At 37.9% G+C, this 71706-nt stretch overlaps 5 protein-coding genes across 6 annotated transcripts; 2 read left to right on the forward strand and 3 right to left on the reverse strand.

Annotated features, from left to right (window-relative positions):
• The first annotated feature begins 24864 nt into the window (after nucleotides 1-24864).
• On the forward strand, nucleotides 24865-27066 carry LOC111920254 (probable E3 ubiquitin-protein ligase BAH1-like 1). The gene is made up of 6 exons (XM_023915842.3): nucleotides 24865-25313; nucleotides 25793-26049; nucleotides 26145-26402; nucleotides 26522-26659; nucleotides 26749-26807; nucleotides 26883-27066. The coding sequence occupies exons 1-6, from the start codon at nucleotides 25118-25120 to the stop codon at nucleotides 26986-26988; spliced, it is 1014 nt and encodes a 337-aa protein (XP_023771610.1). The 5' UTR covers nucleotides 24865-25117; the 3' UTR covers nucleotides 26989-27066.
• On the reverse strand, nucleotides 27001-32723 carry LOC111920253 (ABC transporter C family member 14). The gene is made up of 9 exons (XM_023915840.2): nucleotides 30145-32723; nucleotides 29188-29904; nucleotides 28943-29107; nucleotides 28569-28863; nucleotides 28202-28416; nucleotides 27811-28116; nucleotides 27650-27713; nucleotides 27304-27543; nucleotides 27001-27202 (listed from the first exon to the last, which is right to left on the reverse strand). Exons 1-9 carry the CDS (start codon nucleotides 32533-32535, stop codon nucleotides 27102-27104), a joined length of 4494 nt encoding a protein of 1497 aa, XP_023771608.1. The 5' UTR covers nucleotides 32536-32723; the 3' UTR covers nucleotides 27001-27101.
• A 3406-nt stretch (nucleotides 32724-36129) lies between these two features.
• On the reverse strand, nucleotides 36130-38430 carry LOC111920255 (probable E3 ubiquitin-protein ligase BAH1-like 1). The gene is made up of 6 exons (XM_023915843.3): nucleotides 38050-38430; nucleotides 37263-37519; nucleotides 36904-37167; nucleotides 36668-36805; nucleotides 36514-36572; nucleotides 36130-36432 (listed from the first exon to the last, which is right to left on the reverse strand). Exons 1-6 carry the CDS (start codon nucleotides 38255-38257, stop codon nucleotides 36327-36329), a joined length of 1032 nt encoding a protein of 343 aa, XP_023771611.1. The 5' UTR covers nucleotides 38258-38430; the 3' UTR covers nucleotides 36130-36326.
• Nucleotides 38431-52783: 14353 nt separating this feature from the next.
• On the forward strand, nucleotides 52784-54269 carry LOC111920258 (uncharacterized). Its single transcript, XM_023915846.2, has 4 exons — nucleotides 52784-53140; nucleotides 53246-53337; nucleotides 53656-53777; nucleotides 53943-54269. The coding sequence occupies exons 1-4, from the start codon at nucleotides 52960-52962 to the stop codon at nucleotides 54022-54024; spliced, it is 477 nt and encodes a 158-aa protein (XP_023771614.2). The 5' UTR covers nucleotides 52784-52959; the 3' UTR covers nucleotides 54025-54269.
• Nucleotides 54270-54533: 264 nt separating this feature from the next.
• Nucleotides 54534-58564, reverse strand: LOC111920256 (protein LOW PSII ACCUMULATION 1, chloroplastic). Of its 2 annotated transcripts, XM_023915845.3 has the most exons (10): nucleotides 58260-58564; nucleotides 57664-57767; nucleotides 57428-57563; nucleotides 57109-57340; nucleotides 56521-56678; nucleotides 56247-56432; nucleotides 56076-56176; nucleotides 55829-55925; nucleotides 55365-55451; nucleotides 54534-54806 (listed from the first exon to the last, which is right to left on the reverse strand). In XM_023915845.3, the coding sequence occupies exons 1-9, from the start codon at nucleotides 58515-58517 to the stop codon at nucleotides 55377-55379; spliced, it is 1347 nt and encodes a 448-aa protein (XP_023771613.1). In that variant the 5' UTR covers nucleotides 58518-58564; the 3' UTR covers nucleotides 54534-54806; nucleotides 55365-55376. The 2 variants fall into 2 exon arrangements, with proteins under 2 accessions (XP_023771613.1, XP_023771612.1); XM_023915844.2 differs by lacking the exon at nucleotides 54534-54806 and having other exon boundaries at nucleotides 55237-55451; nucleotides 58260-58563.
• Nucleotides 58565-71706: the final 13142 nt, after the last annotated feature.

The raw sequence follows: 71706 nt of genomic DNA on the forward strand, positions 1-71706 counted from the left end.
TTTGGTAAAAACTTTTTTTGAGTTTTTTCTAATGATGTAACAGCCTGGAATTCCAGATATTGCTATAATTATGATTTTGGGTGTTTTAAGAGGGGACTCGGCGAGTTGGAGCTCAGACTCGCCGAGTAGGATCGCAGATCTGGTCGCGGGTTCGCGACTGGACTCGACGAGTCCGGACATGGACTCGGCGAGTCCACGCTGTTTAGCGATACCCTAACCGTCCAGGTTTGGGGACATATATAAGGGGCCTTATGGCCGTCATTGTTCACCCTAGTCCTGTGAATGAAGCCCTAATCCGATTGTGAGCATCTGGAGCAAGGTAGAAGACCATTGTTGATTTTGGAAGTGTTGTTTTGCAAGGAAGAGGAGGCTTGGTTAAGGGAACAACAAGAGAAGCCACATTCTGAGGATTGGGGGCACAGAGAGCACGTTATTCAGGTAATATTTCGAGTTGCATTCTTCTATGTTGATGTGTATATGGATTTAGGGTTTATTGAACCCTTTTGTGGCTAGATTGAGTGTTTCGTTGGTCCCCCATGCGATTGGAACCTGATATTGGGACCCTTGGAAGTCCAGAATGTCCCATGCCTGAGCATTTCGGGAATCAATGGAGGTTTTGGATTGGAATCCTTATGCCTTAGGTCAAAATGCAAATTATGAGTCATGGAGTGTATTATGAGCACCGAAATGAGGACCTTACGTGATGAATCAGTCTAGGAAGGCCAGACCTATGAATGGTCGGAGCAGTTCTGACCTTAGAAAGCAGTTTGAGCGGTTGCATGGCATGGACTCGCCGAGTCCGATGAACAGACTCGGCGAGTAGCTTGAAGATTAACTGGGACTCGTCGAGTTGTTCTTCAGACTCGGCGAGTTGAGTTGGGATGGCCCCGCGATTCTTCCAGGAGGAACTCGTCGAGTCAAGGGGGATACTCGACGTGTAGAAAGGGAATCTAAGAGAATCGGTGAGTTGAGGGCGAGTGGACTCAGAGTTGTTGAACTCGGCGAGTCTTGGGGTGACTCGGCGAGTTAGATCGCGGATTGGGTGAAGTTCTGAGTATGGGGACTCGGCGAGTCATAGGGTTGACTCGGCGAGTAGGGTCAGTCAGGGGTTGACTTTGACTTTGTCTTTGACCAAGGATTGACCAGTGGTTCCAGGGGTATTTTGGTAATTGTTGTTTATTGTTTGAGTTCAGTGCATTGGTGGTTGTCCAGAGGTGGAGATCGTATCAGTGATCGGAGCAGCTTGAGCTATCTGTTCAGTCGGCAGTTCGAGGTGAGTTATCCTCACTATATCGCTAGGGTTTATGGCACCAAGGCCGACCCTTTTATCGGATGGAAATCCGGGTAGTTGTCATTACATGTTATGGGCCGGAAGGCATTGCTATGTGGACCGGAAGGTCATGGCCTGGAAAGGCGTATGTATGTATTTAGTATGTTGACTGATTCGTAGGACAATGTTATGCTAGTGACTGGCTAGACCGGTATCTTGTTTCGAGTAATGCTATGATATGTGATTTGTTGATCGATTGTTGTCTGTGAACTGTTATATAAATATGTGTTATGATTGCTAGATCTGAGGTGTGACCCGATATGTAGGGTCGTCCTATGATTTGTTATGTTATGTATGCATTTTATGCTATGGGCCGGAAGGCAATATGTTATGGGCCGGAAGGCAATATGTTATGGGCCGGAAGGCAATATGTTGTGTTATGGACCGGAAGGTCGGCGTGGGTAGGACCGGAAGGTTTACCCAGCAGGGACGGAAGTCCCCTGAGACACATGGATCGGAAGGTCGTGGCCTGCAAGGGCGTATATGTGGTTGGTATTTTGGGGGTATCTCACTAAGCTTTCGGGCTTACAGTTGTGGTTTTATGTTTCAGGTTCTCAAGAGTCTGTGGCAAGGCAAAGGCGTGATCGTACCGTTCCTCGTGTTGATGTTTTATGATATGAACCTGGGAAAATACTCTGTTAAATAATGTATTGAAAACCTTTTGTAACAACGTTATTAAAATGAGTGGTTTTTGAAAAGTTTTAATAGTTTTGAAATTTTGGACGTTACAAGTTGGTATCAGAGCCTTGGTTTGAGTGAATTGGGGGAAACATTCGTGTGACTCCAGTCTCAATTCGAGGAGGATTTTAAAAAGAGAAATTGAAATGGTTTTCAAATTTAGTAAAAGGAGGACGCGGAGGTACGATAAGCCGGACCCAGTAAGTAACCCCAAGATACCATACATGATATTTGTTTTATTGAGCTTGATAGAACATCATGCTAGAGTTAGGCTAGGGATCTTCAGGAATTCATGATAATGTTGCCTGATTTGTGATGCCTGTAGCCTAGGGTCCCTTATGGGATATTCTCAGTGTTCCTCTAGTGGTGAGGGTTGATAGTTGTTATGCATGTTCTCTAGGGTATTGTGGTAGTACTTCATACAAATATGGGTAGGTGTGGAAGGTAGTATGGGCCCGTACTACTGAAAGCCCAGGACCCATACGCGTATCAGGGAAACCATGATCTCTAGGGTAGGGTTGCGAGAGTTGGATCCCAAGATTGTGGGAAGTGTCTGAGATTGGTATGGTGTCTTCGGTTTGGAGATTTCGAGGCATGATGATAGTGGATCCGGATCAGGTCGGGAGCTGGAGAGCGAGTTCCGGGTGGATCGGTGCCGTCTGAGGTTATCGATCAGACGAGCACGAGCGAGTTGGATGCGAGGATTCGCAAGATCCTGCGTGATGGGGTTGCTGCATTGTTCCGGGCTGAGTTGCCGGAATTGTTTGGGTCGATCAAGACCGCCATGATTGAGTATTTGATGAGCGCTATGCGGCTCTCGCAGAGACGGCTGCCGCAGCGGCTACAGCGGCTGTAGCAGCGGCAAGGGGAGGAGCTAGTCGGGGTTTTCAGTATCGGGACTTCTATTATACGAAGCCTCCCACATTCGATGGAGTTCAGGACCCGATTGTTGCCATGAGATAGTTATCAGAAGTGGAGGGGTGTTTCTCCACGAGCTTATGCCCTGCTGATCATAGGGTGAGGTGTGCTCTGGACCTATTGGGGCTCGGGGCGAAGGATTGGTGGAGATTGACCACGGGGTCATATTCCGACGCGCAGAGGGCTGCGGTTTCACGGGATCAGTTCAGAGAGATGTTCAGTACTCGCTATGTTCCGCGAGATGAGAGGGAGAGATTGGCTCGGGAGTTCCTTGAGCTGAAGCAGGATTCGGAGTCGGTGACTGAGATCACCAGGATGTTTATTGAGAGGGCGATGTTTTGCCCTGAGTTTGCTTCGGAGCAGGCTCAGATGTCCCGATATCTGAATATGCTCAAGGGGGGATATCAGACAGTTCGTGTCTGCGCAGAGGTGCGAGACCTTGTTGGAGTTGCAGGAGGCCGCCATGCGGCGTGAGTTAGAGGTTGAGTTGCAGTTGCGTGAACTGAGGCAGGCTCCGATGCAGTCGCAGCCAGCGCTGAAACGGTCCAGTACCGTTGATGTTAGAGTGGGGGATCGGAGCAGCCACACTTGTGGGAAGTGTGGGAGGGGTCACACCGGAGTTTGCTGGTCCGGTGGTGCATGCCACAAGTGCGGAAAGGAGGGGCACTATGCGCGGGATTGTCGGCAGTCAGTGCCGATTCGGGGTTTGAGGATTTGCTATCATTGTCGGCAGGTTGGACATTGAGGGTCAACTGTCCACAGCTTTCTGCAGGACCGGTGCAGGCTCTAGCACCGGCCGCCTTGAGGAGTTCAGGAGGGGGACAGGATGGAGCGGAGCCCTAAGGGCTCAGGGTCGTGCTTATCAGCTTGCGGCAGAGGGAGTCGGAGCAGTGTCGGAGGCAGCTGCGGGTATGATGCTTTCTCGATGTCTTGATTATATTGCGTTGATTGTGGCGTATTGTTTATGCTGGTATCTTGTGTGGATTTCGATGCGGTATTCGTTGTTTCGCGGGTTTGGCATGGTTATGGATTGGTGCTTCAGGTTTTCGCTTTGGCATTCGTTGTTCCCTGATGGTTTGGTATGGTTATAGTTTGGTGTTTTGGTGCCGGTATTCTTGTGCGGTTTTCGATGCGGTATTCATCCTTTTGCAGGTTGTGGGTTTGGTTATGGGTTATTGTTTGGGAATTTCGTTGGTTATCATTCGTGAGGGTTGATAGGGGAGATGCGGCACTGGGTTGAATGTCGGGTAGCATCTGTAGTCGTGGAGTGGATAATTGAAAGACCGGATTCTTTTGAGCGGATTGATCAGGGAGGAGATGTGTTTTGCTGAGGGTTGCTTATGCTTGTGGGAAGCAGTCAGTGTGTAAGTGTTCTCTTTGTGCGGGGTTGTTCTGGAAGGTCGTTAATGGCGATCGGTGGCTGTTAGTCAGTGCTTTAAGTGGGGGAGAATTAGAGAATTCTCCGGGAGATCGATGAGTATGTGAGGGTGCTTAGCTGTTGGGATTCAGCAGTGTTCTGTCAGCTCAGAGTATAGGCCGACAAGAGCGAGTGTCGGGTATGCGGGGCGGGATACAGACCTAGGGCGTTTGATTGTGGAGGCCTGGGAGCAGGTCGGGATCAAGTTTGAGTAAGTAACCGGGGTTATGTGATCAGAGTATTTGTATGCTTGATGTACGTGATGGGTTGTACTGCATTAATCCCACGGGATTTATGTTGTGCATGTTTCTAGAGTTGGAACCGAAAGGTTCCCAGAGTTAGAACCTGAGGGTTCACAGAGTTTGGGTGTACGGACCCACCGAGATATAGCCTCGAGTGGCTAGTGTGTGTTATGAGAGTCGGTCCAGTCATGCTGGGGACTCTGATGGTATTGTTGGATCAGTTTGAGATTTCGGATTTTTTATGTTGCAGTGTGATCACATTGGAAGGTCTGGCCCCGGGTTAGTGATTTTGTTTAGTTGAAGTAGTGATTTGGGGAGTGGAGAGAGTGCATGGGCTTGAGAGCCCCTGCAATGAGAGCCAGAGTATGTGAATAGCGGTTACGCAAAAAGGGTGGTGTCGCTTGGGGCGAGCACCGTGGCACCGGTTGGAGTGGCATTATGGCCAAGAGGGTTCCTTGGAAAAGGAAAAGAGAAAGGTGTGTAACTCCGAAAGGGAGTGCAAGTCACGAAAGTGAAAGCTGCAGAGCAGAGTTATGGTTAGAGTATTTCGAGTATGGTTTTGAGCATCGTGTACGCGACAGTGAATTAGGAACTCATCCGGTTTGGGATGTCTGTTGAGGCTCAGAAAGGATGCAGGGGGAGAGAGAATCTTAAATTCTCAGTGTGATTCTGATCAGGGTATAGGGTGGATATTAGTGGTTCATCCTGGGAGATGTTCGAGGATATCATCAGTGTATCGGGTCTTCCAACCTGTGGGTGTTGGGGGCTAGTTCAACAGGTGTATGTGATTGCAAGAGGAGAACTCGTGAGAGTTGCTCTGAGAGTGAGAATGGGTCTCTCAGTCGGACCGGAATGGACAAAGTGGGCTTTGGATCGGGGATCCGGTGGTTCATGGTTTCCTAACCCTTATGAGTCGAGTGATCGTTGAGATTTAGAGCAGAGTTGCATCTTGGGTAATTCTCAGTTACAGAGAGTGTTGGACAGTACATAGATCGTGCTTCAGTCGACAGAGCAGATTCAGCAGAGACAGAGGTTATTGACCGCCCAGAGCCGACAGGAAAGTTATGCAGACAGACGCCGGTCCGAGCTTGAGTTTCAGGTCGGTGACTTCGTACTCCTGAAGGTCTCTCCTTGGAAAGGAGTGATTCGATTCAGGAAGAGGGGCAAGTTAGGGCCCCGGTATATTGGGCCTTTTCATGTGATTGCGGGGGTAGGCCGGGTGGCCTACCGTTTGGAGTTGCCAGCGGATTTGAGACAAACCCACGGCATTTTTCATGTGTCGCAATTGAGAAAGTATATAGCCGATGAGTCGGCAGTGGTCCCATTAGAAGACATTCAGGTGGATGCGAGCCTGAATTATGCCGAGAGACCAATGGTCATCAGAGATCGGATGATCGAGGTTCTGAGGAATGAGGAGATACCTCTGGTGTTCGTTCAGTGGCAGCACCGGAGGGGATCGGAAATGACCTGGGAGCCGGAGCGTGAGATGTGGGAGCAGCATCCGGAGCTATTTTCAGAGTGAGACTTCGAGGGCGAAGTCTAGTCCTAGTGGGGGAGAGTTGTAACAGCCCGGAATTCCAGATATTGCTATAATTATGATTTTGGGTGTTTTAAGAAGGGACTCGGCGAGTTGGAGCTCAGACTCGCCGAGTAGGATCGCAAATCTGGTCGCGGGTTCGCGACTGGACTCGACGAGTCCGGACATGGACTCGGCGAGTCCACGCTGTTTAGCGAAACCCTAACCGTCCAGGTTTGGGGACATATATAAGGGGCCTTATGGCCGTCATTGTTCACCCTAGTCCTGTGAATGAAGCCCTAATCCAATTGTGAGCATCTGGAGCAAGGTAGAAGACCATTGTTGATTTTGGAAGTGTTGTTTTGCAAGGAAGAGGAGGCTTGGTTAAGGGAACAACAAGAGAAGCCACATTCTGAGGATTGGGGGCACAGAGAGCACGTTATTCAGGTAATATTTCGAGTTGCATTCTTCTATGTTGATGTGTATATGGATTTAGGGTTTATTGAACCCTTTTGTGGCTAGATTAAGTGTTTCGTTGGTCCCCCATGCGATTGGAACCTGATATTGGGACCCTTGGAAGTCCAGAATGTCCCATGCCTGAGCATTTCGGGAATCAATGGAGGTTTTGGATTGGAATCCTTATGCCTTAGGTCAAAATGCAAATTATGAGTCATGGAGTGTATTATGAGCACCGAAATGAGGACCTTACGTGATGAATCAGTCTAGGAAGGCCAGACCTATGAATGGTCGGAGCAGTTCTGACCTTAGAAAGCAGTTTGAGCGGTTGCATGGCATGGACTCGCCGAGTCCGATGAACAGACTCGGCGAGTAGCTTGAAGATTAACTGGGACTCGTCGAGTTGTTCTTCAGACTCGGCGAGTTGAGTCGGGATGGCCCCGCGATTCTTCCAGGAGGAACTCGTCGAGTCAAGGGGGATACTCGACGTGTAGAAAGGGAATCTAAGAGAATCGGTGAGTTGAGGGCGAGTGGACTCAGAGTTGTTGAACTCGGCGAGTCTTGGGGTGACTCGGCGAGTTAGATCGCGGATTGGGTGAAGTTCTGAGTATGGGGACTCGGCGAGTCATAGGGTTGACTCGGCGAGTAGGGTCAGTCAGGGGTTGACTTTGACCTTGTCTTTGACCAAGGATTGACCAGTGGTTCCAGGGGTATTTTGGTAATTGTTGTTTATTGTTTGAGTTCAGTGCATTGGTGGCTGTCCAGAGGTGGAGATTGTATCAGTGATCGGAGCAGCGTGAGCTATCTGTTCAGTCGGCAGTTCGAGGTGAGTTATCCTCACTATATCGCTAGGGTTTATGGCACCAAGGCCGACCCTTTTATCGGATGGAAATCTGGGTAGTTGTCATTACATGTTATGGGCCGGAAGGCATTGCTATGTGGACCGGAAGGTCATGGCCTGGAAAGGCGTATGTATGCATTTAGTATGTTGACTGATTCGTAGGGCAATGTTATGCTAGTGACTGGCTAGACCGGTATCTTGTTTCGAGTAATGCTATGATATGTGATTTGTTGATCGATTGTTGTCTGTGAACTGTTATATGAATATGTGTTATGATTGCTAGATCTGGGGTGTGACCCGATATGTAGGGTCGTCCTATGATTTGTTATGTTATGTATGCATTTTATGCTATGGGCCGAAAGGCAATATGTTATGGGCCGGAAGGCAATATGTTATGGGCCGGAAGGCAATATGTTGTGTTATGGACCGGAAGGTCGGCGTGGGTAGGACCGGAAGGTTTACCCAGCAGGGACGGAAGTCCCCTGAGACACATGGACCGGAAGGTCGTGGCCTGGAAGGGCGTATATGTGGTTGGTATTTTGGGGGTATCTCACTAAGCTTTCGGGCTTACAGTTGTGGTTTTATGTTTCAGGTTCTCAAGAGTTTGTGGCAAGGCAAAGGCGTGATCGTACCGTTCCTCGCGTTGATGTTTTATGATATGAACCTGGGAAAATACTCTGTTAAATAATGTATTTAAAACCTTTTGTAACACCGTTATTTAAAATGAGTGGTTTTTGAAAAGTTTTAATTGTTTTGAAATTTTGGACGTTACAAATGAATTACGTTATGTCCGAATATGTTGTTCTACTCTCGCATGCTGTTCTACTGAAACTGAAACTGATAATCATAACATAAACTTGTATGGGTAATTTGGGAGTGCTTACTTGAGCTCGGCTGATTGCATGCACCACACCCTTTTTCTCTTTTCAAGTTATTTACTTTCTAAATATTCTTTTTGCTTTTTCTAAAACTCTTTTCTTTTCTCAAACTCCTTTTTACCATAAATTTCTTTCAAAAATGTTTTTCTTTTGAAAACCTTTTACCGTTTCCTTAGTTTGAGTCCAGACACACTCTCAAATATGTCCGAATCCCTCAAACCAAGGCTCTGATACCAACTTGTAACGACCCAAAAATCATGACTAAAAATTTCTTTTTAAAACATTACTAAAACCATATTTATAAAAACGTATCATAAATCATAACATAACTTTCGAGTATTAAATTCAAAACATAATCTCATTATCAGAGTAAAACATTCCCCAGGCTAACTGACTATGGTGTGTGCACTGCAATCTCTCCGAGCTCCTCTTTTGAAAACTAAGTACCTGAAACCAAAACTGAAAACCGTAAGCACGAAGCTTAGTGAGCTCCCCCAAACTACCACATACCATACAATAACATATAAAACACATACTGGGCCTTGCCCACTGCATCGGACCGAGGTCCGGACTAACTGGGGCCTTGCCCCCTGCATCGGACCGAAGTCCGGAAACTGACTGGGACCTTGTCCCCTGCATCGGACCAAAGTCCGGACTAACTGGGGCCTTGCCCCCTGCATCGGACCGAAGTCCAGACTAACTGGGGCCTTGCCCCTGCATCGGACCGAAGTCCGGAAACTGACTGGGACCTTGTCCCCTGCATCGGACCGAAGTCCGGACTAACTGGGGCTTTGCCCCCTACATCGGACCGAAGTCCGGAACTAACTGAACAGAACATAACATAAACATATTGACTAGCATGAACACACATATACTGCATACTGCATCGGGCCGTAGCCCGGAACACATAACACATAAATCCTTTCTGAGCCACGAAGGCATCAAACATACTAACTACTGCATCGGACCAAAATCTGGAAACTACTGCTAGCTAAACGGGTCGGCATTGTGGCCTTAGACCCGTTCCTACTGGAAGGAAACTCACCTGAACTGCTAAGCTCTGCCGATAATCCTCTGGCTGCTAATCGACAATCCACTGAGCCGCTGCTCCTCTAGCTCTCCGAGCTATCAATATCAATATGACACTTAGTCTGACAGTCCTCTAAAAGTCAACTAAGTCAACTATGGTCAAAGTCAAAATCATGGTCAAAGTCAACCTTCCAGGTCAACCCTACTCGCCGATTCCACCTACTGACTCGCCGAGTTCGTATGCTCAGGGTCCTTCTATTCGCGACTCGACTCGCCGAGTCAGTCCATGACTCGCCGAGTCCAACGATTTCCGAGTCTTGTCCTGTCCAGCTCGCTGAGTCTCTACCCGACTCACTGATTCGAGTCTCAACTCGAAGGGTTTGGGGTTTCGCGACCTGACTCGCCGAGTCCACGAATAGACTCGCCGAGTCCAAGGCAATCTTCAACCAACTCGTCGAGTTGTTCTTCCAACTCGCCGAGTTCATGCCCAACTTCATCCGACTCGACGAGTTGTTCATCCCACTCGTCGAGTTCCTCCTCATCTTCATGCTACTCGTCGAGTCCACTCGAAGGACTCGCCGAGTCCATTCAGATCTACATACATGCAGAGGACTTTTGAGTCATGCATGGACTCCAAACTGTATATCTACCCTTCCCAAGCCTATTCCTCACGTAAAGTTGCAAACTTTACGTGTAAAGATGGAGATCTAGGCAAAATATACCATAAACTAGGGTTTAAGGCAAAGAGGCTCCACAATCAACTCAAGGGCTGAAACTTTATGCTTCTCTAAACCATAATATGCTTGGATCTGAAGTAGCAACTCCAGATCCGGCTTTTAACTCAAGTGGACAACTAATCATGGCTAAAAAGCCCCAAAACTCACCACCAAAATAAATCTAAAGGAATGGAAACGACTTAATACCTTCAAATGCTCAGAAATATCTTCCCAATCCCAGATCTATAGCCCCCTCCTTGCACCTTCAAGCTCCTTCTTCCTTCTCCAAGCTTTAATGCACTCTTCAAGGCAACAATTGGCTCAATCAATGGATATGGCGGCTAGGGTTCGGCATTTTGGGCTAAAGAGGCAGTAAAGGAACCCTAGGGAAGAGAATGAGGCGCTTAAATAGGCTACAAGCCCGGAATTTAGGGTTTTCCTCGTACAGACCAGACTCGTCGAGTCTCCTTGGCTGACTCGCCAATTCGGTCACTTACTCCTTGGCCCGGATCCCGCTCGGACTCGCCGAGTTCCTCCTTAAAGTTAGGGTTTTCTTTCCTTTCTTGGCCTTCAAAACTTTGGGTGTTACAAATGCTTTATTACTTTTTTATTGTTTGTCAATTTAGTAATAAAGTCTGCAAAAATTTGACTATGCGTAAATCTTACGAAAATAAGTATAGGAGATATTTTGCTTTTAAATGTCTATGTTATTTGTTAATAACTTTTTATTGTTAATTTTTATTTTCAATAAATTATAACAATATTTTTTGTAAAACAATTTCAATAAACTAGAGATAAGTATATGTTTAAAGTTTGAACAAATAGATTTGTTTTGTATTTGAAATTTTGGTTCCGGCCCCCTAGCTTTGGTCCTCGTATTCCGCCCCTAATGATAAGTGAGTGTGAAATGTAGGTGGTAGTGACAGTTTGTCAGTTTTACGGTCTCAGAGGCACGGAAAATTATAGAGGACAATTCTCTTCCGGATGGAATTGTCGGCCCCACATGGAACAATGTCATTACTTTTTATTTGTGATGTAGATTAAACAGATTGCTTACACGTTTGAGTTTGAATTTGAGCGATAAAGGAATTGACATTCCTTTGGTGGTGTGTGCGATTTGTAACTCTGATATGGACGATATTAATCGAATTCTTCTGAAGTGCCAAATTGGAGCAAATTTATAGAGATACCTTGGTAGTTGATATGATGTTACGATTCTTGGTTTTACGGTGCTCAAAGGTGTTGTGACTTTGATTGATTATCTTTAGATATTTATTATGAAACATAGCGTCTTGGAAGCTATAATGGTAATTATGTGGTAGCATATTTAAAATTTTAGAAATAATATTCTTTTTAGTGATCAAAACATGCAAAAGAATATGTTAATTGATAGATTGATTGATTATTCTTACATTTGGGTATCGGTCATAAATAAGAAAGCTAGTGTTAGCCATGTAGCGTGGTTTTTAAATTCAATTATGTCTATTCTTTTATAGGGGATCTTGGTCCTTTATTTATAGTTCTTGCATTAACCGGTCTGGAATTATGTGTAGCTATATTACAAGCTTATGTTTTTACGATCTTAATCTGTATTTATTTGAATGATGCTATAAATCTCCATTAAAGTGATTATTTATTTATAATTGAACAAAAGCGAGGAGGCGAAGCCACTTTACCGAATTGTAGAGGTGAAGGTACGAGAATTTCCCCCGAATCGACAAAAAGTAAGTATTTGTTGGCCTTTTGCTAACTTTTATAATAATTTTTCAGTTGTTAAAAAAGATAACGAAAATTGTTTTATATCTAGATAATATTAATGTAATTAAATTAATTTTTTCAACATATAATATTGCTATAACTATAATCAAAAGAATACATAGATATATTTATATATAAAATTTTACACAAAGTCTAAGGTTTAAAATATTGGTTTACCAAAATATAATTAGTTAACCTCTCACATGACTCTTGAATTCATGTCGACCATTGAGATAACTAGGTTTACTATTTCTTCTTTAGTTATGGAGATAAATATTATTGGCAGGCATAATGTCAAAAGCCCACTGGTATTTAAATTTTGTTTATTATGAAAAGCCATGGCTTACGATTGCTTAAAATGGCCACCATTACTCAAGTGGGTTGGTAAATCATTTCTTCCGCGTTTCTATTTATATACATTTAGATTAAATGTATAATTGGTAAAATAAAATTATTTCTTCCACATGTTATTTATTTATTTTTCTTCATCTTAAAAAACTCCTTATCAGACACGATCACGATTTATCAATTGGTTTTGAAAATGACACTTTATTTTAAGAAAAAAAAATCTTCAAAAATGGTGGTTTCTAAAAAAATCAAGTTTAGCCCTTAACTTTTTAGGGCATCAAGATAGTTCATATAATTTCAAAACTTTCAATGGATGATATTCACGTATATAAGACATTTATATTATAATTTATTTTAGATTTTATTTAATCAAATTTTAATTTAAAAATAAAATAAAAAATAAGATGGACCCTATGCCTCCCCCTTCTTTCTTTCTTTATTTCTTTATTTCTCTCTCTCTCTCTCTCTCTCTCTCTCTCTCACACACATGTGGACCACCAATTGAATGATTGTGTGTCAATGCCACCTTTAACCTCCATGTCACAACTGATGGATTTTATACAAACAATCATATGTGTGCATGCAACCTTAGAGTTGGATCTATGTGACTATGTTTTCTCTATTAGTTATACAACTTTATGAACACAAAAAGAAACCTGGCATGCTAGTACTATTTTCGAAATTCACATAGAAGAATAGAATACATACCTTTTGTTGTTATATAGTAATAACAACTAGTTCCTTGAATCTCCTTAGCTTTGAAAGCAAGTACCACAAGTGTAGTACCTCTAATGGCTCACAAACACCAAGAGCAAGAGGTGTTGGATTAGTGTCTAAGTCCATAACTATTTTGGTATGTACTTGACCCGATAGTGCATGGTCCTTTTGGGTTGCCTTCACCAAAGCAACTTGATAGGATGAATTATGGAGAGAAATGATTAAATATGATATATTAATATATTATGAGAATAATATATTAAAGGAGAAATCATATTGTTTAATTAATATTAGTCAAGAGTTAATTAGTAATTAGTTTTGTGACTAAAAGAGATTAATTAAACTTAAGGGTCTGGAATTGTAATTATAAGATAATTGCAATTTGGGCCATGGATTGTCTTATATTAAGGAATGGACGAATTTTATGGGGAAACCCATAAGGAAATCGTCCAAGGCCTTAATTAAAGGAGTCTATGGGTTGCTTAGGGCTTAAGCATCCAAATTAGGGTTTCCTTGTTAGATAACCCTAATAGCCTCACTATATATAGAACCCTTAAGGCTCAAAAACGTGGGGAACTTCTCTTCTAGGGTTAGTACACGTTTTTGGGCAGCCTCCATCCTCTCTCCTCTTCATCCTCTTGCTTATGGTGTTTGTGAACCATTAGAGGAGTGACATTTGTTACTCTAAGCTTTGTAAAGTCAATACAAGGAGATTTGAGATTGTTATTGCTACATAACAATCAAGGTAACATCTTAAACCTATTCTCATGTTAATATGATTACTTGAATGCTAGAATTAGGGTTTATAGTCTTGGATAACTTGCATGTACAATAGAGAAACCTAGATCCAAGCATTAGGGTTTGTATGAGCACATAAGATGTTCTTAGGACCAAAAACCCATCAGTGGTATCAGAGCCTAAACTGGTTTCTATTGTATTGATGCATTGTATGATTGAAAAATTCAATTTTTGTGTTTCTGGAGGCTGGACTCGCCGAGTCCACAGATGAACTCGCCGAGTCCATGCTGACTCGATGAGTCCATGCCTAACTCGGCGAGTCGGATCGTCAGATGGAGGGAAATCCGGGATTTCTTGCTGTTTTTGCTTAAGGATAGTTGCCTTATCATATTAGATCAATATAAATCCGATTTTATGATATATTTGACTATATTCTTGATCCAATTGAAGATATTTATCAATTAATAAAATATTTGTTTCTTATGTGATAATTGATTAATTATTTTGATTAAATTGGTAAATTGTTTTGCAAGAAATCATTAAATAAATCAAATATGGATAATTATGTGATTAAATGTTAATTTAGATTATTTGTTATTTGATCCTTGTGCTTTGAAAAGTTTCATATTTTCCCCTTTAGGTTTTATAGTTTAAATTTGAATCCAAAAAACTTTTGTTGTTTTGAAATTTAAATAGTTGAAACCCTAATGTTTTGAAATGTTTCAAAACTTGCCCTCAAGTTTTGGAATTTAAAAGTTGATTAAAAGTTTAATTAGGAATGTTAAATTCTAAAACCCTAGTATTGTTTTGAAAAAGTTCAAATCACACCCTTATGGTTTTATTAATTAATTAAGGTGTATAATTAAAAGAGGTTTAATAAATCCATAAAAGTTTTGGTTTACAATTTAATTGAATTAAAAGTATAATTGTTAAATTTAACCACCTAATATTTTAGAAGTGTAAAATACACCCTATACTATATATAACATTAAAAGTCTAACATTATATATATGTATGAGTAAAAGTCAGTCTTACCGTTAGTAGGCCTCATTCACGAAGCTAGTCTATAAGGGGTGTTTAAGGAAATTGCCTATAAAATGGCGATTGAATGGGTATCCACTCTTACCCACCGCACTCTTGACTAGTGGAGAGTCGTTAGCCGAACGGGTAGAATAGGACGAAACCTTCCATTATAAGTATAATGAATTACAAAAGTAACTAAATGTTTTACAAATTCCCAATCTTAGTTACTTAGGCAAAAGTGAATTGATGCAATTCCATGAAATTACATTTTGTGCCCTTGCGAAGATGTTAGTGGAGCGTGTGTGGTTTACCGGCACACTAAATGGTTCTAAGCAAAGGTAGCAAAGGGTGACTCAATGTTTGTCATAGTTCGATGGAGCGTGTGTGGTTTACTGGCACATCGAATAGGTGACTGTAATATGTGGGGGCACCATGTAGTTTACATGGTTATTCACACCCGCTTTGTGATCCTCGGCATCCCAGTCACAAACAAGAGGGGCATATCGAGATTTAAACATGCCATTGAAATGTTCAATGAATCTCATAGGATCTAGGAGTTTTCATAAATTTAAAACTTAAATTTCTTTTTCGTTTTTCATGGTGGAAATTAGTGAATCGTCATTCACTTACCTTCAAATGTTCTGCAATTTGGGTTACGGCATCCCTCTCCCGAGTTGTAGAATATTGTGTTGGGTCCTAGCCTTAGTATTTCATTTGGGTGATTTACTAAGGACTCAATCAATCAACTAACTTGAATTCGTTTTCTCCCGTTTTGTAGATGTCAAAGTTTGACAACTATGGTCTTCCCAAATCCCATGGAACAAGCTTTCCACATGAAGATGATATTCCACGATTCGATCGAGGAACAAGAAATCGTGCTTAACTTCCTCCACCTCCTCCAATTATTCTCCTTAACCCACAAGTTCAAAGACTTGAAAAGTTCAAGATCACTCAAGCCCTTTTGGCAAGTAAACATAAAGAAGGAAAGCCGGTGTGTGCACACGTCTTAGGGATGAAGTCACACATTGATAGGTTAAGAATATCGGGATCCGTTGTCTGTGAGGAAATGGTTGTTGATTGGATTCTTCAGTCACTTCCTAACTCATATAGTGAGTTCGTAAGAGAGTACTATATGATGAACCGCAACGTGACCCTTATAGATCTCACCTATGTGCTTATTGTTGCTGAATCAGCAATGGTTTGGCACAATAGAAAAGCAAAGTTGATTGGTGAATCCGCCTTCAAGACCTCTATGGATATAGACAATGGCAACGAAAGACATGCTATGATTGAAAAGTTTGATCATAAGAGACAGAAAATGTCTGAAGTAGTTCCATGTCATGTTCCAAAAGAGTCAATTTGCTTTTATTGCCAAGAGAAAGGGCATTGGAGACGAAGCTGCCCCATTTACCTAAGAGATCTAAGAGATGGGAGAGTCGAAACGTATGGCTCTAATATAGGTAAAATCCATTAACTAACTCTTTTAAGCTTCTATTCTAGATTCTTAATACATAATGTGATAAGATTACAATTGATGTTTTGTAAGATCGAAGAAATGAAAGGAAGCTTAAAGGAAGAAGTGAGCAGAATCTAACCGTGAAGGAATGGATTTCAATAGCATTTCTCGAAGATTAGATTCTTGAGATACTACTTAGAGTTAGAATTAGATTGCTAAGAAAGATGTATTAGGATAGTTTTTCAATGAATTGCATTGTAAGGACAAAATTTTTCCGCAATAAAATAAATTTTGATTTTATATTATTTATTTATCCTTGCAATGGCGTATATGAAAATAAATGATGTTTGAATGTTTCTATTATTAGCAATAATGGATTTGGTTCTTATTTATGTTATTTATGGAAAGTCGAGAATTTACCAAATAGGGAGAGTTTCTCATCGCCCAAGTTTCAATTGGACATAAATTTGGAATCACGCAACTTGGTTGCATGATGAATGAGAAATTTCATATTTGGAAATTAGACTAATTCGTTGACAAAGTGTCAAGTGAAGGACTAGGAGATCGAGCACACAAAGTTGCATGTTGATCAAGTTCACCATAAGAGTAACAAGATATTCGTCATGGTTTACTAAAAGTTTAGTAAATTTGATTACACTTATAAGATTAAGTGTAATTCGGAATTGATTAAAAGGGTTTAAATCAATAGTAGAACGAATAAGAAGAATCAAGTAGGCAGAAAGATAAAAGTTTCTCCATTCTAAGAAGAAGGGAGAGTACCTTTTATGCTTTATGATGGGTCTTAATGATTAAGAACCATGTTTCAATTGATCCTCTAAGTGAGTCTTAGTACAATTGTATGTCTAAGAAGAGGAATCAAGAATTGAAGAAATGGTTAAATCAAGAAGTCAATCATACTTCGTTCCAAAAACAAGTCTTAGAGTTAAGATTGTGAAATTGAGTGATAAGTATTAAGAAGGTTTATAACATTCATTAAATGTGGAAAGTTGTGGTGTCTTGGATAAGACAAAGACCAACTAGGACAAATTTATGAAGTGTTTTGATAAAAACTACACTAACTCTTGAATATTTGGTTGTCAAGAAATGTTTATTGACAAGAGAATCTTATATGTCAAGGAGTCAGTGGGAGTCTTAATGGTCTTGAAAGGTTTCAAGAACAAATCAAATAAACCTTATCGATCATCACTAGCACACGAGTTGAGGTTTTCAACCTATCGTGCTGACATTATTTTGTTTCTGTGCTGTTCCAATCGAGTTAATTATGCATGTGAGTTCTATGAGTTCTCATTTGAATGCATAAAAGGCAAGGACCTTGATCAATGGAAAGTACATTGATAGGAAAAGGTGAGCTGCTTAACTACTTGGAAGACATGGTGGGCAGTTGTGCTACCATAAGGCAAGAAATCGAGATTAAGAAAGTTCGATCCATATGAGTTTGAATTTGTCGTAAACTTTGGTTTTGACAAATTCACATGGATAGGAACAAATACACCATTTAAATCTAAGTGTCATAAGATTTCCTCCTTCATGAAAATGATTGTGAGGAAATGCTTTCACTAAGAAAGATTTTAAGAAGATAGTGATTATAAAATTGCATTCTCGAATTCAATTATGGTTACGGTATCCCTTTCCATAATTTGAATTGTGAGGTTTGACAATTAGTCTTAATTGTTTAGTCACACATAAGATTTATCTAAGAGAAAAGTGTATAAACTTGATAAAAGATTATCAAAGCACTAAGTATTAGAAACATGAACTTAAGAAATTCAATAAGTATTGATTTTCTAGAAGTTAAGTAGGATAAAAGCGATATCTTTGGGCCCCTCGATGATTTAGTGATGGCAAACGTAAATGCTCGGCCGGGCTAGGGCTAATTTGATTTGTTCAATTAGTCAGTCGTCGTAAATCGGAAATCGAGATATAGTACAAAGATAATGATTTGAAATCATATCTCATATGATATCTAGAATGGAGGAATATATGATCCCTTATCTAAGGACACGCGTATCTAATAGGACCAGAGTTGACAACGGCTTTAGAAAGCTACGGTTGCAGATCAGGATCTGAAGTCATACGTATAATAGTTATTAGACTTATCCAAGTGGGAGACTATTGAATTAGTGTCTAAGTCCATAACTATTTTGGTATGTACTTGACCCGATGGTGCATGGTCCTTTTGGGTTGCCTTCACCAAAGCAACTTGATAGGATGAATTATGGAGAGAAATGATTAAATATGATTTATTAATATATTATGAGAATAATATATTAAAGGAGAAATCATATTGTTTAATTAATATTAGTCAAGAATTATTTAGTAATTAGTTTTGTGACTAAAAAAGATTAATTAAACTTAAGGGACTGGAATTGTAATTATAAGATAATTGCAATTTGGGCCATGGATTGTCTTATATTAAGGAGTGGACGAATTCTATGGGGAAACCCATAACGAAATCGTCCAAGGCCTTAATTAAAGGAGTCTATGGGTTGCTTAGGGCTTAAGCATCCAAATTAGGGTTTCCTTGTTAGATAACCCTAATAGCCTCACTATATATAGAACCCTTAAGGCTCAAAAACGTGGGGAACTTCTCTTCTAGGTTTAGTACACATTTTTGGGCAGCCTCCATCCTCTCTCCTCTTCATCCTCTTGCTTATGGTGTTTGTGAACCATTAGAGGAGTGACATTTGTGACTCTAAGCTTTGTAAAGTCAATACAAGGAGATTTGGGATTGTTATTGCTACATTACAATCAAGGTAACATCTTAAACCTATTCTCATGTTAATATGATTACTTGAATGCTAGAATTAGGGTTTATAGTCTTGGATAACTTGCATGTACAATAGAGAAACCTAGATCCAAGCATTAGGGTTTGTATGAGCACATAGGATGTTCTTAGGACCAAAAACCCATCAAGAGGATGTCTTAGGAAAAGAGGAGAAGCACCCAAAAACGTCTAGAAACCCTAAGGAAACTCTTGGCCACGTTTTTGGTGCTCTAGGGGTCCTTAAATAGTGAGGCTATTAGGGTTATCAAACAAGGAAACCTAATTTGACTGCTTAGGCCCTCAGCAACCCATGGACTCCCTTCTTAGATGCCTTGGACGATTTCTAATGGGTTTCCCCATAAAATTCGTCCACCCCTCTAATATAGAGTCCATTAGCCCCATATTCAACTATCACACAATTGACAATTCTAGTCCCCTTTATTTAATTAATGTCTTTTAGCCACAAAATTAATTATTATTAATTCTTGACTATTATTAAATAAACAATATGATTTCTCTTTTAATATATTATTCATATAATATATTAATAAATCATAATTAATCCTCTTTCTCCATAAATCATTCTATCAAGTTGCTTTGGTGAAGGCAACCCAAAAGGACCATGCAAAATCGGGTCAAGTACATACCAAAATAGTTATGGACTTAGACACTAATCCAACAACAACCACCACTGCTATGAGTTTGTCTGTAACGTCTGGTTCCTGGTATGCATTTAAATTTATAAATTATTCATGTTTACAGGGCAACTCGACGAGTTGGAAGCCCCAAACTCGTTGAGTATAGATTATTAGGGTCGCAGATTGAGAAACCTACTCGACGAGTTAGGAGGCCTCAACTCGACGAATAGGCTGACATATATGAAACACTAATTTTCGTGATTTGCACCCTATTTAAACGTCTTAAACCCTTCATGCTGGCCTCATTTTCAGCCTCCAAGTCCCAAACCCTAAATCTCAAAAACCCTAAAGCCATTTGAGTGTTTGTGAGCTATTTTTGAGTGTTTTGGTGTGTATTTGAAGCTATTGGAAGAAGGAAAAGTTTAGAGACACAATAAGGAGCATAAAGATCCAAAATCCTTGCTTCATCCACGTCACTTTTCTACTATAAAGCTTGAACATTGCTTTGTAATTGATTAGATCTTCTTTTAGGGTTATTTTGCTTGCTCTTGGTCCAAATGGCATGGTTTTTGGGATTTGGACGTCCCAAATAAAGAGTACTTCAGATATATGGTCTTGAGAGGTTTTCATGGCATAAATGTGCCAACTTTATGGCCATGGAAGTCCCATGCAACCTTTAGACCATCATTTTGGCATTTTGGAGCATCTAATGGCCAGGAATGCAAAGAAAAGTTAGGACTTTACGTGATCTTCTTGTCCCTTGAGCCCAAATCTATGACCTCATGGTCTACCTTGTAGTTTTGGTGATGTTGGGATTAAGACTTTGGCCTTTTTGAGTTAGGTTTTGAGCTTAACCCGTTTAGGAAAGGTATTAATGGGTAAAGTTGAAACTTTACCTTTATAGAGGCATTTCTAGTCGAGATCTAAAGTATAGGGTCTATGTCTGAAGAGTAATGGCTTAATAAGTAAGATGGGGCTAATAGACAGAGGAACTCGATGAGTTCAAGGATGGATTCGATGAGTTGAACGGAAGTGTCCCGATTCCGTGATAGGGAAGAACTCGACGAGTTGGCTCGCAAAATCATAATTATGTAATTCATGGGAACTCGGCGAGTTGAAGGGAAAGCTCGACGAGTTGAGTCAAATGGGAGCGTTAAATTTGACTTTGACCATAGTTGAACCTAAGGGGTTATGGGTATGAAATGGTATCTAAGGGGTTGTTTTGATTCAGGGAGTAAGTAGAGCTGATTCCGGAGCAAAGACGTTTCATCTAGCATCCGACATTTGAGGTGAGTTTCCTCCTGTTTGAGCAGGTCGAAGGCACCAATGTCAGCCCGTATTTATGTTTGTATGTATCCAGACTAAGGTCCGATGTCGGGCGGTGCCCGATGTATGCTTATATGCTTTCCGGATTACGATCCGATGTCAGGTGATGTCGGGCGGGGCCCAAGGGATGTTTATAGGTATGTTTCCGAACTACGGTTAGATGTCGGGTAGTACCCGATGACTATGTGCATGTTTAGTTATACTTGTTATCTGTGTGATACTTGTATGTGCCTGGTAGGGAGGTGAGTGTGGGCGGGGTCCCATATCTCATCACTAGCTGAGTGTGGACGGGGTTCCATATCTCATCGTTAGTAGAGTAGGGGCGGGGCCCATGATAGGCGAGGCCTTAGGAATGGAACACATGGTACTGCGTATGTTATCTTTATGTGTTAGCATGCTTATATGGTATTGATTGTATGTGTATAGTGGGCGGTGCCCAGTGATAGGTGGAGCCCAGGATAACAGATTTGTATACCGAGCGACGCTCACTGCCAGGAGGGGCCCGATGAAGGGGTGGCGACCAAGTTATGTAAATATGTGTATGATATGTGGTAGTATGGGGAACTCACTAAGCTTCGTGCTTACAATTTTCAGTTTTGGTTTCAAGTACTTTCGGTAACAAAGAGAAGAGCTCGGGATGACTACATTGCACACACCATGATACTTTAGCTTGAGATTTTTACTCTGATATATTTGACAAATGTTTTGATATGAGATACTATTACTTATGTTTTGATGAGATGATTTTGATAACTATGGTTTTATTTAGTATTTGAAAATGAAAATTTTGGTCATGATTTTTTGGGATGTTACATTGTCATCACCTTTCTAAGAACTATAACCCTAGTATCGACTACTACCATTTGCACCCCACATAACATCCCTCATACACACATTGCTATGAGCCTATCATCACTCCAAGTCGACATCTGATATCAAATCTACATCTTTTCAATTTCATAGAAGTCCATTTAAAACCTCTCACCCACGTTAGAGTTAGATCCAAAACATTGATTCATAGTCACCTAACTCGACCTTCCCAAAACAAAATCAATTTTGAAATAACCCATATGAAATCAAACCCACACCCCTTCATGTGTTTTCGTGATTTGGAGTAAGAAGATGGAGGAGATCGGGAGAGGCTTGTAGGTTCAAACATTTCAAGTATGATGTTCGAAAGCAAGGAAACCGCAGAACTTCTCCAACGCCGATGCACTTTGTTATTGTGAGAGTCGTCGTCGGAGTTGTAATCAAAGGTCACCAAAATGGTAGCACCAACAACAAATCTAGAATGACAGCACTAACAACAAACACACATTTCCATATTGGGTGGTATTGGGATAAGCTTTTACTGAAATCCCTAAACTATGGCAGCCACACATAAACCCATGTAATGTTTAGTCGATCATAAAACCAGCCGAAGACTCCCTGAATGATTAATTTGTTGAAACAATTTTAACTTGGCCTTTGACCCGTACACACCTGAATCGAAGACTCCTTGTTATTTTTCTCACCTGTATCAACACTGCTACGTCCCGATTTTACCATAAATTTTTTCATTTTTTAAACATATAAAACATAAGTTCAACAACCCATTTATATTGTAAGATCATCATTATGCATTTTTTAAAGAAAGAGTGTTAGCGGAAGTCTATAAACATTATTTATTTGATGCCAACACAGTCATGCTAGAGCCTTTCCACGATCCAAAGAACAACTTGGAAAATAGTTCTTCAACAACTAGGTAATCATGAAGCTTAGTGAGTTCACCAAGATACTACATACCACAATATATATTCAATGCATAGACATAATGGCCTTCATCATAAAACTGACCCGCCTCTTTGTCTTCAACATAAAGTTGGTCCGCCCTCAACTTCCCATATAATATATCAACACATATATAACAAGCATACATACAAACAGTCTAACACAACAAACATCTAACTAAACTAGTCTGCTTTCCCAATTGCGTGCTACAGTGTAACTCCATCCTAACATACATAGGATACATAATGTAATACATAGTATAGTGAAAAAACTCACCTGAACTGTTACTCAGACGATTAACAACTATACGGAGGATCCAACTGGCGAGCAACATGCCTAACCTATAATATTATAACTTATTAGTCTCCATGACAATCTAGTAATAAAAGCTAGATATTTCAGTAATTCCAATAAGTACTGAAAGTTCTATCAAATAAGGAACAACCAAGTAAGATCATATTGGATGTATGGTCCGTTTGGTATATATAGGATATTGTTTGTAAATCTCACTTTAAACATCTCAGTAAATCTAGTCTAAACATCATTCTCGTAAGTAGATCAATCAGTATTATGACTAGAATCACTGATAAATCTTATATATAAATTCATAATAACGACCATGAATATAAATATAGGTTACACTTAAAGCGTAGTAAGTGCATGTTAACTTACAAGAATTACTAGCGAAAACCAGAACTGCAGGGGTAGAACTCTGACCCGAAGATTCTATTTATTGGACTCTCTGATGACTTAGAGCCCCTTTAAAACACTCTAAAAACTAGGGAAAAGTCGGACCAAAAAGGATGGAAAGAGGTAAGAGAGAAAAGAGAATGGATTGTGTGGGAAATGGCTGAATTTCGGATCTTATATATAAGCATAAGGGGAGGCGCGTTGTGCCTTATACATAGGTGTGCTGCACGCTAAGTTGACGATGCTCATTTCTTCGACCGCTACGTGTCAAAATTCTGTTGGTCCATATCTCGTCTTCAAAAATACCAGGCGAGTTGTGCTATGCATGGTGCGTGCCACGCCTAAAGTAGGTAGCATAGGTGGCTTTCAGACATGACACGTGGTGCGATTTGTGTGGTGTTGCGTCGTCCTAGCTGGGTAAACTCACAAAAATTTCAAAATGCATATATGTCGTATACGAGCTCCATTTTGGACATTATTTATATCCACACGTACCTATTGAAGAGTACTACAACTTTCATTTAGACTCCGTTGGTTAATTCTCATCCTATTTTAAATTTAACATCCTTCTGCAAACCGAACATATGAGTTTACGAACAAGCTTCTGATCTTATTCACAAACCATTTCAAGAACATCCTAATGCAAATGGAAACTTGAATATGCAATTTTTGTGGTCATCTTCTCCTTCAAGTAGGAATATGGGACCTACTGTTCCTTTGGTAACATTTTCCCATGTTTGAAAAGAATATGATCGAATAAGAGTTTTGTACCCTATTAATTGTTTATATGAGATGTTTCTAGTATATATTTGATATTGATAGTGAGAGAAAAAAGAGAGACGAAGATGGACTTTCTGGGTGTTTATGGCGAGTTTTCTTTGGTATGGCAGTTAGAGCTAGCTAGAGAGAGAAGGATAATGCATTTATAGATCTAAAGATCATAGGTTCAAAGCTTTGTCTTTGTATATTATGTTATTCTTCAACAAAAGTAAGAGAGACGAGGGAAGTGCGCAAAAGAGAAGTAGGGTGTGTGACTGTTCTGATAACCTCCATCTGTTCTGATACATACAAACACATAGGTGGGGTGGGGTCAATCTTATTTTTTTAAATTAAGATTTAATTAAGGAAAATCTAAAATAAATTAAAAAAATATATATATAAATGTTTTTTTTATATGCATGAAAGACCATCCATTAAAATTTTTGAAACCATAGGAACACATCGATCATAATGATCTAGAAAAATTAAAAACTGAATTCAATTTTTTTTAAAAACCACAAGACCATTTTTTTAATTTTTTAAGAGTGTCCAAAAAAATAATAATAATAAACGAAACCTACAACCTAAATCTTCCTACATTGAATATCACAATTCCAACCTTGCCAAATGGCACAATTCAATAGGACATGTTTACTTCATTTTATTTATTAATTGTAATAACTGTTATCAATAATATATTTATTAAAAAATTAGAAAAATATACTAAAATTTATAGTTTTTATTTTTTTTTATAAATAAAGTTAAATTAGCACAAGTTGTTAATTTCTTATGGTTTTAAAACTTTAAATATGGAGGAAAATGAAAATCCGAAGAAAGTTGACCCTTTCTTGTATTTATCTTCGGGAGCGGCGACACGCCAGGGTCAGGTGCTTCCTTACCCTTCTTTTGTACATGAAGCCAGCAAAACAAGGGGCTTAAATCGTGTTCACTTCTCTGTCAACAAGATACGAACAGTGTTCTCGTTCCCCTGGCTGGCCCTCATCACCATTGCCACATAATAACACAGATCGATTGGCGTCCAAATATACATCCAATTCTTGTTGTTCTTTATAGAATTAAGTTAGAAGATGAAGTTTTGTAAGAAATACGAGGAGTACATGCAAACACAAGACCAGAAGAAACTGCCTGGTGTGGGTTTTAAAAATCTCAAGAAAATATTGAAGCGCTGTCGCAGGGAGACAACTCAGTTACAGAATTCCCCATTGCTTCTTAATGACTCTGCTCATCATAACTCTCATGCGCGTTGCCTGCACCCTTGCCCAGGTATTTTATTTATCCCACTTTGTTACTTTACATATGTTTCTGGTTCTTAATTCAGCGTCTTCTTTGGGTTTTTAGTTTCGTGTATCAATATCCTGATTTAGTCTTTAAGGTGTTTGATATATTGTCACAAAGGTGCTTCTATTACACTCTTCTTATTTAATTTTGTTAAATCTTAAACTAGAACCCACCTACCCATTTAAGAAGGAGAGGAAGAAGATGATTAATATATACCAGTACTATTTTCTTGGTTTCTATACTTGTCAACATCATTACTTTCATTTTGTTGATATTATTTCTTGTTCTTCTCTTCTTACGTATCTCTCTCTGTTTCTTTAAGCTAATATATGATTGGGTAGAGTTAAAATTCGTTATGTGTGAATGCTATAATTCTGTAATATATTGTTTGTACGAATTCGCATATATAGTTGTTGAATAAATACTTGTTTGTGATTTATGAATTGTAATAAATGTTGATGTAGTCTGCGATGGAAGCTTCTTTCCATCCCTTATGAAGGAGATGTCTGTGGTGGTTGGATGTTTTAATGAGCGTGCACAAAAGGTGCTTGATGTTCATCTGGCGACAGGCTTCCACAAGTACTTCATGTGGTGCAAAGGCAAGTTACATGGCCAAGGAAACGGAAACCATCATTCCTTAATACAAGAAGGCAAGGACCTTGTTGGCTATGCGCTTATCAATGCCATTGCTATGCGCAAAATCCTTAAGAAATATGATAAGGTTTTTGTTTGTGGATTATAATTATCGAAGAGCTTTTAGATTCTTCATAATAAAACATGAGCAGTTGAGCACTCATAACTTTTTCCGTACTGCAGATACATGACTCTAAACAAGGGCAAGCATTCAGGTCACAAGTCCAGAGCATGCACATGGAACTCCTTCAGTCTCCATGGCTTTGTGAGCTTATTGCCTTCCACATTAACTTAAGGGAATCAAAGAAAGCTTTTAGGAAATGTTCTGAAATATTATTAGAGGGATGTTCTCTTGTATTTAATGATGGAAAACCATCACTTTCGTGTGAGCTGTTTGATGCTGTGAAGCTTGAGATAGACTTGACTTGTTCCATATGCTTGGTCAGTCCTTGATCATGCCTTGTAAATTTTTGTTATAATAACGCATACCTTGATTAATTAAAAAATCATATAGTATCTGCTATTGATTAATCTGTCATTTGTATTTGTTGAATGATTAGGATACTGTATTTGATCCTGTGTATTTGAGTTGTGGACACATATTCTGCTTCATGTGTGCTTGCAAAGCTGGATCAGTAACAATTGTTGATGGATTGAAGGCAACTGAGCCTACTGCCAAATGTCCTCTGTGTCGACAAGTATACTCTCTCTCTCTCTCTCATCCATCTTTCTTTGAAATTTGCATGATAACCATTTGGTGAATTGTATCTTGGTGTTGTTTTTACAGGCAGGAGTTTACAATGGATCTCTCCATCTGGATGAGCTCAATATTTTACTTAGTCGAAGGTATGTTTTTTACTATGGAAAACATGCTATTACTTGATTTTAAATATGAAATGAAGCTTTATGAAACTTGTACAGATGCCCTGAATATTGGGAGGAAAGGCTTCAAAGTGAGAGAGCAGAAAGGATTCGACAGACAAAGGAGCATTGGGAATCTCAGTCACGTGCATTCTTGGGGATCTGAACTTGTAAGAAGTTTTGAATAAGTTGTAGCTTGCTTCTTGTAATATATTTCATGTTCTATGACAAATAATTTCGCTTAGATGAAGTGTAACATTAATATCATTTCACATACATTCATAAACCAGATGATCTGTTTGCATATTCCTGAACCAATGCCCCGAAAAGTGAGGGCTTTTCAATCAAAAGCCAAGGTTTGTCAAATTCTTTTGCATACCCTGTGAAAACAAACCAGCATAAGTTAGTTGACCTTCATAGTAAGAAAACTGATGAACATTTGATCACTGTTTCTTGAGAAAAATGAACAAAGAAAGTATACCTGCATCAATGACAAGAACCTGATCACAGTCCATGACAGTGGGTATCCTGTGAGCAATGCTAACAACAGTACAGTCTGAAAAGTCTTCTCTTATGACTTTCTGAATTACTGCATCTGTTTGTGAATCAACAGAAGCTGTTGCTTCGTCCATGAACAACAGCCTGCTGTGCTTCAGCAACACCCTTCCCAGACAGAGAAGTTGCCTCTGTCCCACACTCCAGTTATCCCCATTATCAACAACTATAAACAAAAAATCCAAATATAAAAGCTAAAAAGAAGATTACATCTTTTCTTCTATTTTTGAGTTTTGACCAAAAAAAAAAGTCCCTAGATCCGTTTTAAGTACCTGCAGAATCAAGTTTCCCAGGTTTTTCAGCTACAACATCATTAAGTTGGCATCGTTTGAGACTCTAAAAAGCACGTTTTTATGTTAGATATATGGATCAAATTCAAAGGAGGTGAGGTGAGAGAGTAAGATTTAAGAAAGAAAGGAAATTACGTATTTACCCTCCATATCTCCTCATCGGAATGTTGACCGATAGGGTCAATATTGCTTCTGACTGTGCCTTTAAAAAGGATGGGTTCTTGAGGAATGATACCAAATTGTGACCTAAGATCATGAAGTCCGAGTGTGGAGATGTCAATACCATCAATGATGATACTTCCTCCAGATGGCTCCACAAGTCTAAACAGAACCTGGATCAAAGTTGATTTCCCACTACCTGTTCTCCCAACAACACCAATCTTCTGCCCCCCTTCAATCTTTAAAGTAATCCCCTTGAGCACAAGAGGCGTGTTTGGGCGATACCTAACCTGCTCACAAGCCAACATTCAAGTTCAAGTTGACAGATATGATTTGGAAATGTTGAATCTTGATAATGTAGTATCCTGGCTATACCTGCAAGTCTCTGAGCTCCAGACTGCCATGAGAAGGCCAATTTGGAGGAGGTGGGCCATCTTTCTTCACCCATTCTGCTTCTGATGGTATGTTGGTGAACTGTTTTATCCTTTCAACCGAAACCATTCGGTTTTCAACATAACAGCTTCCAAATAAAGCCCAAAACAGCAGACCGTTGAGCGACAACCCATACGAGAGTGACAGTCCAACGTCCTCTGTAATCATGAGTGTCAAATTCGATTAGCAACCTGGATATATATATATATATATATATATATATATATATATATATATATATATATATATATATATATATATATATATATATATATAATTTGATTGAGTTTTGAAGGGAAAAATTAAGTACCTGGTTTAATGATGTTGTTGGGTAAGATGATCATGAAAAGAGTGGAAAAGCAAAGAAACAAGCTTCCTAGAAACTCCATACGGAAGCCCAACCACCCAATGGATCCATTGTTGTGGAAATCCATTTTTAGATTTCCATCCACACGCTCAACATTTTCTTGAACAAACCTGTCTTGTTTCTTGAAACACCGGATCGTCATTGCCCCATATATGCTCTCCGAGAAGTGGTGAATCACAAGTGCTTTTGTAATCGAGTCGAGTCGGGTTATTTCGCGAGATGTTGCAAGGTAATACCCCTGAACAAATTAGGATAAAAAAAGAATCAGTTTTTAATTATTAATCATTTTGTATCCTGATGACTTCACAAGCACATACCCGGTACCAGAAATTGAGCCAACCGAGTGGAACCAGTAGGAAGACTGTCGGCCAAGTGTATTGGCACGTGATGATGATGACACTAATCACAGACATGTGCAAAGCAAGGCTCAGATTCATCATGAATGGAAGCAGAATATCGATGTTGGTTTGATCAACTGATGCCTGAAAAACATCTAATAAAAAGCATACAATCAGGTTGTTACACAATACATTTTTTTGGCTAAAAAAATGGGGAAGTTTACCCGACTAAGCATTCTTGCTGAAGGAGTGGTGTCAAAAAATGACATTGGAGCATGAAGAATGCTGTGAAGAATCTGTTTAAACAACTTTTGTGCAGTCTTGAGTCCCAGGAATGTATATAAAACAGTTCTAGCAAATGACAGGACAAATGCAACGCATGCAATAACTGCATAGACTCCAATGAAACGAGAAGTGTTGAAAGAAGCAGCTCGATCCTCTGAAGTTTCATAAGCCAACCAGTAATCACTACCCATCTGTGTGGCTTGCCACAACACCGACAACAACAGAAACAGAACCACACCAGTCCAGCCACAACCCTCGGTGGCATACACTTTGTAGGCATGTAAACTCACCCTTCCTGTTTTATGTTCCTCATCTTCAATCAGTTTTGATGTTCCTACTATAGAACTCGATTGGGATCGTGCTGAAGCTTTCTGATTTTCTTTTTTATCTTCCACAGAGGACTTATTATGGCTAGGAGATTTTGTTAGGGTTTCTGATTCAGTAGTAGACTCCGTTTGTATTAGCTGCATTGAGGTCTCATGGGCTGATACTAAAGCTGAAAAATCCAGACCAGAATCAACCAGTTCATCATACTTTCCTGATTGTACAATCATCCCATCACGCATCACCAGGATAAGATCCACATTATGAAGGAAGTCGACTTGGTGAGTCACAAGTAAGATTGTCTTGTCTCTAAGGATACCCCTCATGCATTCCTGCATGCAATGAAATTTATATATATATATATATATATATATATATATATATATATATATATATATATATATATATATATATATATATATATATATATATATATATATATATATATATATATATATATATATATATATATATATATATATATATATATATATATATATATATATGAAGAAGAAGAAGAAGAAGAAGAAGAAGAATGTGATACAGTTTAATTATAGAATTCACATATATACCTTGAATATTTTTGAACATGTGTGGGCGTCAACAGCACTAAACACATCATCAAGAAGATAGATGTCAGAATCTTGATAAACAGCCCGTGCAAGCTGAATCCGTTGCTTTTGGCCACCACTGAGATTAATCCCACGTTCCCCGATTTCGGTTCGATCTCCAAATTCCATCATTTCCAAGTCTTTCTCCAAACAACATGTTCTTATTACCTTCTTGTACTTATGTCTGTCCATTGGTGAACCAAACAGAATGTTTTCTTGAATCGTTCCGTTTTGAATCCATGGCGTTTGTGCAACATACGCAGTGCTCCCGGACACTTTGACCTTCCCTGATATTTTGGGCATCTCACCAAGAACAGATGCAAGCAGAGATGATTTCCCAGATCCTACAGTCCCTACAATGGCTGCAAGTTCACCTTTCTTAATCTCAAAGTTGACGTTCTTAATCATATTCATTACCCCTTCTGAAGACTCATCATGCCAGCTAAACGACCCGTTTTGGATCTCAACAGCATTCATATTGTTGCCTTGGTGTCTCTCTACCCAATCTTCTTCCAACTCCTTACTCATCATATACTCATCCAATCTCCCTAACGAGATCATTGCCTGAGAAAGCGAGATCATCGACTGAGGAAAATTCCAAATCGGTTCTTGCAAGTTCTTGAACAGCGATGTGGCTGTGAAAACTGTCCCCGCGTCAAACTTTATCCCGAGCAAAATTGTGCTCCCGAATGTTACCGTCGAGATAAGTAACGGCGTGCTCCATAAAACAATCATGTTTGCACCGACCGAATACATGAACTTGCAAAGCCAACCGTATTCAGACTCACGAAACGTCTGAATCCTCTTGTTGAAATGTTCTTCCCAAGCTTGAAACTTAATCACCCTCATGTCACTAAGCATCTCGTTTGTGGCCTTCATCCTTGAGTCCCGGTTCATCATTATATTAAACTGGTACCGATTGTTTCTTTTCGTACCCCAAAACACGAAAAGTAGAATCACCAAAACCGCAATGAGAGTGATCACGGTTGACAACCCGAGGTACCCGTAAAGAATGACTAATGACACCAAAACATGACATGGCAAGAGCCAAACTGCATGTAACTGAAGCATAACATCAGAGAGCTGTTGAGCATCTACTACCATGTAGTTCACAATCTGGCCCACACCATGAGACTGCCGAGCCGAGCACGAGAGGCGTAAACCTTTCTTGTACAGAGAGGTTATAAGGGTTGACCGGATTGACATCCCGAGCTTCTGAGAGTGGAAATTGAAGTGGTGTGATGATAGAACTTCAACCAATTTTGCAACTAGAAGGATTAGGACCAGGTAAAATCCTTCGAATGGAGAGTTTCTTTCCCCCGAGGTGAAGTCCACGAATCTTTGGATGAGTAGTGGCCCCACATACACAACACCCAGCTTTATGATTGCTAGGAAGCCGATGAATGTGATGTCTTTCCAGAAACAACGAAGCAGTGTGGTTCGAACCGGATGTTTCGACTTCTCTTCGGGTCTGGGCCAGTTTTGTTCGAAAAGGGACAACATTCTATCGGCTCGGTGTTGTGGAGAAAGTGAAGGGATGTCTTTGATTGTTAACGGGGTTTTGTAACCTTTCTTCAATAACGGATTCAACCATAGCCAAAACGTTCTTGAAAAGATCGAAGCAGATGCCCATCCAGTCGCATTCGATGATTTTCTCAATTCAGGTTTGGATTCTGTTGTCACTGTAATCCCGGTTGAACCGGTTAATGATGGAATCAAGAAGAAAGCCGAAAATGGTAAACAGATTGATGCGATTACGTCTCCGGTTTTGGATAATGGAGTGTTGGAAACTAGACGGATGATACTTGAAGATGCGATTAGTGTAATGGCTATGAAGTTTAGCACCCAGAATACACGAAGAGAGACCGGATGAGTTTCTGCTCGAAATCTCTTCTGGTGGATGATTAAAACAGCGATTGTGACGAATGATATCGCTTGAATTAACCAACAACTTCCATTGATCACTCTCCATGGCGTCTTCTGGGCGTCCTGGGTGAAGCCGAGAATCGATGAAATGATGGCTAAAACAGCTACGATGCCTGAAACAAGTTGAGATAGTTTAAACCAAAGACTGGTTTTGACAGAAACTGTGTTTTTAGCAATTAGAGGTTCATTAATGCTGTTATCGTGGGAGGTGAATCTTGAATAGAGCTTTTGAAGTGCAAAAACAAAGAGGGTGAAGAGAAAAAGGGTATTAATGGAAGCTAAGAGTAGCCTTTGGGGACATGGAGAGAGCAAGATGAACTGTAGCCATGAAAGAATGGATGAGCTGTGTGAGGTGTCGTTTTCAGCTGGCATGGCAGAGGTTGAAGAACAAGAGAGAGATGTGATCCAAGATGAAGCAGAAGTCATCTGTACCGGCAACAAGGATATATATGTCAAATTCTGTATAGAGAATTAAACCATTAATGGAACATAACCAGACCGAGTATCCTAGTTATCCTGTGCGAATAACTTTATATGGACCAACAAGATTTAAGGAATTAACACTGGCAGTGCAGCTGTGCAGGGCTGTGTGGAGGCCTGTGGATCCGTTTTAATTATAGGCAGTGGATATATATATATATATATATATATATATATATATATATATATATATATATATATATATATATATATATATATATATATATATATATATATATATATATATATATATATATATATATATATATATATTTCCCGGGAAATGAATTTTAACTTGTGATCTCTCATCATGCGTACACAGAACTGACAAATCAGTTTGGGTGTGTGAACAGAAAGAGTACGGGGTTAATTTGACGAAGTTGTCGATCAAGTAAAGTTGACAAATATGTAAGCAATGGTTACTAGTTAAATACCAACTCACTGTAAATTAATAAGTTACATAAAACTGAAACTTAACAGAAAAAGATATTGATGTTAATTAGCAGTTTTTGTTTTTGGGGTAAACGGTCGATTTGATAAATTTAGGGAAGAAAGAAATAATGTTGTTAATTAAATAACAAATAATTTTTTGAATCAAAGGTTGTTGAATCGTTATATGTGTAAGTAAGTTTATGGTTTGTGAAGGTTGATTAATTTGTATTTTAGTGTCGTGAAAAAAGACATGTAATTGGTTTGTCGACGCAGGCAGGTGCAAGTTGTACACACGTTGATAAAGCAGTTGCAGCCGGGTAATTACTAATTAGTATGCAATTTAAGCTCATCGACCGCGTAATCAGTCTCATCTTATGTTATGTTTTCACAATGTATACATTAAGTGGAAATTAATTTAAGTTCAAGCCGAGTGATTACATTATATATGCATGTAATACTGATTTGCTGATTAGGGTAAATTTTTTTTGATGTAGTAATTGGTTGCTATTTAGTATTTAGTAAACTTAATTTGGCCTGTTATGAATGCATATACAACCATATTATATTAATTATGGTATAGGTCATGAATAGTGCATGCGTGGACCTAACACTTTGGAAACTACGTGGTTCTGAAATTCCCGCAAGTTACTTTCCTTTCTATTATAGTATCATGGGTCCATTCACCAGAGTTAATGTCCGAAAATTTGTCCCCACTACAAAATGTTTTGTTCCTAGCTATTCCTAGATATATCAATTCAAGTACGTGGGATGGTTGACAATTTGGACCACCCTCCGATCCATCTTGTCGATATTTCTTGGAACTCAGACTATAAACTGAAATCTGATTTGTGATATTTTCGAAATCTAATTATTAGTTTATATTAAATATATAGAGTTTCTAACCGATATTTTTGAATCCGTGTTAATGCTATTATATTCGGTTTTGAAATGTGTTTGAACGAATTGATCAGTTGTGGTTTATTTTGCTTTTCACTCTTTCATGTTTAGTGTCCGAGCGACGTACCTTCTTTTTAATTATGTTTGAAGAGGCTCTGGATCAAAAGTAATACATCATGATTTATTTATCAAAATTATTTTACAAACCATTTAAAACAATTAAGAATCACAAAGCATATATCTATAAAACTAATGGGTGTGGACAATGGGTGTTATCACACCCAAAAATTATCACCTCACATGTTATGTCAATATGGTGTTATAACACTAAATAAAGGAAATTGACAACTAGTTATAACTTATAACACTCCATGTCATCATCTTTTTTTCGATTTAATTTTTATTTTTTAAACAAAAATAATCAAAACATGTTAATTAAATATAACTTTTTTTTTAATTAAACATAATATTTAAAAAACATTACAAAAACATAACATTTAAATAAAATATATTTTGCCCCTAATTTATTCATTTTCATTTCCATCATACATAAAATCAGCCAATTTTTCTCGAAGTTGTCTGTGTTTTCGTGCGTCTTGAATATCTACGACCCTATGTAAATATTTCGCTGTCCCGGGTTGAAATTGCATGTGTTTGGGCCCCGAAACCAAATATTCTGCAATGTTTTGTCATTTATCTTCAACCACCATGTTATGTATTATGATACATGCATACATAATATTTTGTATAACGTCTAACTGATATGGTCGTGCCACATGTTCAACTATGTGTCATTTCGACTTCAGAATGTTCCACATCCTTACGTGCTCCTTCTTGTTTTCTCTTGATTTTTTTTTCTTGATGTTACTGGGTGTCGAAACGCCTTCATGAATGTGGAATATTCTGGATATATTCCATCTGTAAGGTAATACCCAAACTTATATTCATTTCCATTCACTGTGAAAGGAGCATCTGGTAACTGATCAAGAACGTTCACGTCGTTATTCGAACCCGCAACCTCAAAAAAAACATGTCAAATCTATAAATCTTGGGATGCAACAACCGCTAGGTGTTCCATGCTGACCACTTGTGTATTGGCTTTTCCACGCCACGGGACAATTTCTCCAGTTCTAGTGTGTGCAAGCAATGCTTCCTAGCATACCCAGAAAACCATGTCTTTCTTTATGCGCCGCATATAGTTGTTGTATATCATTCAACGAAGGTTTGCGCAAATAAACGTCACCGAAGGTTTCGATAACCCCCTCGCCAATCTATACAAACTTTCTCTTGCAGTTCTCTCATACAGTCTCATATAATCGTCAATCGAATCAGGCGACTCTCCCATTGTCATAAGCTTAATTGCGGTGCAACCCTATGAATCCTCGCTTACCTTTAACATCATATCTCATTTGGAAAAATTCATACCTAAACGTATATTTAATATGTAAAAGCTATATTTGAAAGAAGAAATGTATTTAAATAATGTAAAAGCTATATCTGAAAGAAACAATACCTGCTTTCCAACGCGTTGGCTATCCGAACAAAAACATTTTTCCGCAAACGAAATCTTCATTGACATCGCGTGGTTGGTAGACACAATCATCCGCAAAATAATCGTAAACTAAACGTTTGTGCCCTTCTTAGCGATCTTTGTTTAACGTTGCGCGTCTAGTTAATAAAGGAGCTGAACTTGGTTGTAGCAACACGTTCATGCAATACTCGAACATCATAGTGACAAACATATCATCGTCATCACTACCATCAAACGGAATTTTTTTTTGAATGTTTTGAAAGTATATGAAATAAAGAGAGAAAAATGGTGATTAAATTTATATGAAATAGAGAGAAAAATAGTGATTTTATAGGTAAAGTTTATTATTATTATTTTAAGAATGTTACTGTTTTTCAACGGTAAAATGAGGAAATTGAAAAAATCGAAACGCATTATTGTTCGTTACAGTCACAACGAAGGACCACATGACGGCTGGGTGGGAGGGAGGGGGGTGTTCCGTCCTTGGTAACGCTGTGGAGGCAGTGCCACGTAGGCAATAACGCCCCTCCACGGGCCGTACCAAGTAGTCTAAATGTATTAACATGTAAAAATGCAAATCCTGGACATTCATAACATCACGTTTCACATTTTGATATGTAATTTGCTTTCGTATCAAACTATATATCCTTCCTTGTTTTGGTCTAAATGTGATCAGAAGATATAAATCCATGCATGATCACTATTATTATAGTTAAAAGTTACCAAAATCTACAGAAAATCACCAAATAACTAATAGAATAAACACCTATTAACCTATATACATTTATATTCTACAAACTTATAAATTATAGTAATAATATACATTCGTATTCTTACTTGAATGAAAAAACATGCATGTATGATCTATATATTTAATTTAGATCCCCAAGAATGCACGTGACTGTGACTCCCAATGCTCCTTGGTCTGACGAATCCTTTCTGCTCTCTCACTTTGAAGCCTTTCCTCCCAATATTCAGGACACCTGTCAAAATTTTATAAAATCCCAACTCAATTAATTCTACAAAGTACAAACAAGTAAAACCAAATATAAATAAAGTGTTACCTTCGACTTAGTAAAATGTTAAGCTCGTCCAAATGTAGAGATCCCTTGTAAACTCCTGCCTGTATATATTCACCAAAACCAAATGCTTATAATTTAGAAAACTCTAATTAAACAAAGATAAAAGAGAGAATTCAAAGGTATTATATATAGATACTTGTCGACAAAGAGGACATTTTGCAGTGGGCTCTGTTGCCTTCAATCCATCAACAATTGTTACTGATCCAGATTTGCAAGCACACATGAAGCAGAATATGTGTCCACAACTCAAATATACAGGATCAAATACAGTATCATGTTCATTCAACAAATATAAATAATTAACAATTTGGATTTTTCAGTCAAGGTACACATTAATTATAATAACAAAAGGTTTAATTTACAAAGGCTGACCAAGCATATGGAGCAAGTCAAGTCTATCTCAAGCTTCACAGTATCCGAGAGCTCACAAGAAAGCGATGGTTTTCCATCATTAAATACAAGAGAACATCCCTCCAATAATATTTCAGAACCTTTCCTCCTCATATCTGCCTTTGTAATTTCCCTTAAGTTAATGTGGAAGGCAATAAGCTCACAAAGCCATGGAGACTGAAGGAGTTCCATGTGCATGCTCTGGACTTGTGACCTGAATGCTTGCCCTTGTTTAGAGTCATGTATCTGCAGTACGGAAAAAGTTATGAGTGCTCAACTGCTCATGTTTTATTATGAAGAATCTAAAAGCTCTTTGATAATTATAATCCACAAACAAAAACCTTATCATATTTCTTAAGGATTTTGCGCATAGCAATGGCATTGATAAGCGCATAGCCAACAAGGTCCTTGCCTTCTTGTATTAAGGAATGATGGTTTCCGTTTCCTTGGCCATGTAACTTGCCTTTGCACCACATGAAGTACTTGTGGAAGCCTGTCGCCAGATGAACATCAAGCACCTTTTGTGCACGCTCATTAAAACATCCAACCACCACAGACATCTCCTTCATAAGGGATGGAAAGAAGCTTCCATCGCAGACTACATCAACATTTATTACAATTCATAAATCACAAACAAGTATTCATTCAACAACTATATATGCAAATTCGTACAAACAATAGTTTCAAAGACAGAGAGATATGCAGGGCGAGTAATATCAATAAAAAAACTAATATTGCTGATATGTAGCCTCAAAAAGATAAAGATATTATCTAAGAGATAAAATAATTACATGAAACGAGCTTGAAAATGAGGTTATCATGATATCTTCGTGATTCTATTGAATTTCTTTTACAGGTTTTGGTTACGTGTTTCTTCGGCAAATAAGTTTATCATCTGGTGTTATGGTTCTAGTTTAAGATTTCACAAAAATAAACACCTTCTTTGTGGCAATATATCAACCACCTTAAAGACAAAGTCATGATATTGATGTACGAAGGAAGATACTAATAAATTAAGGAGCAGAAACATATCTGTAAATTAACATATTGATGTCGGAACCTAAAAACCCACCAAGAGTATACTAAATCAATCCGTAATTTATCAAAGTGAAGATAAATTATAAATACCAGGGCAAGGATGGAGGCAATACGCATGAGTGTTATCTGCAGAGTCGTTAAGAAGCAATGACGATTGTGACTGCAATGAAATCTGTGAATGAGTCATCTCTCTACGACACCGCTTCAAGATTTTCTTGAGATTTTTAAAACCCACACCAGGTAATTTCTTCTCAGCTTGTGTTTGCATGTACTCCTCATATTTCTTAAATAACTTCATCCTCTACCTTAATTAATACTATCAAGAATCAAGAGACAAACAATAACAATTCGATGTTTTTTTTGAACGTGTCAATCGATCTGTGTTATTTTGTTACGTGATGAAGGTAGATGAAATTGTATCCATCAAGTAATGCTATGTATTTTTGTTAATAGATCTAGAAAGTGAAAACAGATTTTAGATTTATGCCCACGGTTTTGCTGGCTTTATGTACAAAAGGTCAAAAGCACCTGGCTCTGGCGGGTCGGGTCGCCGGTCCCGAAGATAAATATGAGAAACGATCAAAATGTCTTTTATATCAATATTTATTAATATATGATTAAATAAAATATGTAGTATTTATTATTATAGATATGCCATTCTATCTAACTATAAATCTGTATGTGAACCTACAAGGCTACAAAGACCGATTTTAAAATCGATGGCATGTTTTTTAAGTGCAAATTGCTCTAAATAAAGAAAACATGTTTTTATTTGACCATTAGCCTTTTACAAAAGGAAGTGGAAATCAATGTAATCTTTAATACTGAATATTTACAGTAAATTTGACAAAAAAACATTTAACATTCAGGTGAAATGAATAATTATTAAAGAAGTATATCAACCAAACTAACACTTTGATTGTATTAGAGAAATTCAGTATCACAAAAACTCTAACAATTGACCTACCTCTATACATGATCAACGCATACATATATAGATCTAGAATTCATATTGGATTACAATTCCTAAACAAAGAATTAGGAAACTTTCCATATAACGCGTATCTTGGACAACACTCCAAAACACCGATGGGTCGACCCACGATATTAAGCCCATGGTCTCAACCCATTCGACCAACAATCACCCCCTGAATGGTTGAGACGGCAACTCGCACACACCGAGTAACGATCTCATTTCACCGAACCTTACTCGCGCTAAGGCTTTTGTTAGGGGATCCGCTACTTGTTCTTTTCCCGCCACGTGTTCGACTTCTACTTGCTCGTTTTCCACATGCTCCCGAATGAAGTGGAAACGAGTGTGAATATGTTTGCTCCTCCCGTGAAACACCGGATTTTTAGACAACGCGATCGCCGACTTGTTGTCTATACGAATCAACACCTTTTGTTTCTCTAATCCGGTCACCTCCGCGAGCAACTCCCTTAGCCAAATTGCTTGGCATGCTGCTGAAGTAGCTGCCATGAACTCGGCTTCACACGAAGATAAAGCAACGGTTTCTTGCTTTTGCGAGCACCACGTAATAGGGGATTTACCAAGAAAGAAAATGTGACCAGTAGTACTCCGACCATCATCCATGTCTACATTATGACTACTATCACTATAACCCAAAAGTTTCAACTCGTCACACTTTTCATATTTAATTCCAAGCGAAATTGTACCACGAAGGTAACGAAGAATTTGCTTGATCGCGCGCGCATGAGATTCTCTTGGACTTTGCATATAACGACTTACTACCCCGACCGAGTAAGATAAATCTGGACGAGTGTGAAGGAGGTAGCGTAAGCATCCAACTATCCTTCTGTAATTAGTGGCTTCAACTTCTGGTTCATTCTCGGCTTTTGATAATTTTAGTCCCGGTTCCATTGGACATTGAGTGGCATTGCATTCTTCCATCCCGGCTTCTTTTAAAATTTTCATTGCATATCCCTCTTGCTTTATAGTAACACAACCCTTTTCTTGAGAAACCTCAATGCCCAAGTAATAAGTCAACAAGCCAAGATCTGACATTTCAAACTTTGACGACATCATGTTTTTGAATTGACTTGTTATTTCATGACACGTTCCCGTTACGAATAAGTCATCTACGTACACTGCCACAATGATATATTCTCCTTTTGAAGCCTTTTTATAAACCGCCGTTTCTTGCAAACATCGTTTAAAACCCATTCCTCGTAAGATGCCATCAAGTTTAATGTTCCACGCCCTTGGTGCTTGTCTTAGGCCATATAACGCTTTCGCTAACTTGTAAACTTTTTCTTTTTCTCCTTTTTTCTCAAAACCTTCGGGTTGTTGTACGTACACTTCTTCTTTTAATTCACCATGCAAGAAGGCCGTCTTTACATCCAAGTGATAAATTTTCCATCCCTTCCCGGCCGTGAGAGCGATCAATAAACGAATCGTCTCGAGTCGGGCGACTGGTGCGAAAACTTCATCAAAATCAATCCCGTGTTCTTGTACATAGCCTTTTGTTACGAGTCGCGCTTTGTACCTAGAAATAGATCCGTCCGCATTTCTTTTGATTTTATATACCCACTTTAATCCGATGGGTTTAACATTCTTGGGAAGAGACACCAACTCCCAAGTTTTATTCCTTTCAATTGACTCGATCTCGTCTTCCATTGCCTTAAGCCATTCGGGTTTCACAATGGCTTCTTTTAAAGTACTTGGTTCCTCGTCAAACGATAACATTAATTCATTCATGTTAAGCTCATAATCATTGAGGTGAACTGGCAAAACGGAAACACGATTAGAACGACGTACCGGGTTATTCTCGAACTCGTTATTGCCGTCGGACTCGTGGTCGCTGCTGTCCGTATCAGGTTCTGTCGAGATTGCGCTGTCCACTGTTGGGCTCGGGGCTGCTAGGCTCGGCGCTACTGATGGGCTTTCATTTAAATGTTGCGGAGATGGGGTGGCATTGGTATTGGGCTGGTGAGTCCCATTATGTGGCTGATTTATCAAAGTGGCCCAAGCAATTTTGAATGTTCCAGAATCATTTTCCTTTTCCGCTGCTATTGTTCTCGTACCTTTTTCAATTTCCTTCTTCCATTGCCATGACAACTTTTCATCATAAGTTACATTGCTGCTTATAATAATTTTATTTTCATATGGGTTAAATAAACGAGCACCTCCCGAACCCGGTTCCGTTCCGAAATAAACCAATGGTCTCGATCTATCGTCAAGTTTCTTTAGATGTTTCGAAACAATCCTTTCATACGTAACGCATCCGAACACCTTTAGATCTTCAAGATTCGGTTTTTTACCATAGAGTTTTTCGTAAGGCGTGACTCCTACTAACGCTCTCGTAGGGGTACGATTTATAATATAGGTTGCATGTCGAACGGCTTCTCCCCAAAACTGATTTGGAACTTCTTTTGCTTTCATAAGACAACGTGTCATCTCGATTAGCGTCCGGTTTCGTCGTTCTACTATGCCGTTTTTTTGGGGTGAGTACGGAGCCGTTAACATTCTTGCAACACCTTCTTCGCTCCAAAAACGATTAAAATCGTTTGAAGTAAACTCTCCCCCTCTATCTGTGTGGAACGTCTTTATAGCCTTCCCGGTCCTATGTTCAATGGACTTTTTGAATTTTTTAATTACATCTGCCGCGTCGTTTTTGTGTTTTAACAAAAAAGACCACATGTATCTAGAAAAATCGTCAATTAGCACCAAAATATAAACGTTACTGGCCATCGTGGGAGGATCAATAGGCCCGCAAATATCTCCATGTAACATCTCGAGAATATTATTAGACTTATAATTGGTTTTCTTCGGGAATGTGTGTTTGTTTTGTTTGCCTATCACACAAATTTCACAAACTTCTTCTTGATGTTTCAAAATTGGAACTCCATTAGTCAACTTGTGCATCATATTCACCGCACCAAAGTTGATATGGCCTAGTCGTGCATGCCATAACCAAGACTCGTCATCGATCTTTGCTTGCAAACATTGGGGTTTTCCAACTTTAAGTCGTGTTTTATAAAGACGATTTTCACTACGTGGAACCTTCATTAGCAACCTTCCATTTCGATCTTTCATTGTCAAGTAATCACCATGCATTCTAATGTCACAACCGGATAGTGTCGTTTGGCCAAGACTTATGACATTGCTACGAAGAGAGGGAATATAGTAGATATCTTTCATAACTTTTTGCTCACCGTTTTTTCCTTCGAACAAAATTGATCCTTTTCCTTCAATTCGAACACACGAGCCATCTCCAAATCTTACTCTTCCGGTTATCCGTTTATTCAACTCCGAAAAATATGAGTACTTCCCGGTCATGTGATTACTTGCCCCATTGTCGAGGTACCACATATCGTCGTCTTCTTGATTTGCCTCTACTTTGGGTGGAATGTATTTGTCTTCATTTAGGAAGATTGTCTCCTCTTGCATCATAAAAAATGTTCCTTCTTCGTGATCGACCTCCTCTCGGGCATCGTTGAGATTTGCTTCATGTTTCCTGTTACGTTCCGGGCATCGCGAAACAAAGTGTCCAAACTTATCACACCGGTAACACTGAATATTTGATAGGTCTCTTTGTTCATGATTTTTGCCTTTTCGTCTTTGATCATCACGATTCTTTGATGAGTCCCTTTGATCGTGGTTTTGGGTGTTATCTCGACCACGGCCACGTCCTCGGCCTCGTCCCCCATGGTATACACCACGTCCTCTCCCACGGCTTGAGTCTTGGTTTCGATTTGAGTTATCGGTCTTGGCATAAAGTAGCTTTTCACCGGAATCGGATGCATTGCCGATTTCTTTAGTCCGTTCCTCGTAAGCTTTCAGCCGCCCAACTACATCTTCAAAAGTAATGGTTTTTAAATCCAAAACTTGCTCGAGTGCTGCTACGATGTGAATGAATCGACTAGGAAGACTCGTAAGAAATTTCTTCACCAACTTCTCTTGTGAGATTGTTCCTCCAAGTGTCGCTGAAACGGTCACAAGTCCCGATAGTTTTGAAGAGAAATCGTCAATAGTGCTCGTATCTTTCATCTTCAAACTTTCGAATTCCGAAGTCAATGTTTGCAAACGTGCTTCCTTCACTCGATCCGCACCAATGTTCCGAGATTTGATTGCATCCCACATCTCCTTAGCAGTGGCGAGATTCCCGATTTGCAAGATTAAATCTTCCGGTATTGATTGAAACAATAATCCCATCACGATATTGTTTCTCTTTGCATCCGTTGAACCCGGATCAACCACGTCCCACACGCCGTGAATGCCGAGTAAAACTTTCATACGCATGTTCCATATCGTGTAATTTAATGGCGTCAGCTGCGGAAATTGAAACGAGATCGAGTGTGCCTCCTTCACGGGCAGATTCGCTCCGTCTCCTGCCATGAATAATCAACAACAACCCACACACCTTCTTCAACAAATGTGCAATAAAATAATGATTCCAATTAAGAAAATGGAAACGACGACCAATAGGACCAAATGCTTTTTCTTTAATTGGACCACAAGAAAACAATTGTTTTCTTCAAAAACGTGTTCTTGATCGAGGAAACAATTAATAAATAATTGGGGTATTAAATACTTGGAGGAAAAGCAACAGTTTTGCATAAGAAGAAAAGCTTTTGCCGGCTTGAAAAAATCAATTGATCGGGAGCAAGAGGTTGTGGCTCTGATACCAATTAAAGAAGTATATCAACCAAACTAACACTTTGATTGTATTAGAGAAATTCAGTATCACAAAAACTCTAACAATTGACCTACCTCTATACATGATCAACGCATACATATATAGATCTAGAATTCATATTGGATTACAATTCCTAAACAAAGAATTAGGAAACTTTCCATATAACGCGTATCTTGGACAACACTCCAAAACACCGATGGGTCGACCCACGATATTAAGCCCATGGTCTCAACCCATTCGACCAACATAATTTTGTTAGCGGATGAATACTAGGCCTCAAAGTTGAATCATGTAAGATTCAACATGAGGCAACTCCTTTGGTGAATTGGTGGTGGTAAAGGCACTTGATTAATGTCTAAAAAGTTTTATCAAGCTGCGATTTGTTGAATCATATATTCTATTTTTAAGCCATGGAGTGGATACTACATTTGTCTCCAATATAATCACTTGGTTTGAAAATATGACTGTTAAATTGACATGTATATTTTTGACAACGTTTTTTATAAATTGATAATAAAATATTTTGAAATTACTTCGAATATCCAATATGTTTTAATATAAATGCCTTTTGTAAAAAAGATAAGGTTGATTCATGTGAACTTAAGACAGATTCTACCAAATTGTTGGGTTTATGCTTATCCTTTTTTCCAAATGAATGTCGTTTTCTCCTCTACACTTTTGATAAAGTCCATCCAAGTCTGAAATAACTTATCTATGGATAAATTGATGGATTTTGACTTATATGTTAATTTTAAAAGTTATTTATAAAAATATTATATGAATGTGTCTTTGGTAAAAGAGCTTATTATTTATTAGCTTATAGTTTATTAATCCAAGTCTGAAATAACTTATCAATGGATAAATTGATGGATTTTGACTTATATGTTAGTTTTAAGAGTTATTTATAAAAATATTATATGAAGATGTTTTTGGTAAAAGAGTTTATTGCTTGTTAGCTTATAGTTTATTAGTTTACTGACTTATAAACTAATAAGTTAGAAGAGATTAATTTATGAAAAAATAACTTATTAGCTCTTTGTCACCGCTATAAATTATTTTTATCCAAATGTTTTTTTTAACTTACAGCGGTATGGAACCGTTAATAAACTAATAAGTTGTTTTTAATGGAGTTGGGACTATGATGATAAATAGAAATCAATAGATAATGAAACTAAAGAGAAACAAGAAGAATCAGAGAAGAAGAAGATGATATCATTAAATCTAAGGAAATGAATTACAAACTATATTGAATGAAGCAAGAACCTCAAACAATCCCAGGGAATCTCCTTCTCTCACTAGCTAAATGCTAAGAGCCAAGAACATTGAACAATACTTAATCGACATCCCCAAAATGAAATTACTCTCCCCTCTTTATTCTACTCTCTCTCTCTCTCTCTCTCTCCCTAACTGACTTTCTAGCCACTTTCCATTTTTGCCCTTCTGCCCTTTCTAGAATGCACATGTAATATTCCTAGTTTATTTATATCAAGGCCCAACCATTCTGAATCTGTATCATTACTCCCTCCTTCAAAGAAAGTCTTGTCCTCAAGACTTGCTTGAAGACTTTGACAACTAATAGCCCATCCATCTGCCAGTGTATTGTCTCCTACTGTACCTCCTTTCCACCTAATTAACCATAGATGCAGTTGGTCCAGGTAATGCTTAAACATATGAATAGTCGACATTTCTGCTCTTTTGGTATTTGCAATTGTACTTCCTATCCACGGAATGATCCATTGATCTACCGTAAGTGGCCTCAATCCGTCATCATGGCTGTGCCATTCTTCCCTCCTTGCTTGTACCCAAACGCTATTCTCTACATGTTGAACTACCATTGAAGTGTTCCGATTATACCCAATTTCATATGTAAACTTTTCGGTGGACTGATTGAAAGTAGAATTAGTCCCATGTTTTGTCCACGTAATCCAATTAGAACACCAATGGAGTAGATCCAGCAAATGACAGATCACTTCCCAAACAAGATTTTTGGTAATCAACTCTGCCATATACCTAGATGGTAGCTCCTGCATTTGGCTTGAACATAAACTAACTTCTGTATCCCAATTGTGGATTACTTTTCCAAAAGATGTGAGCCATTCCATTCCCAAAATCAAGTCAGTGTTACCATACTTAGAAACTAATGACTTCACTTCAATTGAACAACATCCTAATTGAATGATTAACTCCACACATAAGTCGATCACAAACACCAATTGATTATCACTCTGTCCTGATTGAGAATTAGCAACAACTCCAAATAACTCAAAAATTTGACACTGTCCCACAAAAACATTCTTTGACAATTGATCAATTGGTACCTGATTAGCATCCCACGCATAGTGATTGCAGTCTTCTTTGCATTTATGACATTTGTGAGACAAGCCGACTAGAGAACCACCATGAAAACTTGGGTCCTTTTTCTTTCGTTCCTTCCATTCCGTGCGACTCGACGATCTAACTCTCCGATCCCATTGAAACACATAAGCCATTGTCGGCGTTGGGGAAGGTGATGGCAGCTGATTAGGATAGATGTGGTTATTTTCATTCCAATTAACAAAGCGTTGATCAGTGGCCTTATTAACTAGTGGGTTTATATTTTGTTTTCTCGTTAAAACCCAGTCTATCTTTCGATTTAACAATTGTGAGCCCCATGAATCAATTGCAGCCCAATTGTAATTTTTAAGCCCATTGGAAGGGTAACCTAGATAACCCCATTCTAAACGGTTGTTAAACGGAGTCGTTTTCTCCCAAGAGCTCCGTTTGGACTCCATCATCGTTCCCCCGTACTTTTTGTCAATTCTCGACAGCAGGGGTGGTGGTGGTGGTGATGGCGGCGGCAATGGTGACGGAGGCGGCGGTCTACTAATTGGAATCATCACTTTCTTTGCTGCTTCCTTTTTTTCAATTCCAAATTTAATCTCCGTGAAATACTTCTCATAATCTCCCGGTTGTTCCATTCCTACAATCCAGGTATTTAGATACTTTCCGTTAAGGTTGAGGGTGGATTGGATTGTAAACTTCTCTTTCATTTCACCTTGATTCGAGATTAATCCCATTGGCTTTCCATATTTTTCTTCTTCCATGGTCGTTAGTGGCAGTGGTGATGGTAGGCACGACGTTAGGTTTGGCGGTAGAGTCTGAGGGGTTGTTTTGGATTCCGATTCTGACTCATAAACCCCCAATAATACTTCATCTCCATCAGGTGGTGATATTTCGTTGCTTTCACGATCTATTTCATCCAAAATCATTGAAGATGCCACCGAAGGCAAACCCAACGATGCGACCTGAACGACACGGGAAGTAGGATGAGACTGGAAACCGCTAACTATGCCAGACGAATCCCTAGAAGCATCATCAACCACCGACTTTGGTAATGTCCCAGTCGGATCGGAAACAATGCTAATATATGAGAAAAACTCTGGATCCTGTTGCTTCATCCAATCAAGCAGTACTTCACGAAACGCAACCTCTTCTACCCGTTCTGAGGCCATAGATGTCCTGATTTCCTGTATGTCTTCGTGAATCCTTGCTATTTGCTTATCATGATGATCCAGACGCTGAGAGACAGATTTAGTTTCCACCAATGGTTGCACCATTGTTACTCAACTCCGACAGGTCAAGGCAGGTCGGACCAATGATGAAAAATAGAAATCAATAGATAATGAAACTAAAGAGAAACAGGAAGAATCAGAGAAAAAGAAGATGATATCATTAAATCTAATGAAATGAATTACAAACTATATTGAATGAAGCAAGAACCTCAAACAATCCCAGGGAATCTCCCTCTCTCACTAGCTAAATGCTAAGAGCCAAGAACATTGAACAATACTTAATCGACATCCCCAAAATGAAATTACTCTTCCCTCTCTCTCTCTCTCTCTCTCTCTCTCTCTCTCTCTCTCCCACCTAACTGACTTTCTAGCCACTTTCCATTTTTGCCCTTCTGCCCTTTCTAGAATGCACATGTAATATTCCTAGTTTATTTATATCAAGGCCCAACCATTCTGAATCTGTATCAGACTACTGTTGAAAAGGTGGTAGATAGTATTTAGTCTATTATTTTCACTTGGCTAAAGTTTAGGAGAGATAAACGTTCATATGTTTGGGCGGAATGGTGTTCTTGTCCGCTATCCTGTTTGTAAACTTTCTTTCTTTATTCCCTTTGGTCTAGCTTCTTGTTAGATTTGGTGAGTTTTATTAATATATTTGCCGGTTCAAAAAAAAAACTAATAAGTTGTTTTGCCAAATATCCCATGTATTTTCACCAAATTTTATTGTTTCATATTGTAAAAAATGGCCACAAACATGCTAAAAAGTATGAACGAACCCAAGGTAAAACATGGGGTTCATTTGTCATATAGAAACCCCATGATTGTAATTAATTTATATAAGTTATAACTGTCTCCACTGAGTATTAATCGTTAAGTATGCACGAATAGAATGTGAAACCAAAATTGTTCGTCCCAATTTGATTTTCATAAAGCTAGTCCTATTTCTTTCATGATATTACTTTTAGTCTTGTGAACAGCAAACCCTTTTTTTTTTACTTTTTTATTGTGTGCTTATAAATGTGCACTTGATGATTCAACCCCTATTTTCTTTGTACTATCTTTTAATATACATATAAGTGTTTTAATTTTAATTTTATATATCCTATTTATTTGTTGGTTTGACAATCTAAGAGCATATACATATAGACATATACACTGGCGATCCAAGATTTTCAGGGCACAAAAATAATATCAAACAAATTATTTTTTCCAGGTTGGGTCAAAACGATTTTAAATACTAATAACAAAGTTACAGTCTAATCTAAAAAAATAAAAAAAAGTTAGCTATGTGATCTAATAAATAACATGAAACTAAAATTTGAAAATTCACAAATCATATCACTTTACTCTGCTACCACATAAAGATTGAAAAATTCATACACTAAAAAATGAAGCCTGTAATTCATAAATTGTTAATAATGTAACTACAATACTATATAAATTGTTAATAACGCAACAGATGAAGTCTTTATAACCATGATCTAATGGGTCTAGCCTTTATTCCCTTTATTCCTTTTGATGGCCTTGCTTGCTTTTTTTTTCCTTCTAAATATTAGTTCAGCCCAATATTAATGAGGGACACCATTATGTGGACTTTGCCTGGAGGGCACAACATATATTTACAACAATAGTGATAAAACAACATATATTTATAACAATAGTGATAAAAAAAAAATGTAGCTGATTGATGTTAATTGATTTTCTGTTGATGGGGCACGTGCATCCCCCTCTAGAACCGCAAAATGTGCAGCTTTAACATCAGTTATTCAGTTGTATAAACCTATAGTGGGTTTGGGCCTTGGTCTTGGATTTGATTGGGTGAGGTTAGCCGTTAGCCAGACTGGGCCCTAGATGGGCTAAAAAGGTAAGCCCAAAAACTGAACCTAATTGCCAGTGGGTGATTTGGACACATTGACACAATTCAAAAGACTAGTGTCTTTATGAAGATAAAAAAGAACCAAAACCACTCACTAACCCTCTTCCATTCTATCTCTCTCTTTATATCCCAAGCCCCAATGACCACCCAACTAGCATCTTTTAGTCAGCTTTTCTTATCGAGGTATCTTTATCTTTCTTCTTTTTAACTAAATAAATAAACCCACGCCCCTAGTTTTTTTTTTTTTTTTTTTGAACAGCAACGCTCCTAGTTTAATTAATTACTATGCATGTTATCATTTCAAATCGATAGATATGCATTAATTTAAGAATAAAATCTTAGTTTACATTCATGTCTTATGTGGTTGCGATGATATGATAGACCGAAAGGTTATATGAACCTGAGAACAAGAAATCACTTGAGATTGACGTTGTTTATAACTTCATCATTCTTTTCTTTTAGGGCTGCCAATGCTGTTGACCCTGGAATTTCTTTTATTATGTGAGTACCTATATATCTATATGACTTTGTAATAGTTTGTTAATGTTGTTTATCTTTGATGATCAATGGTTTTCAAATATAGCAACGAATTGATACGAGGGTATTTAATCATCAAACCGAATATTGCATGCATTACATTGCCGTGATAGGGAAAAAGAGCGCATCCACTTGTCAACAATGACGTTAAAGCAATAGATTACACCACGTGCTTATTATCTTCTTTCTAAGATATTTTTCAAAATAAAAGCCTATCTATAAATATAAAAGCCTATCTATAAATTGTGTCTTAAAACATATACTATCTTAATACTACGAAAAAAGTGAACGCAAAGTAGACTTTTTGCTCTAATTTATGCAACAACGATTTAACTTCTCTTTCGAAAATAAAAAACAACGATTTAACTTCTTACTAGTTTCCTATGAGTTCATGCATGCATATAGTATTAGTAATAGTAGTTTATAACATGTGGTTCCCACAAAATTAATTATATTTTCATAGTAAAAATTCATAGTTATTAATCCATTACTTTAAATAAATAATTTTAAATAAATTATTAATTAAGATATATATACCAAAATTTTAAAATTAGTTATAACTTTAAATTTAACATATAATTACAAAAAGTAAAGCTTTTTATAAAAAGTTTAAAATTTATTATTTAAAACATTAACTTTATTAATTATGATAGTAATTTGTTTAATATATCTCCACGTGACATAACATTATTGAAAAAAAAAAAAAAAAAAAAAAAAAAAAAAAAAAAAAAAAAAAACTGATTTTTAGGATAAAAATAAGTGATAAAGAAAATAAGGAGATACGCATGTTTTGGGAGAAAGGAACAAGCTTTGTAAACATAGTACCCTTTACAATACATTTTGCATATATAGGGCTCTGGCCCCACTCAAGCATCAAATCTTTTTTTTTTTAATACTTTTTAGCTTTTATTGATATTTTATCCGTCTATTACATTTATATGTGAGACCTTTAAAATATATTAATACATTATATTTATATTCTTTGTTATGTTTTATTCATATTTTATCTTTATTATTCTTTAATATTGTATCGATATATAAGTTATTTTATAACTTGATACATTTTAATTGTCATCGTACAATGAGTGAAATGGCAAGCGGGCAACAAGCTGTAACATTAAGCCTTTTTGAATGGTAAAAACAAATTCTTTTAAAGATTACATCCGAAGATCTAAGAATATAACATTACTATGCATGATTCGTTGTATTCTTTTAAGAAGTTCTACCGCATCCGGTGCGAGGAAATCAAACTTATCAAATGCAAATGGGATAAACTTATTTCTTTAAAATGTTTATTTTGTTATTTATTTTATTATAAATTTTTCATTAGTATCTTGATTCAATATTGATACTTCATATTACTATATATTATTATAAATGAATAAATTATAAACAAGCAGATGATTTTTGGGACTCTCACTTAAAGCCAAAAATAATACTATTTTGTATGTGCTAAATAAATCATTTTGTTTACTTATGAAAGAATACAAAATCACAACTTTAAATAGGTTATTATGATTTTATATAGTATCCATGATTTAACATTTTTTTTATAAATTTACATCCAAACTTTATCTTTATTACGATAATTGTATTTACATATTAATTTTATGTTTTAGTTTTTTTTACGAACTACTTTTTGTTTTTCAAAACAAAGTTGTTTTGTTTTAATTATTTTTGCAACTTTATTTTTATATATATTGTAAAAAATTCATTTTCACAAATTCAATTTTTGTAACTGTTTTCACGAACGGTTGTTATATCAAATCACAATAATTTAAAAACGTTATAACATATGATAAAATATGTGAATATGTAATACTTTTTTTAAAAGTCTTTAAGAAAAAAACTAAATAATGTGATTTGTGAACTAGTGGATTTACATTAATTATTTACTTTTATTTTTAGTTTTTAAAATATTTTGAAAAGCAACTCGTTAGAGAAAAATTATTTAATTCCACTAGTTCAGAAATTACAATATTTAGTTTTTTTTTTAATTTTTTTAAAGACTTTAAAAAACATTTTTAAAAAAGTTATTTAACTCCGTATATTCACGTATTTTAACATGTTTTCATAACATTTTTACATTATCATATGATTTTTTTAAATATAACAATCAAACTTGAAAATAAGTAACAGAAAAAAAAAATTGTGAAAATAAAAAGTTGTAAAAATATTTAAAAAAAAAAAAAAAGTTTGTTTTATAAAACAAAAAGGTTCGTAAAAAAATAAAACATAAAGTTACGAAAAATATTAGAACGTAAAGACCATTGTCATAATAAAAATAAAGTTTAGATGTAAATTTTAAAAAATAAAATTGGTTAAATCATGGATACTATATAATATCTACCCTTTTATAATTTATTCGTGTATAATAATATGAAGAATCAATATTGAATTGATGATACTAACAAAAATTTTGTAATAAAAAAAAAAATGAGGTATATATTTAATAAAAGTAAATTTGTAGATAAAACAGTAAAACATATTAAATATAAAATATGAATAAAAGATAACAAAGAATATAAATATAATGTATTAATATATTTTAAGGTCTCACATATAAATGTAATAAATGAAAAAATACCACTAAAAGCTAAAAAGTTTTAAAAATAAGAAAAATATGCATATAATATGTTATGATAGTATATGGGTCTCAAATATAAAATTTTAAAATGATAAAAGTAAATATGGGTGATTGAGTGGGGCTACCGTCCTATAAAATGAATTGTAAAATGCCCTATTTTTACAAAGCAAAATGGAACCCATATTTATATTTGATACGTTTGGTATTTTCGCATCGGATGCGATAGTAATGTTAACACCATAGTAATGTTATATCCCTTAGATTTTCGGATGTAGTCTTTAAAAGAATTAGTTTTACCATTCAAAAAGGTTTAACGACACAACTTGTCGCCCGTTTACCATCTCATTCATTGTAGGATGACAATTAAAATTTTAGTTAATGGATTAAAAAAATATTAGAAAATAAAATGTTAAAAAGATAGAGTGAAAAAAAAAATTATTATAAAAATAAAAATCAAGTGATTTTTCTAAATAGTATTAACAGGAAATGTTGATTTAAATAAAAAATAAATTAATTAATACCGCTAGTTTGTTGCGTAGAATATATAACATCTTGTTTTCTTTATTACTTTTTCGTTTACATATGTCGACGCACTTAGTATTTTTCATGGAAGCTAAGATAACAGAGAAGTTTCAGACTTTGTACTTTTTACATGTATTGAAAGTTGAAACTAACGGCGTTAATTCTCCTTTTTGGTCTATTTAAACTGTAATTCTGAATAGTGATGCAATTAACCTTGCAATTGCTTCAACTGTACGTACACACACGACACACACAGCAACAATAACAATGGCGGCAACAGCCAAACCGGTGATGATCGTCGGAGTTGATGATAGCGAGCAGAGTTTTTTCGCACTGGAATGGACGTTGGATCACTTCTTTGTATCCTCTGCTCCACATCATCCCTTCGAACTTATCATCGTTAACAGCAAACCTACTCCTCCTTCTTCCATTGGATTCGCCGTTCCAGGTAATTAATATATATTTAGGGTATTGATTATCTTCTTCAATTCGCATGCATGTATATGTATGCATTAAATTTGTTGTTGAATATGAATATATGATGAAATTGCAGGTGTGGAAGTTTTGTCGCATGTGGATGTGGATTTGAAGAACATCGCTGCTCGAGTTATCGAAAGGGCAAGGGAGATTTGCCTTTCTAAATCGGTTTGTGAATCCAGCTTCAATTGTGAATATATATATATATATATATATATATATATATATATATATATATATATATATATATATATATATATATATATATATATATATATATATATATATATATATATATATATATATGATATTGGGAGAAATTACAAATGATTAGCTCTGAATTAAGTGGGTCGAGCATCAAAATTATGATATTATGAGTTGGCCGGTTATCAAATTTGAATGATATATAGTTGGGGAGCTGAAGAAATTCATGACCGACTGTATTTAATCTAACGTGGATATGTATGTAATGAATGCATTATGCAGGTGAATGATGCGACACTAGAGATTGTGGAAGGGGATGCGAGAAACATCCTATGTGATGCTGTGGAGAGGTACCATGCCACCATACTGGTTGTTGGAAGCCATGGTTATGGAGCAATAAAAAGGTACATACCATTAATTAATTAATTAATTAATTATGATTAATTTATGCCTATGCATATATGTACATATATACTCAATTAATTAAACATATATGCATGTCTCTAGCTAGCTAGCTATATTAAGATTAAAATTGATGATGTTGTTCATATATATATTATAATGTATAGGGCGGTTTTAGGAAGTGTAAGCGACTATGTTACCCATCATGCTCACTGCACAGTCATGGTAGTGAAGAAGCCCAAGACTTAGCTTAATTAACACAAATTCAAGATATCTTGCCCCATGGCATGGCATGGCATGGCATCCATCATCATTAGTTACCTTTTATGCTTATCTTTCATCTGAGCTCCCCATGGCTGCAGTTTTTTTTGCTTTGAAATATTGTCAACAGTGTAACACCGTTGTTGATCGTGGTAGTATGTATGTATGTTTAATGTTTGTTCAATTTCATAAACTTATTTTCATTTGAGCAATCTATACATGTGTTTCCTTCATTTTAATCGTTATAAATAACATGTGTGTGTGTGTGTGTTTTGGACGTGCAAATTAATATGGATATTCCATTTCCATACAACACATTCATTGTTGGTGACATATAAATAGCAACAAGTACTGGTTTCACTATCAATCCATGGTGATGATGTGAAACGTAAACTTTGGAACTATGAGGACATGCAGTTTTGATAATGCTATTTGGAGAAAATTAAACCAGTGTTTATGCAAAAAAAAAAAAAAAATACACTACTACTACTACAATGTACAAATACAACGGTAATTTTGCATTCACATCACAGCCCACAATTACAAATGGGAACTCTTACAAACGAGGAAATATTTTTAAAAATTCAATGGTTCATTTGGAATTGTACGTATTTTGTAAAATCCAACATTAATTTCCCTCTTTCCTTAATAATTGTATTCTGTAGCTCTTGGAGTTTGCCACATGGATGAGTTGTTATTACAATTTACAAGTGTCAGTTTTCACCAATTCATGTGTAGTACTAGTAGATCGGATGGATGGATAAATATTCCTAAAAATCGTATCATTCAAAAAGTAAATAATTAGATTACTGTTTTTGCAATCAATCATATATATATATATATATATATATATATATATATATATATATATATATATATATATATATATATATATATATATATATATATATATATATATATATATATACACCACGAAATCTTTCTCAGCCAGCTAGCTAGCTTATTGAACAAGGGACCTTGATACACAAACAACATTTGACTTGGTTAAAAAACATAAGATTCCCAATATCTAGGATGGGCAAATGTGTGATATATATTGGTTAGGTCAGGACCTACTAGGAGAATCCAAAGGACCCAACCAACGCTTATTGCTTTTTACAAGAACACGATGCCAAATTAAAGCAAAGCATCCATGGAACTACTTTGCAACTGGGTCTGGGATATATCAAGATTCCAAAGTAGAATTTAAAACCACATATATATACTTGATGCACAAGTTCAAGTTCAAGTGTATTCGTGTAATATTATTATAATAACTATGACATGACACATAAAAATAAAAGTTGGCAAAAGGCATAGAAATGAACCATTGTGTTGTGTTATCTTTCTAGTTTGCTTAATAAGTCTTCCATTGCTGGCAGCTCTTTCACAATTTGGTTCCAATCAGGCAAGCCCTATAGAACAAAATAAACACACAACATTTGTTATATATGTCCATTTGACCTCAAAAGTTAAAATTAATCAACAAACAACAATAAAAACGGTTGATCATTGTTAATATCTATAACCATCCGTCATACTTGGCTTTCATTGCAAATTTTCTTGTGAAAACGCCCAAAAAACATTTTAGTTTTTTGCAGGAATGAGCCAGATGTAAAAAAACACACAAAACATCATCTTTTTGTTAAAATATGCTTCTTTTTTTTCTATTTAAATCAATGATTTGTTTACAAGAAAAAAGTGAATTATGATGGTGAGAAATTTCATGGACTTAGAATGAAAGAGCGATATGAAAATAATAATAATATTAAAAAGAGCAGTGAGTACTGACCCTCCCTGATCTTCGAACGCGACCATCTAGACGTAGTATAATATATACATCCTCACCGGGAGTAACTCCCTCTGATTTTTGTTGCTCCTTTATCCACCTTTCAAACAACTTAACACACTTAAAACAAAAACCCAATAACCTATTTAATTTAGAGTGAGATATTTGATGCATAGTGCCACATATGCATGCAGTAGTGTTTAACCCCAAACCAATGTTGATCAAGGATAATAAGATTATTATGACTCACCTTTCCCACTCCCCAGGTGCCACAACCTCCGCCTTGAATCGGATCTCAGACTTCAATTTTGTTTTTGCAGTTATGGACTGAGCCCGCGACTCAAAATCTTCCTACAATCATCCGAATAAGGTATTAAATTAGTAGTAGAGGATAATTAAGGATAATTTTGCAAATTTATACCCCAACAGAAGGAAGAGATGCAGCTGGTTTTTTAGGACCCCCAAATCCTCTCTTATCGCTTTGCAATTCTCCTTCGCCCCAAATCACAGGAACCAATATAACACCTCGGTTCAAGAGCTCCATCCGGAACCTTTCCGCCTTTTGAATAGCTAAAGTCACACTCTCTTTCTTTCCCGCCAATATAACCTTCAAAAAAAAAAAAGTATGCAAATTAATGATGAAAATTTCTACTTTAATTTTGAATGGTTGGGTAAAAGGGAATTTGGATACTAACAGGCCTTGCAGTGTCTCTTAATTGCACAAGTTCAACCACACGATTAGTTGAGAGGCGCAGAGGCAACCTCGATAGTGTTTCATCTCGGGTAATTTGAGCAAGTTGTTCTTCCTCTTTCTTGTTATCCCAAACAAACAGCGCCACAAAAACTACAATGCCTACAAACTCAAACCTTTAGTTTTTTTTTTTTTTTTTTTTTTTTGACTTAATCTGGAAAGAGTTAAGCCAAAATAAACACTGCTTAATGTATTAACCCACCAACCTATTACATATTCCACCCAACTCTCCTCACGTTAAACTTGATGAATATTATGAAATGGAATGCAAGGGTAAAATGGTCATTTAGACAGTCTAGAAAAGAAACAACCCTTACGCATACAACATTTTATCCATACAGAGTTACAGACATCATCAGTCACTTTACCCATACAAAAATTAATGAGAAAAGAAACAGCCCCTTATTCTCATAAGCTGTACAGGGCATTTCTTTTTTACTTAATAACAGAACAATTTAATAGAGAAATTCAAGGAGATGAGACTTTTCCATGAAGTCCTAAATTTTTATAAAGTTATCTAGATATGTTTTACCTCCAAGATTAATGGCGACATTTTGGGAAGTCCCTAAGATATCAGGAGCTCCTTCACCACCTTTGATAGCAAGGAAGAGTCTAGGAAAAGTAAGGAACAATGAGATTCCAGCAGCTGCTGTAAATGCCACATAGAAGAATCTTCTAACACCACGAAATGGAGCTTGAACCTCACTAATCAGCTTCAGATCTCTTCTGAAACCATATCCTACATCTTCCCCACCAAGCCTAGCCTGCAAATACTTTTCATCTTTAACTTACTTTGATATTTGCTAATTCTTGAATTACCCACTTAGGGTTTTAAAAAAAATGTAAAGAACCTCTTCTTGTAGTTGTTTAAATTCAGGTAAAACTCTGAAGGAGGCCAAATCTGGATCGTTTAGAATGGTTCCAAATTTCAGGTTATATTCTTTAAGAGCAGTGCGAAGACATTCAGCAGCTTTCTTTCCCTCCCCTCTTCCTCCAAATAGATAAAAGCAAATTCAATCAGATTGTCCTGATGCAATCAATCATAGTGATATACAACAGATAATCAAAAGGAAACCAAAAGTCCTACCTATAAGCATGGCAACAGGCTTTGTTATAAAGTGCAGCTTGAGCCTCCACGGGATTAGGGTTCAAGGTAAGCGCTGTTTCAAACTGGATCAGAGCATCTTTAACCTGAAAATTTTATATCCATCATGAATGCCCATAATCATGATAGTCAATTTAAAATCTTGGATCCATTGAAACTGATCCACACATTCCACTCCAAGTCAGGATGTTATGGATGTTTATCATTTTAATTCCCAAATGCTTCATCATCATGATACATTGTTGTAAAACACTCTATATGGTACCAGCAATGAAACCAATTCTTATTAATTTTCTATTCGAGAAGGCATCCCTGAAAAAGAAATTAGTATGATAGTGGACATTCAGATATAAATTTCGGCCACTGAATTTAAACTAAGAAAATCCGGGCAATATCCATAACAATGAAGCCATTAACTTGACCCCTATAAACACCAAAAATAAGGTAATCAAAAGTTCATAAATAACAACATGAAACATTTTAACATACTATAATAGGGTGAATTTCGATGCAATACGCAATGATAATTACGTATACGGAGTGCGACGGAAGTAAAAGAAGAATATTAGTATAAGTACCCGTCCTTTAGAGAAGAGGGTGAGGCCCAAATTGACGCAAGATTCTGCTGTCTCTGAACCAACTTCCGGCGACGGAGAAGGTGGTGACGGCGAGGTTGAAGAAGAGCAAGAAACTGGTGAAAAAAGAAACTTCGGGGGGGAATTAAAAGTGGGTTTTCTGCGTAGTGGTAGTAGTAATGAGGATATTGATTGATTTGGGGAATTGAAGGAGTAGCGGTGGTGATGGTGGTGCCGGAGCACAGGATTTATCACATCCATTGAGGTCTCATGGAACACAACCGTTTATCCACTTCTTTGTACAAAAGAGAAGTACTAAAATTTTAGCACAATTTATGAAAAAGTCCCAAAATAAATTTTAATTTATGAAAAAGTCCCAAAATAAATTTTAATTACGGAAAAGTACAAAATACCGGTTAAAACTTCGAAAAAGCCCTTTTCGATCGGTTTCACAGATTTTGCCGGTATTCTGTCCTTTTTCGTTAGTTTGCTCAAAATTTTGGGACTTTTCCAGAAATTACATAATAACCAAAATATTGGGACTTTTTTGAAAATTACCATGAAATTAATGGATATTATTATTAACAAATCATTTATAAATTACATAATAACCAAAATATTGGTGGTCTAAGTACTCCTTTATTGTTTCCTGACCACTTAAACTCTATATGTTCTTCCTGTGCATTGTTGTGGGTATGATGGTGAGATGAAGTTAGTTAGCATTCCTCTAATGTTGGTGTTCCTCTTATGTTGTTTAACCTAACTACCAACCAACATTCATACATTACATGTTAACAACCATCGGCTAACACACATCTATAAAATGTGAAAAGTGAACCGTGAACGATAATTTATATGGAACCAAGTGAAGGGTGATTATCTATTTAAATTGTCATTCAAAGTTTACTTTTCACTCTCTATAGATGTGTGTAATTTCATGGTTGTTAGCGGGTAATGTTTGGAGGTTAGGTGGTAGTTAGGTTAAAGAACATAATGAAAGATCTATATGTTCGTGTAATGATATTTTCTAATAACACATGATCATATAGCATCACGCCTAATAGCAAGTAGACACTTATTGATTGTGTATTAATAAATATTATCAGCTCTTGTATTGGTCACGCCTAATAGCAAGGTTGTAGAACTCGTTACTCGGTACCTTTTCGGCCGACTACCGAGTAACGAGTACTCGGGAGTACTCGGGATTACTCGGGGAGTACTCAGATTTTGTAATTCATGTATAAATATTTTTAGGGAAATTATATATGTCAAAATCATAAGTTAAAACCATCAGTTGATTAAAATATATAACAAAATTAGATAAGTTTGAATACACAAAAACTAAAAAACACATAATGGTCTCACTTTGAGAGTAATTACTGAAAATTTAAGATATATATGTAGTAATAAGCACATGTTTTTGTGTTAAATAATAAATCATTAAGTATATTATACATATTAATCACCGAGTTGACCGAGTTTTACAACATTGCTTAGTTCAGTAAGGGGCCAATCGGGGAGTACTCGGGATTCTATAACTCGTCTCGGCAAGGGACCGAGTAGCGAGTACTCAGAGGAGTAATCGGCCAACTCGGCGAGTTTTACAACACTGCCTAATAGAGTACTTCTCACTATGTCACCCACAACTATACATAGGAAGAACATAGAGACTTTGAAGTGGTCAACAAACAATTGAGAAGTACATAGTCGACCATTCCATTCCTAGAAATTAGCAACAAATGTATTTCCTTTGTTTATAATAAAAAATATTTTTTATGTTTTTATAAATGATTTGTTAATAATAAAATCCATTAATTCCATAGTAATTTTCAAAAAAGTCCCAATATTTTGGTTATCGGGTAATTTTCAGAAAAGTCCTAATATTTTGAACAAACTAACGAAAAAAGACAGAATATCGGCTAAATCTACGAAACCGGCCAAAAAGGGTTTTTTCGAAGTTTTAGCCGGTATTATGTGCTTTTCTATAAACAAAAATTAGTTTGGGACTTTTTCATAAATTGGACTAAAATTTTAGGACTTTTCTAGAGATTTCCCAAACTAAAAACCCAAAACCCCAAGCGCCTAGCTAACTTGTTTTTTTATTAAACTTCGTATATATTCTTATTAAATTTCAAAATATCATATTTATACCACTTAAAATTTAAATATTATATTTACTTTCTTTAATCTTTGATTAAATTACACGAATGGTCTCTAAGGTTTGAGATAATTTGCACGTTTGGTCTCTAACTTATTTTTTAACTCGTAAAGTCTCTACTGTTTGTTTTTGTTGCGTGTTTGGTCCATGTTTTACCTAAAAAGACTATTTTGCCATTGATTTTATAATTTATTTAAATAAACACAACTCCAACCTCACTTCCACCTCACCTTACCTTACCTTACCTTACACACCCCACTTTATTTAAATAAATTAAAAAAATTAAACGCAAAATAGTCTTTGTAGGTAAGACAGAGACTAAGCGTGGAACAAAACAAACTGTAGGAACCTTCCGAGTTAAAAAAATAAGTTAGTGACCAAACGTACAAACAAACCTAAACCATAAGGATCATTCGTGTAATTTACTCTTAATCTCTTAAAATATCAAATTTACCCAAATATATTTTTTAATAGTTTTTAATAAGAGTAAATTACATGAATGATCCTTTAGCTTTATAGTTTTTCCCTAAAGTGGTCCTTATGAAACTTTTTTCCCTGAGATAGTCCCTAAGGAGCAAACATTACACACAAAAGGCCCCTGTGACTAACTTTATTAACAGATTCTGTTAAGTTTTGTTAAATGAAAAATATACCCTTTTTATGCACATAGATGGTCCTTATGACTCTCTCTCTCTCTCTCTCTCTCTCTCTCTCTCCACAGATTGCAGCCCTCGTTTCCCTCATCGTTCTCCTCTGGTCACCATCAACTCAAACCTCCCCCTAAAATGGGTGACCACCACCAATACCTTCACCATACTTTTTTTTACCTCTGTTAAGTCATTCTCCCCCACCATCATAGCCAGCCTCAGGCCTCACTTCGACTTCCTCGATTGCACAATCAACGACATTAGATAATACGTTACCCTAACAGTCGACCCCCAAGACTAATTCGACAGATTATCAATTGCAGACATAACCGCAGTCGATACCTCCACCAAGAGGCTTAGCAAAAACCTTCTATGGAATTGCACCAGAATCGTTACAATCTCTGTCACGAAGATGCTTAAAATCTGATTTGTAGGTCTCTCTCTCTCTCACGCACACACACACACTCTTTCTCTCTCTCTCTCTCTCTCAATCATGGCCGGTATGCCTCCCCAGTGAATCAAGCACTAGATACACCACTGTTCACCCCCTTCTTCCCAACCACCGCTAGTCTAAGAACCAAATCAAGAACCATCTACGAATTTGTATTGGATTGTCGGTAGCAACACACGAAAAGGAGGGGGAGCAAAGCAGTCGCCAATCAAGGGGGTATCTTTGGATCTGTTATGGACGGAGGAAGGGAGCGAAAAAGAAAGATAGGCGGTTGTTAGTGGTTGTCGCCGCCGACAGTGGAGCAGTAGGGCATGCTCTGGCGACAGACAATGGGGTCGGGACGGAATGACGATCTTTAAGGGTGTTTAGGTGGCGTTGCTCGGCTGGAGGAGGAAAGAAAAGGCAGCTCCGGTGGCCGACATCCTCTTCCTTGGTTGGTGGTGAATAAAACAAGAAAGAGAGAGAGAGAGAGAGAGAGAGAGAGAGAGAGAGAGAGAGAGAGAGAGAGAGAGAGAGTCATAAGACCATTTGTGTGCATAAAACAAAGGGTATATTTGTAATTTAACAAAACTTAATAGAATCTGTTAACTAAGTTAGTCATAGGGGTTTTTTTGTGCAAGGTTTGCTCCTTAGGGACCATATAAGGGAAAAACGTTTCGTAAGGACCACTTTAGGGAAAAACTATAAAGTTAAAGGACCATTCGTGTAATTTGTTCATTTTAAATCACTCAAATTCAAAACAAAATATTAATGGACCATATTGCCCTTACTTTCTAAATGACATGATATATATACGATCAAAAGATTTTACCTCTTGTCGCTTTCAACTGTTGGTGTTAACATGCAATTGCCATCCTCCTTGTCATCTCCCCACATTCCTTCCTACAATCGAGTTTAAGTGGCATGTATTTGTATGTTGTCGGTCTTCCTATTTGCCTTTTCTTCATCTTCGTTCATGATGTTGATCAATTTTAGCAAGTGAATATGATGAAAGTTATGTTTGCGCTTGATCTCAAACTTCTGCATTGTTAGTCTTCCTATTTCCACATATGTCATTCATTTTGGAAACATAAACAACAAGAAGACATATGCATCTGAAATATTGAATGATTGAAGCCCATGTATTAACGTATGTTGAATGCTAGAATCTTAATCTGTTAGAATATTGATCTTAAACCACTAGAATCTTGAACCCTCAAACTTGATTCCTTTCATCAAACTTAATTCCTTTCATGAGTTCATTAGCTGATTCTGTCACAACTAGCATTTTTATTAGAAAATTCTACTCTCATGCAATCATTCACATAGTGTAATAACTTGTACTCTAAGTGAAAATCCTACTCTATGCTTAATCAAAACCATCCATTTGAATCCAAACTCTTGATTTAGGTTCAAAACCTAATACACTACATCTCATATGGATTGAAAACCCTAGAAATCTCGGTTTAAGTTAATTTGGACTAGGATCCTCTTATTGGGTCTAATGGACCAATAAACATTTAGTTTGACTACTTTGGGTCTAGAGTAGTTCATTTTATCTATAATGGGCCATGTTGGGACATAAACGATGTCATTAAATCTAATGGGCCATAAACAATATTCATGGGTATCTTTGGGTCGTGAACTTCCGTAAAGGCCCAATGGGCCGAAAAATACACATTTTTGGCCACATGATTTCGAGCTAAGTCAAGGGATGGCCCAAATTATCTCACTCCCTTTCCTCCTAGCCCATTCTCGGCCCAAATAAAAAAAAGGAAATGGGCTTTACTAATAACTTGACAACACATAATTAACCCACATGTTTCAAGGTAATCACATATTTCTAGTGCTATTACCCCCCATGCAATAATGTTTAATCTCTCTCCTCCTACCTGTAACACTCGTGTTTCTAGCTTAGGCATTTATATTGAGGTGATAGTCTAGGTTAACCTTTGTAACTCATTTTGAAGAAATGAAAACGAATTATGTGAATATTATGTGAATTATGTGTTTTATGCTTAATTATTAAGAGTTTAATTAATTAAGAATAAAAATAAGCGTCAAAAATAAAGTGTGAGATAAGCCTGATATCTTTACATAAAGTTGTAGTGGTCGAAACAAGGATTTGGGGGATATAAAGAATACCAAAATCTGAGTTATAACGAAGAAGTTATGACCTGTCAAAGTTTCGCGACAAAACCGGCACGGTGCCGAATGTCGTAAAAAGTGAGCTTTTCATAAACTAATTTTTAGCCTTAATAATCTAAACGAAAGTCATAGTATTCATTAAACCGAGAAGTTCGATAAAAAGAACGCCCAAATCTGACTTTGTATGAGGAAGTTATGATTTTTCGAAGTTTCAGCTTAGCAGTAGACAGCTAAAAACTCGAATTTTAGATCAAGTGATTTTTAGCTGACACGACCTAAACGAGAATTGAAGGTCTCGTCATTAGTAGCACAATGGTAAAAAGTCTGACGAAAACGGACGTCGGATGAAGAAGTTATGAATTTTTAACGGATTTCCTGTCCCGGTCTGTTAAAAATAATAATATAAAAATTAAAGTCAAAATTAGCCGACGAAGTCTAAACGAAAGTTGTAGAGCGTAACCTTACCTACGTGTGTATATAAAGAACGTAAAAAACGGAGTTCGTATGCGAAAGTTGTGGATTTTATAAGTTTTGGCGCGAAAAACGAGAAAAATCCCCAAAACCGAGGAATTTCACACACGTGGACTTCGGCCACGTCACCCTCGCTCAAAACGCGCCACGTATCCGAAATCTGCTGAGTCACCAAAGCCAGCTGGCGAGACGTGTCGCCTGCCCTCGCATCTGAAGTCCAGTCCAATGGGTGTCCGACGCGTGCCCTTTATCACATGTCCGATCCTCGCAGGAAGTGCCACGTCCGAAGCCTCGGACTAGACCGCGGTCCAATCAGGAGGCGACAGCGATCCCTTCGCATGCGCAGCCATGTGTAAGCCCACGTGCGAGCAGGTGCTGCGAGCTATTCGGATCTGCGACGCGTGGCTTCTTTCTAGCCCTTGGATCAGAAGCCTCGCCCCTATAAATAGAAGGGTGCGAGACCTCCTGGATATATTTTGGAATCTTGTCATTTTTAGCCCCTAAACCCATATTTCTTTCATCTTAACATCCCCCAAAGCCCCGATATCGATTATAAGCCCCGGAATACTCCACGAAGTGCCCGAGAAGCCCGAAAAATTTATCTTTTCGGCTTCGAAGCCCGACCTTTGCAGAGCCCGATTTCTTAATAAAACTCCTGGTTTTATTAGAAACGATCGTTTTAGGAAACGAATTGTTGTCCGATTATCATCAAATCAAGTGAGTGTATAGTCACCTTCATCTTACACCTAGATATGAAGTATTTTATATGAAATACGTGCTACGTGTAATTATATTAATTGTTTGACTGAGGTGACTGTTGAATTGATGTTATATACAAGTTTTAAACTGTATATGTATTTTTATCTACAAATATGTTGGGTAAAACATGGGTAGATAGTGATGTGTGATAAAATAAAAGTGACGAGAGGCCTCGATGTGATTTGAGATCCAGTCATCTAGCGGAGTTTGGATGACGACCACGGACTTTCTAGACAGTCCAGTGGAACACTGGCAGACCTGCAACCTGTAGGTGTAATGAACTAAGAGTGTTCATTCGATGTACTCCATCCCCCTCATGGTTGCCTTTAGGACATGTATGGCTGAGGAAACCCCTTAGCAGTAGTGTCCATCCCGATGATATTCTTTAGGCTAGGTCCCTTGTAATAAGTGTTTAGGGACGTAAAGTGAGGATAAAGGGAACGGGTAATCAGGGTTATTGTTGATTGGTGAACTTAATAAGTTTATTATTATTGTGGGTTGAAAACCCTATATGCTCACTAGGCTCCCAAGCCTGACCCACTCAACTTTTTATGTTACAGGTAGTGGACCTCGAGCATAGTCGGAGGACGATGAGAGATTCTTGGATTATAGGCCAGTAGTTGTAAATAAGTGTTGAAAGGCTTATAATCTCTTGTTGATGCTTTTGATCTGTATCGGAACATGACAACCCGAGGTTTTGATATGAAATGAAACTATACATTTCTTAAAGAAGGTTTAGATAACCTTTTATCATGTTTTTTTGGGGGACCAATTCCGCAACATCTTTTAAAAAGATTTCTCTTATTTTATTTTAAAAAGCATAAATTAAATCGGTCTTTTCTGGCCGAGAAATTAGGGGATGTCATAGTTGATATCAGAGCATTAGTTTTAGCGAACTAAGAAATTGTAGGATTTCTAAACTTAAACTTAGAATGCTAAGTGATGATTGTGAGATGAGTGTCTACCATATTTTAAGACACGAGCACTAGTTTATTTTAGGAAAGATGCCTAAAATGTCCTTATGTGCTAAATGCTATGTGTGCCATTATTTGTTCGGATCTATGGTCTGTTGCCGACCGGATCTGAAAACCTTGTGTGTGTAGGATTCTAAGCGTATGATTACGAGATTAGAACTAACATGTAAACGTTTCGGAGTGATAAGGGAATTAAAATGTCTAACAAGGATAAAGACCTAAATTCGCCTTATTCGGTATATAAATTGTAATGGAAAGAACTCGTAGTGGAGTTGCAAATGCAAACGGAAACAGGGATCAACAGCCTCAACCTCAAGTAGTTGAGCAAGTACCTATTGTAGGAGCTGCACCTGAGCCAATGACGATGGTCGGGGTACAAGCGATGATGCAGATGATGTTAGATTGCCAGATGGAGGAGACAAGGAAATTACTACAACAATATAAGGAAAAGACTACGATACCTGTTGAACAGCCCGTATTGAATGAAGGGATATCAGTAGGAGGGAACTACAGTGGGACTCTTGGTCAAGCCAACCCACCGATAGTTAGACAAAACAACCAGGATGGAGGAGTTGATGGATGCGGATGCAAATACAAAATTTCATGGCATCTAAACCGTCGTGTCTATCTGGAAGTTCGACACCGGTGGAAGTCATGAATTGGATCTCCGAAATGGAGACGATGTTTGAAAGTTGTGAGTGCAGCAACAAACAAAAGACCGCACTTGCAATTCCTCTGTTAAAGTCTGGTGTGTTGAGCTGGTGGAAGTTACTAGCTGATTCGATGCCCAAGGGAGAAGCTAGTAAGATGTCTTGGGAAGACTTTGTACTACAACTGAAACTGCAATACTGCTCTGAGCAATATCTTCTGGAAATTAATAATGAGTTCCAGAATTTAAAGAAGGGAAAGATGAGCGTTATTGAATACGCTGCTAGTTTTATGGAAAAGATGAAGCTTGTTCCTTACCTAGTTCCAACTGAACTCTCTAAGGTCAACAAGTTTGCCCTCGGATTACCAGCAGACTTTGGTCCGATGGTTAAGCAAGCAACCACTTTGAAAGCCGCCATCTAGGCTGCTAAGAATGTTGAGGTTCAGATCAAAGAGAAGGGTCTGGAGAGGGCAGAAGTTGGTGAAAAGAGAAAATTTGAAGGAACTTCAGGTTCCAACAAGAAAAGAAAATTTTCTAAGTCCAAGAAGTTTGGAGGAGGATGAGGTGAAGTGAAATGGTGTGAGAAGTGCAAGAAAAAGCACTCTGGGAAATGTAGTGAGGAGGTGACTTGCTTCAAATGTGGAAAGACTAGGCATTATGCCAACGTGTGTCCGTCCGACAAGAGGGTATGTTTTGAGTGCCATGAAGTAGGGCATTTTTTTAAAGACTGTCCAAAGAGGAGGGATGCAGCAAATCCCAATCTACCACCAAAGCCGAAGGCGAGAGCCTTTCAGATGACACTTGAATCTGCAAAAGAAGAAGTCGATGTCGCTTCAGGTACCTTTCTCGTAAACGAATTGCCTGCCCAAATTTTGTTTGATTTTGGAGCCAATTACTCTTTTATATCGCATGAATTTGGTAGAGAACTAGCTTTGCCTGTAGATAGGCTAGTTAATGCTTTATTAGTCGAGATTGTTAGTGGCAAGTTTGTACCACTTAGCCATCGTATGAAGAACATCCTCATTGACTTGGATGGGAATAAGTTCCACGAGGAATTATTTCCTATCTAGTTAAATGGATTCGACATAGTTTTAGGAATGGATTGGCTTAGTGCCAATGATGCCGAAATATTGTGTAGGAAGAAGATAGTAAAAGTAAACCCGCCAGGGAAAGAGTCATTCATGGTGTATGGAGACAAACGCAGAGTAAATTCTGGAACCATTTCCCTAATGAAAGTCAGAAAGTGTTTGGCCAAGCGGTGTACATCATATCTAGCATTCGTGATCGATGCTCAAAAGGAAAAGAAGGAGATGCAGAATATTCCGGTGGTATGTGATTATCCAAAAGTCTTTCCTGAAGATCTTCTCGAATTGCCCCCTGATCAACAAGTAGAATTTTGTATCGACTTGTTACCAGGAACGACGCCGATAGCAAAAGCACCATATCGATTAGCGCCAACCATGATGAAAGAACTTATGACACAACTTCAGGAGTTATTGGACAAAGGTTTCATTCGACCTAGTTCATCTCCTTGGGGAGCTCCTATGTTATTTGTAAAGAAGAAAGACGGGAGCATAAGAATGTGCATCGATTACAGAGAGCTGAATAAAGCAACAATAAAGAACAAGTACTCGTTGCCGAGGATCGATGACCTGTTCGACCAGTTGCAAGGTTCGAGCTATTTCTCGAAGATCGACCTTAGGTCAGGGTACCATCAACTAAAGGTGAGAGAGCATGATATTGAAAAGACTGCATTCAGAACAAGATATGGACACTATGAATTTTTGTTCATGTCATTCGGATTAACCAATGCCCCAATAACTTTCATGGATTTAATGAATAGGGTTTGTAAACCATTCTTAGATAAATCTGTGATAGTGTTCATAGATGACATTCTGATTTACTCGAAAAGCCAGGAGGAGCATGGCAAACACTTGAGAGAAGTGTTAGAGGTATTAAAGAAGGAGAAGTTGTATGCAAAGTTCTCTAAATGTGATTTTTGGATTCAAAAAGTCCAATTTTTGGGTCATGTGGTTAACCAAGAAGGAATAATGGTTGACCCAACAAAGATTGAAGCTGTAATGAAGTGGGAACAACCAAAAAGTCCTACGGAGATTCGAAGCTTTTTAGGATTAGCTGGATATTACCGAAGGTTTATCCAAGGCTTTTCTTCGATTGCTACTCCATTAACAGCTTTGACCCACAAAGGAGATACTTATTCTTGGAATGAGAAGCATAAGGAAGCCTTTGAGAAGTTGAAGAAGAGATTGTGTGAAGCACCGATTCTTTCGTTGCCTGAAGGAGTTGATGACTTCGCAGTTTATAGCGATGCATTTGGAGTTGGGTTAGGTTGTGTTCTGACCCAAAGGGATAAAGTGATAGCGTATGCATCGAGGCAATTGAAGGAACATGAAAAGAACTACCACACTTATGATTTGGAGTTGGCAACGGTAGTATTCGCTCTAAAGATATGGAGGCATTATCTTTATGGCACAAAGTGCAAACTTTTCACTGATCATAAGATTCTTCAATATCTCTTTAATCAGAAGGAATTGAACATGAGGCAACGACGCTGGCTAGAGTTACTCAAGGACTACGACTGTGAGATACTTTACCACCGTGGTAAAGCAAATGTTGTAACACCGTGATTTCCAAAAAACAAAATTTTCATTTAAATACTCAATTTAATATTAAAAACACTTGTTTAGAATCTTATTCACATTCGAATTACAAAACATAGTTTCATTTTCATTATAATAGAAGACCAGGATCCTCCAAAACACAACTCTTTCTTCGGTGTGTACAATCGAACCGTTGCCTTCCCGCGTTACTGTAAGAACCTGAAACAACATAACATAAACAACGTAAGCACGAAGCTTAGTGAGTTCCCCAATATACCTTACGCACATACGCCTTCCGGCCCGGACCTTTCGGTCCACATAACTTTGCCTTCCGGCCCGGACCTTTCGGTCCACATAACATTGCCTTCCGGCCCGGGTCTTTCGATCCACATAACGTTGCCTTCCGGCCCGGATCTTTCGATCCACATAACATTGCCTTCCGGCCCATATATAAGCATGTAAATCACGCGTAGCAGCTAACTTTCCATTTATAGCATATAAACATAACACATAACATACTTGACCTTCCGGTCACACAATCAAACCCTTCCGGGTGAGGTATAGTGAGAAGACTCACCTCGCGGACACTGGAAGATAGCAACTCCTAAAATCCCTTGCACTTGATCCTCCGAGCTACAAGCTCCCTGTAACATCATATATCCCTTTTTAATACTTCTATCTTCCACGTTAACTGACCCTAAGAAATCACACCAGTCAACTCTGGTCAACAGTCCATTGTCAGCTCGACTGGACTCGGCGAGTTCCCTGGCGACTCGGCGAGTCTGTTCGTCCTTCAGTCCTCTAAGATTCCCCTTCTACTCGTCGAGTATCCTCTTTGACTCGACGAGTCACTCCTGGAAGAATCGCGGGGCCACCCCGACTCCACTCGCCGAGTCTGAAGAACAACTCGGCGAGTCCCAGTGAATCTTCAAGCTACTCGCCGAGTCTGATCATCCGACTCGGCGAGTCCACGCCATGCAGTCGATCAAACTGCTTCCTGAGATACATATTTTCCGAATATACAACCATAGGACCTTCTGAACCTCTAAGGGGTACTAATACAGGGGTATAAACATTGGGTAACGACACAACAATCCATCTAATCTCCAAATGGGTTTCATAAACCCTAAATTCGTGCACACTTCAATATAGCAGAAATGATCCGAAATATTACCTGAATAACACCCTCTCTGTGTCTCCAAACCTCAGAACTCGATCCCCTTGATATTCCTTTGGCCAAAACTCTTCTTCTTCTTGCCTAACAAATTCTTCAAGGTTCCAAAAGCTTCCTCTCCTGCTCTAGACGTCCACAACGATTAGGGTTCTTCTCAATCGGCCAAAAGACGGACAATGACGGCCTAAGAGGCATTATATACGATCCAAAACCAAACGGCTAGGGTTTCCGCTGAACAGCGTCGACTCGCCGAGTCCATACCTGGACTCGTCGAGTCCAGTCGCGAACCCGCGACCAAATCTGCGACCCTACTCGGCGAGTCTTGCTCCAACTCGCCGAGTCTCCCCTTTAAAACACCCCAAAATGCAATTTAACAATACTTGAGATTTTGGACTGTTACAATTCTCCCCCACTAGAATTAGACTTCGCCCTCGAAGTCTCACTCTGAAAATAGCTCTGGCTGCTGCTCCCGCATCTCACGTTTCGGCTTCCTAGACACTACCGATCTCTCCCGAGACCGCTACTGAACCAATACCAGAGGTACCTCCTTGTTCCTCAGAACCTTGATCTTCCGATCTCCGACGGCCACTGGCCTCTCGACGTAACACAGGCTCGCATCCACCTAATCGTTCTCTAGTAGAACCACTGCTGACTCATCCGCTATACACCTCTTCAACTGCGACACATACCAGTGTCATGGATCCGTCCCAATTCCGTTGACAGCTCCAAACGATAGGCCACCCTTCCTACTTTCGCACCTTCACGAAAAGACCCGACATACCGGGGCCCCCCATTTACCCCTCTTCCTAAATCGAAGCACCCCATCAGAAATACGAAGTCGCTGACCTGAATCACATGCTCGTAACGGCGTCTGCCTGCATAACTTTCCTGTTAACTCTAGACGATCACTAACTCTCTTTAACCTGCTGAGTCTGCTTTGTCAACTAAAGTACGAACTCTGAACTGCTCATCACTCTCTGTAATCGGAAGTTACCCACGATGCACTCTGCTCCGAATCTCAACGATCACTCAACCCATAAGGGTTAGGAAACCCTGAACCACCGGATCCCCGACCCAAAGCCCACTTTGCCCATTCTGGACCGACTGAGAGATCCGTTCTCCCTCTCAGATCAACTCTCACAAGTTCCCTCTTGCCATCACATACACATACTGAACTAGTCCCAACACCCGCAGGTGGAAAGACCCGATACACTGATGATATCCTCGAACATCTCCCAAGATGAACCACCACATCCACCCTACACTCTGATCAGATTCACACTGAGAATTTAAAATTTTCTCTCTCCATGCATCCTTTCTGAGCCTCAACAGACATCCCAACCGGATGGGTTCCTACTCCACTGCCGCGAACACGATGCTCAAAACCATACTCGAAATACTCTAACCATAACTCTGCTC

Source organism: Lactuca sativa, chromosome 9 (genome assembly GCF_002870075.4).
Source record: "Lactuca sativa cultivar Salinas chromosome 9, Lsat_Salinas_v11, whole genome shotgun sequence".
In the NCBI taxonomy this organism is placed as follows: domain Eukaryota; kingdom Viridiplantae; phylum Streptophyta; class Magnoliopsida; order Asterales; family Asteraceae; genus Lactuca; species Lactuca sativa.

Excerpts from the sequence above, each read along its gene's own strand:
- LOC111920254 (XM_023915842.3), top strand. The coding sequence starts at position 25,118 with ATGAAGTTTTGTAAGAAATACGAGGAGTACATGCAAACACAAGACCAG. Across the intron at positions 25,314-25,792 it reads TTGCCTGCACCCTTGCCCAG|TCTGCGATGGAAGCTTCTTT; the intron begins GTATTTTATTTA and ends ATGTTGATGTAG. Across the intron at positions 26,660-26,748 it reads AATGTCCTCTGTGTCGACAA|GCAGGAGTTTACAATGGATC; the intron begins GTATACTCTCTC and ends TTGTTTTTACAG.
- LOC111920253 (XM_023915840.2), bottom strand. The coding sequence starts at position 32,535 with ATGACTTCTGCTTCATCTTGGATCACATCTCTCTCTTGTTCTTCAACC. Across the intron at positions 29,905-30,144 it reads CATGTTCAAAAATATTCAAG|GAATGCATGAGGGGTATCCT; the intron begins GTATATATGTGA and ends CATTGCATGCAG. Across the intron at positions 28,117-28,201 it reads TGGAGCTCAGAGACTTGCAG|GTTAGGTATCGCCCAAACAC; the intron begins GTATAGCCAGGA and ends GCTTGTGAGCAG.
- LOC111920255 (XM_023915843.3), bottom strand. The coding sequence starts at position 38,257 with ATGAAGTTATTTAAGAAATATGAGGAGTACATGCAAACACAAGCTGAG. Across the intron at positions 36,573-36,667 it reads AATGTCCTCTTTGTCGACAA|GCAGGAGTTTACAAGGGATC; the intron begins GTATCTATATAT and ends GAATATATACAG. Across the intron at positions 36,433-36,513 it reads AACATTTTACTAAGTCGAAG|GTGTCCTGAATATTGGGAGG; the intron begins GTAACACTTTAT and ends AAATTTTGACAG.
- LOC111920258 (XM_023915846.2), top strand. The coding sequence starts at position 52,960 with ATGGCGGCAACAGCCAAACCGGTGATGATCGTCGGAGTTGATGATAGC. Across the intron at positions 53,338-53,655 it reads AGATTTGCCTTTCTAAATCG|GTGAATGATGCGACACTAGA; the intron begins GTTTGTGAATCC and ends TGCATTATGCAG. Across the intron at positions 53,778-53,942 it reads GGTTATGGAGCAATAAAAAG|GGCGGTTTTAGGAAGTGTAA; the intron begins GTACATACCATT and ends TATAATGTATAG.
- LOC111920256 (XM_023915845.3), bottom strand. The coding sequence starts at position 58,517 with ATGGATGTGATAAATCCTGTGCTCCGGCACCACCATCACCACCGCTAC. Across the intron at positions 57,768-58,259 it reads CCCTCTTCTCTAAAGGACGG|GTTAAAGATGCTCTGATCCA; the intron begins GTACTTATACTA and ends TAAAATTTTCAG. Across the intron at positions 57,564-57,663 it reads GCCTGTTGCCATGCTTATAG|AGGGGAGGGAAAGAAAGCTG; the intron begins GTAGGACTTTTG and ends ATTTGGAGGAAG.